The sequence below is a fragment of the Miscanthus floridulus genome, chromosome 7, assembly GCF_019320115.1.
Source record: "Miscanthus floridulus cultivar M001 chromosome 7, ASM1932011v1, whole genome shotgun sequence".
NCBI lineage: Eukaryota > Viridiplantae > Streptophyta > Magnoliopsida > Poales > Poaceae > Miscanthus > Miscanthus floridulus.
Genome location: NC_089586.1, coordinates 42,221,391 through 42,293,479, shown reverse-complemented (window position 1 = coordinate 42,293,479; position 72,089 = coordinate 42,221,391). Strand labels below are relative to the sequence as shown.

General features: G+C 42.1%; 1 protein-coding gene and 1 pseudogene across 1 annotated transcript; both read right to left on the bottom strand.

Moving 5' to 3' along the window:
* Positions 1–48,147: 48,147 nt before the first annotated feature.
* On the bottom strand, positions 48,148–48,510 carry LOC136465421 (uncharacterized mitochondrial protein AtMg00810-like). Its single transcript, XM_066464161.1, has one exon. It carries the CDS (start codon positions 48,508–48,510, stop codon positions 48,148–48,150), a length of 363 nt encoding a protein of 120 aa, XP_066320258.1.
* Positions 48,511–48,789: 279 nt separating this feature from the next.
* Positions 48,790–61,506, bottom strand: LOC136465419 (uncharacterized; annotated as a pseudogene).
* Positions 61,507–72,089: the final 10,583 nt, after the last annotated feature.

Below are 72,089 nucleotides of genomic sequence, written 5' to 3'. Positions count from 1 at the left end.
TACAGGTTGTAGATTGTGCCAGCACTACAACTTTTTTTACACCTTGTGAGCATCTGAGATTCCAAGGTGATTTGAAAAATTCTAAATTTTAACTTTCAAAATTGAGGATGTAAAATAAACATTTAGGACTCTAAACGATTTCAAATAAAAAAATATCAAATAGAAATTATTAGATAACATTAAGAACTACAACTTTGGTATAAATCATAACGACATCCAAGATTGTTTGAAAATTGTAAAATTTTAATTTCAAAATCTAAGAAATTAAAACTAATCTTGAGACTCTAAACAATTTCATATAAAAAACTTATCAACTAAAAGGTTGTAGATTGCGTTGAGCTCTACAATTTTGTAATCAAATTTGCATTCATCCAACTTCATATAAAAAATACAATTTTTTAAACAACTATTTCTAAAGACCGGACCTCATGAAAGCAATGTCTCTCTTAAGTGATTTCTAGAGGTGGCAAGAGGCCCACCTTTAAAAATAAACATTTATAGAGATAAGCTCCTTTGTACGCCCACGGCGTCACAAGACGAAAACTACCTCTGTAAATCAAGGACGCAAGCAGATTTGCCTATGAACTCACAAATATGCTTAATTTTGCATCAGAGCTATAAATAGTCGATTTATGGGAACTATCATCTTAGAGAACTCAGATCCATAATAATGATTAATAGAGGTAGCGGAGGACGCTTGCCAAGAGCCTGCCTATCATTTTTAAAGCCCGCACACCAAAATACCCATATCTGCCAAATGGTCTCTAGCATAGTGGTTAGAGGGTAGCATTCATGTAATTGGCCTGCCTCACTCGTGGCCTGTTTCCTCCCCTCCGCAGGCCGCCGCTCTCTTCTCCGCGTGGCCCAGCAAGACCCGCTGCCGAGCGCCTGGCCCAGCCGAAGCTGCCGCGCCGTGCATCCCCTTTCCTCTCTCCGCCCGTTGACGCGCCGGGTCCATCCGTCAGGCATTCTTCTACCTCCGTCACGTAACCGAGCCAGAGACCACCGCCGTTGCCGCCCGTGTCCGCGGTGGCCACGCCTCGTTCCTTGCCGTGCGCGCCACGCTGCTTCCACCCCTATAAAGCTCCGCATCCCCATCCGCGTCCATCTACGCCGCCATTCTCGCCTAGCTTCGCTCGTCGAAGCCGCAGCTGTAGCCCTAAGCACCGCCGTCGGGATCGTGCAGCCGCCTCGCGCGGTCATCGGATCTTCGCTCCAGTTTTTGGGTTCAGTGAGTCCACCTTGAGCTTCTCTCTCTCCCCATGCTTTTGCTTCGCTCAATGATGCTCTGTAGGTCAAGAACCGATAGCGCCGCCCGCACCGGCCATGGCACCGCCGTGTTGGTACTGTTCCGGCAGCTGGCGTCATCTCTCATCCGCCTGATTTAATCTCCACCGCCCATCTCAAATTCGACAGCTGTGGATGGCCGATACCCCTTCGCGCGCCACATTGCAAAAGAATCCCTCCAATTCTCTGTTTTCAACCCGTGGTCCATTGCGCAATCCATAGATTATGCCTTGATCCTTGAAAAGCGTATTTTGTTCGGTTGACTTTAAAAGTACGTTTTCACTTATTTACAGATTTGCCACCGATTTTGTTTTAGCCATAACTTCTCCGTTTTAACTCCGATTTGATCTGTTCAAATTGCGTTAGGTTCGTATTTACGTTGTGTAGTTGTGTATGTGTTTATATCACTATTAGATGTGTTTTTAACTTTTAAAATTTGAGGTTAGATTTAATCTATTATTTTATTAAAGGAAATATTGTTTAATTCATATCTTCTATGTTTTAGCTCCATATTGACCCGTTCAAGTTGTGCTAGATTCATTACAATGAGATCTACATGTTAGTAGCTGTGTTTATCATGTCACTAATACTGGAATTTTATGGTTTGAATCATATCTTAAATAACAATTATGCAACTGGACTTTATAAATAAAATATGATTTGTTTTACTTTTGTTTTATAATTCAAATCTAAAATTGACTTAATTCAATCTATATTATTTATAAAATATCTTATATATATGAATTTATGTAGTTAAAATAAATCAAACCTATAGTTTTCTTTTCCACGTATAAAGCAAATCTCTCGGTAATCATTTCTTTTCAACCGTAGCTTCGATTAGTGTGCTTTTCGTGTCTGTGTGTTCGTAGCGAGATATAGATTTGTTTTACAAACTTTTCATCTTGATTTTATGATTGGTGTACTGTTCTAATTTAGATCTATTGTTTGCTTCGTGTATGATTGTATGGATGTTTGTGTGGTGCTTTATGATTACGTTCAGTCGGTGAGATATACGCGGCGACTAAGAAGAAGAAGAAGAACGTTGAAGATTAAAGCTCACCAAAGGATCGGTGTTTAAGGCAAGTATAGCATGGGATCTTCCTTATTGTCCTATACACCTTTAATTATTTAATTCATACTGCATGTGTCTACCTTGACTGCCATTAAGGAATTCCTAGTACTTTGTACCTTATACCTTGATACCTATGGGGTATTGCATTGGGTAGTATGATGCTAGTGCTCAACTACAACCATGATCTTGTAACTTTATTAATGGTATATACAATAAACACTAAAAGATGCTTTTTAGCAACATGGAACAAGGGGGCTATAGCATTGGGCTATGTTTATGGTGCTCTAGATTCCTCTCCCTAAGGACTTATCTGTAAGTTATCATCCGAGACTTACAGTACCGCTGTGAGGGCTACATGACTCTGGCTTTAGCTTAGTATGAGGACCTTTTCTAGCTTGTTAGAGGTTACCTTTATTGGCGTAAGAATGGCTTGCCGAATCGGGTATAGGACAACCTCTACTCTTATCTATATAGCCGTGATGGAATTGTGTCATTCGACAAGGGGGTTCCTATATATGTTTGCTGAGTGAATCTAATGGCCCTAACTTGTTGACCTTCCTTTGAAAGGCTTCATAGTGAACCCTGCTGACCTTCCTTGGTAGTGGGTCAAGAGGCTGATCACCTCAGACGAAAGGGTAAATCATGACTCATAGTAAAAGTGTACAACCTCTGCAGAGTGTAAAACTGGTATATCAGCCATGCTCACGATCACGAGCAGCCTTGGAACATTTACAGAATAGATGATCACTAATGGTTAATGATGATACTGATGATGAAGATGCTCACTAATGATTACTGTTTATGCTATTTATTATTCATGTTTACCTGATCATGTGTTTATGGGTTTGTGATAAACTTGTTGCTACTCAATTGCTAAAATTGTGACAATTAAAAGCTAATCGCAGTTAAACCAGTGCCAGCCTTTTGAGCCTCATGAACGCCATATTATATTTGTTGAGTACGACATGTACTTACGCTTGCTTTACTTTTTAAATCTTTGTAAAAATCCCGGATGGGTACCAGATTGCTAGAGTTTGAAGGAATTAGGCTTGTGATCAACCAGTCGGTTGTCCCTATGGATTTGGAGTCTTCGCCTGAAGATCAGAGTTCTCTTTCCGCTGTCTATACTCTGAGGTTATATTCTTTACACTAATACGTTATGTATTTAAGCAATATCTATTGATATTACCCTTATTTGTAGCTATATGTGAGATTTGACTTCCTAGGCTCACATATGGTGTGTATCTGGTTTTGTTCTTAAAACCGGGTGCTACATTGTGGTATCAGAGCAATGCTGACTGTTGGACGTAAGCCTAGTAGAAACTGGTCTTTTTAAGGTTTAGAAGATGCTACAAAAACCCTTGCTCTATGAACCTTGATATTTTCTTCTCTACTATATTTCTACCCTTGTTATTCATCTTTACCTTGGTGCTTATTTTAAAGTCTTTGTTCTTCTCTTTACTCCTTGATTTGATATGCTATTAGAACTGTTTCTCACCACGTTCTTGTGTAATCTAGAGATGAGTCTTAGGATTGTTACCTCTAGTACAATAAGGACGATAGTATCGCAAGTTAAGTTAATGATTGAATTATACACCTTTATTGCTTTGTTGAACTATCATTGTGCTTATGATTATTTTGAATCTTTGCAATGATTCCAATGATCTTGTTGGGTGTTCCCACAATTTCATTTAGCTTATAGGCCTAAGGTATAGTGATTAGTGAAATAAATAGTTGGGTTATGGTTTTTCTTTGTTCTCTCTATACTATCTTTTTGGAGCAGCATGCACTCTTTGTCTTATATCTCTAATTTTGGATGATCAAAAATCATGAAAAAAATCTAGACAATAGTATACTTCAATATCTTTCTCTGAGCGAAAGAATCACATGGATAGCTATTTTGGTTATGGAGATAAAAAATCACAAGCCGATGCATCTGTGCTGTTTGGAACCCAGAATAGTTTCTGTTGTGTACCGTTTTCAACCAAGAAAACTGAGGAATTTGGAAACGTGTTCTATAAGGAAGTTATGGAAAATTTTATAAGCTTTCCAACGGTATAAGCTACAACTTTATTGGATTAACATAATGAGAGTTATAGCTGTTTTACTGCGCTGCTGTTTTTCTACTCGCGAGGAATTTCAGGTTTCTCGTTCTTGCCCCTACACGAGAGTATCAATGGGATAACAGAATGTCTTGATACTAGTTAGCTCATCTAAAGAAGTTGCAAGCTACCCTTCTTATGTCCCCTAGTTTATATTTTCTTAAGGGGGGGTAGCCAAGTGAAGAATTTGTAAGATAAAGTATCCTACGTTCTAGTTTATGCAGCAAAAGCGTGGTGGTATCCAAAGATGTGAAAGAAGTTCAGAGTCTCAATGAGATTTAATTAAAGGTTCAAGGGAGGTTTAACCAAGATCATCAAGATATTGATAATGCTACTGGAAGAGGTTTTAAGTTAGTTTGGATCAAGAAACTTCAGGTAACTGTTTGAGAGAATCCAAGAAGAGGTTGGAGTAAAACATAAGTATTAGCTTTGCCAGATCTAGACAAGAGCTTCATATCTACAATGATGCACCTTGTCAAGATGGGGTGTGTCCTTATGCAAGAAGAAAAATGTAGTACCTTATCAACTAAGGAAGCGTGAGATGAACTACCTGACATGGTATTTGTAGTTATCCATTGTGGAGCATGGAAATAATATCTTCTTGGAAATACGAGTGACATCTAGGAGGAGCACAAGAATCTATAGGACATCTTCACTAAGTTGGTCTTGAGCTTGTGATATCCTCGTTGGAATGAAATTGGTTATGACTTAGAAAAGTGCTATCACTTGGATAAGCAAAGTCACGACCGATGCCCTTAGCAACGGAGAGTTGTGCTAAGAAGGTTCGGGTGACACCAAGGACTAAGAATTTTATTCCAAGTTCGAGCTACTTAATTGGAATCATTAATGTTTTGAAGATTGGTAGTAGAATCCCCTTCTGACCAAGAAATTCGTCAGACTTTGTTGGAAGGAAATATTTTAAGAAAGAGAATTGATATTATGAACTAAAAAGAAAAAGTGGCCTAGTGATTGGAATTACCTGAGCGTTGTTTGGAGTATCTATCAAAATCTTGGAATCAGTTTGGTAGGTTATTTGGAGTAAGGTCAACAGGTGTGCAAAGTAAAGTGGGATCCTTATCAAGACGATGGAACTGCACGAGGAAGTAAAGAAGAATTCAAAGGTAGATTATTCCTATCTCCTAGTCGACGTCGTTCGAATCTCAGGGACGAGATTCATCTTAAGGGTAGAATTGAAACACCCTAAAATTTGCTCTTTTGGGAATAGGTGTAAATTGAGGTAATTTTGAATTTTTGTGCTCATGAAAACATAGGAAAATAAAAATTTTCATTAAATTAAAATTCATCATAAGGTTTAGCAACATGTTTGTGCATACATGCCCTTGCATTTGATGTATTTGATTGAGTGGTTTTGATTGAAAATTTAAAATGGTTAAAATTGCTTTGGCAAACGAAATTAAAAATGGCTTTGAAGAAAAACAAAAGAAAGAAAAAGAGAGTTTGAAAAGAAAAGTTTTTTTAGTTGTAAAAATTATTTTTCAGAACTTACCCAAAATTGTTCATTTTTATTTGAACTAAAAAATGTATTTTAAACCGTGTTCAAATTTGATTTGGTTTGCATTTGAATTTAGTTTTGAAAACAAAATAGGAAAAAAAATTAGAAATTGGAAAAATCTCCTTTTCTCATTCCTGGCCCGAAGGCCTACTCGGCTTCGCTCCTCCCACCGGCCCAGTTGGCCTGCCTCACTCATGGCCCGTTTCCTCCCCTCCGCAGGCCACCGCTCTTTTCTCCATGTGGCCCAGCAACACCATGGCCCAGCCGAAGCTGCCGCGCCGTGCATCCCCTTTCCTCTCTCCGGCCGCTGATGTGTCGGGTCCATCCGTCAGGCGTTCTTCTACCTCCATCATGTAACCGAGCCAGAGACCATCGTCGCTGCCACCCGTGTCCACGGTGGCCACGCCTCGTTCCTTGCCGTGCGCGCCATGCTACTTCCGCCCCTATAAAGCTTTGTGTCCCCCTCCACGTCCATCTGCGCCGCCGTTCTCACCTAGCTTCGGTCATCGAAGCCGCAGCTGTAGCCCTAAGCGGCGCCGTCGGGATCGTGCAGCTGCCTTGCGCCGTCATCGGATCTTCGCTCTAGTTTTTGGGTTCGATGAGTTTGCCTTGAGCTTCTCTCTCTCCCCATGCTCTTGCTTCGCTCAATGATGCTCTGTAGGTCAAGAACCGATAGCACCGCCTACACCGGCCATGGTGCCGACGTGTTGCTACTGTTCCGGTAGCTGACGCCATCTCTCATCCGCCCGATTTAATCTCCACCGCCCATCTTAGATTCGACAGCCGTGGATGACCGATAACCCTTCGCATGCCACATTGCAAAAGAGTCCCTCCAATTCTCTGTTTTCAACCCGCGGTCCATTGCGCAATCCATAGATTACGCCTTGATCCTTGAAAAGCGTATTTTGTTCGGTTGACTTCAAAAGTACATTTTCACTTATTTACATATTTGCCACTAATTTTGTTTTAGCCATAACTTTCCCGTTTTAACTCTGATTTGATCCGTTCAAATTGCGTTAGGTTCGTATTTATGTTGTATAGTTGTGTACATGTTTATATCACTATTAGATGTGTTTTCAACTTTTCAAAATCGAGGTTAGATTTAATCTATTATTTTATTAAAGGAAATCTTGTTTAATTCATATCTTCTACGTTTTAGCTCCGTATTGACCCGTTCAAGTTGTGCTAGATTCATTACAACGAGATCTACGTGTTAGTAATAGTGTTTATCATGTCACTAATACTAGAATTTTATGGTTTGAATCATATCTTAAATAACAATTATGCAACTAGACTTTATAAATAAAATATGATTTGTTTTACTTTTGTTTTATAATTCAAATTTAAAATTGACTTAATTCAATCTATATTATTTATAAAATATCTTATATATATGAATTTATGTTGTTAAAATATATCAAACCTATAGTTTTCTTTTCCACATATAAAGCAAATCTCTCGGTAATCGTTTCTTTTCAACCGTAGCTTCGATTAGTGTGCTTTTCGTGTCTGTGTGTTCGTAGCGAGAAGTAGATTCGTTTTACAAACTTTTCATCTTAATTTTATGATTGGTGTACTGTTCTAATTTAGATTTATTGTTTGCTTCGTGTATGATTGTATGGATGTTTGTGTGGTGCTTTATGATTACGTCCAGTCGATGAGATATATGCGGTGACCAAGAAGAAGAAGAAGAATGTTGAAGATTAAAGCTCACCGAAGGATCGGTGTTTAAGAAAAGTATAGCATGGGATCTTCCTTGTTGTCCTATACACCTTTAATCATTTAATTCATACTGCATGTGTCTACCTTGACTGCCATTAAGGAATTCCTAGTACTTTGTACCTTGTACCTTGATACCTATGGGGTATTGCATTGAGTAGTATGATGCTAGTGTTGAACTACAACCATGATCTTGTAACTTGACTAATGGTATATGCAATAAACACTAAAAGATGCTTTTTAGCAACATGGAACAAGGGGGCTAGAGCATTGGGCTATGTTTATGGTGCTCTAGATTTCTCTCCCTAAGGACTTATCTGTAAGTGATCATCCGGGACTTATAGTACAGCTCTGAGGGCTACATGGCTCTGGCTTTAGCTCAGTATGAGGACCTTTTCTAGCTTGTTAGTGGTTACCTTTATTGGCATAAGAATGGCTTGCCGAATTGGGTATAGGACAACCTCTACTCTTATGTGTATAGCTGTGATGGAATTGTGCCATTCGATAGGGGATTCCTATATCTGATTGCCGAGTGAATCTAATGGCCCTAACTTGTTAGATGAACCTTTGAAAGGCTTCATAGTGAACCCTGCTGACCTTCCTTGGTAGTAGGTCAAGAGGCTGATCACCTCGGGCGAAAGAGTAAATCACGACTCACAATGAAAGTGTACGACCTCTATAGAGTGTAAAATTGGTATATCAATCGTGCTCACGGTCACGAGTGGCCTTGGAACATTTATGGAATAGATGATCACTAATGGTTAATGATGATACTGATGATCAAGATGCTCACTAATGATTACTGTTTATGCTATTCATTATTCATGTTTACCTTATCATGTGTTTATGGGCTTGTGATAAACTTGTTTCTACTCAATTGCTAAAATTGTGACAATTAAAAGCTAATCACAGTTAAATCAGTGCCAGCCTTTTGAGCCTCATGAACCCATGTTATATTTGTTGAGTACGACACGTACTTACGCTTGCTTTACTTTTTAAATCTTTGGAAAAATCCTGGATGGGTACCAGATTGCTAGAGTTTGGAGGAATTAGGCTTGTGATCAACCAGTCAGTTGTCCCTGTAGATTTGGAGTCTTCGTCTGAAGATCAGAGTTGTCTTTCTGCTGTCTATACTCTGAGGTTATATTCTTTACACTAATATGTTATGTATTTAAGCATTGTCTATTGATATTACCCTTATTTGTAGCTATATGTGAGATTTAACTTACTGGGCTCACATATGGTGTGTATCTGGTTTTGTTCTTAAAACCGGGTGCTACAATCCAGCAAGCCTAGTTTCGTCTCCCCATGGGAGTGAATTTAAATAGTGACTTCGGTCAAAAAATACCCATATTGTTAATCAAATGGCCTATATCTTCTAAAATCCTTTTTAATAGTACATGTGGAAGGCGAGACTACCCCTTTAAGGTCCCACCTATTAGTGGTGACTCTTTGGAGCACTCATGTAACATACTATGTGCCGTTTGGTAGGGCTCTAGCTCCAGCAGTTTTTATTGTGGCATCTTTGATGAAATGATTTTTTCAATCTTTAGCTTCCCTGGTTAGAAAATTGTTTGGTAAAACAACTTCTCCTAGTCGTTGAATGGGTGAAATATGCACAATACCCTTTTCTTTTATTTTATATTTTATTTTCCTTTCTTCCTCTTCTTTATCCCCCTTATCTGCTAGCCCACTTCTCTACTCCATGCATCATCATCTTCAACCTCCACCACACCACACACCCCCTCTTCTCCAACCTCCTCCATGATGCGCTGCCAATCCTAGGCCTCGCTAGCTTCCTTCCATGCCTTGATGCCTTGATGCTCCTACGACATCGACACACTCATGCTGGGTGGACAACAATGAGGTCACCACTCATCCTAGTCCATGCCATCCTGGTCGCTCGAGGATGAGCACTTAGCGGGAGCCATCTCCTCCAATGGGGGCAATGCGTCGTCATCTTAGGTGTCCTCTGGCATATTTGGCGGTGCCTCGAGAAGCGGCCTCACTGGGTGGACATGCTTGACATTCTAGAAGAGACTGACGGTGCCCTAGGGCACTTCTGCGATGGGATATAGCAGCATCTGCTTCCACCTCAACCACCTCCACCATTCGCCACCACTGCTGCTCTTCATTTGCACCAATGGGAAGGAAGAAGAAGCCACGGACCCATGCTAGGGGCATCCATGTGCGTCTCACCATGGAGCTAGTGGAAGATGCTTTTTTCAGCTCCACCATATATTTGAGCATGTTTTGCATGGGCTTGACATGTGGAGCTGCTGCTGTTTAGCTAGGAGCACACTAAAATAGCTTTAGGAGCGGGTGACAACTGAGAAGCTCCACCAAATAGGCACTATATTGTATTGTTTATGCTAAACACTACAAATATATGACCGTACCTTAGAGCATTTCTAAGAGTTCCTCTATTCATCCCTCTTGAGCAAAAAATATAGTTTATATGTAATAAAAATCATCCTCCAACAATTTCCCTATTCAACATCAACAATTTCCCTATTCAACATCCTATATTTAGTGGTATCCTAGATTACCCTCTCTCTCTCTCCCTCTCAAATATGAGATGTCATGTAGAGTTCACCCTATATATTATTTGAGATATGGTACTTATTGTAGAAGAGAAATATTTAAAGTTTTTTTATATTAGAATATACCATATATGAGGATTTATGGAAATTAAGTTTAGGTTTACTCTTGGAGATGCTCTTAGACCCTTGAGATGGGATTCCAACTTTTCTTTTCCATCCGTGAAGATTTTGTCTCTTACTTTTGCTTGCACTCGTCTTGAGTCTTCGCTACGAAGGGCGCACGGAGGCTCTCACTACATACATGTTGGCATGACCAGGTATTCTTTTCTAGCAATGGTTTTTTAGACCAAAAGCATTCACCTAGCTTTATTAGAAAGCATATCAAACACCCATCGGTCTGGATACTGGGATCACCAGTTTACAAGAAACAGCGCACCGAGAGAGAATTTTTTACAGACTTCAACTTCCTCCCTGACCTTAAGTCTACTAACCTAGAAACTAGCTTAGAAATGACTAACAGACAGTCCACTCTATTATGAGCCAAAATACAGAAATAGATTGACTTATCACTATCGCCACTTTCACTGTTGTAGCGATAGAAGCGACTGTGTTATACTTCCACTGCTGGTTGGACCGATAGCGAGGCCTCCTGAGGAAGAAAATCGGCCATTGAAACTTCTACCACCCACGGGTTAACAATAAATGTGGCAGTGGTATTTTCTCCATCGCCTGAAAAGCCGAGCCAACTGAGATAGGCATTCTGGCCACCGGCCCTACACGACCGTTCGGTCTACCGGTGGTAGTAAATTGAGCGAGTTTTCCCCAACTACCACAACACAGTTGCATCACCATTCCACTTCTCCATCTTGAAGCTTGGCACATTGTTCCTCTCTCCTAGTTTATGTGAACCATTACATGCCTCGCACAGCGCCACCACAACCTCCCGCACAACGGGCGCATTGTTCCTCTCACAATTTGTGTGAACAATTGCATGCCTCGTGCCGTGCCACCGCCAGATCCAAAGGCAAGGGTAATGCTTTTGCATTGCACTGATGGATCTTTGTTGGATTATTTTTCTCTTTAGTGATCTCATTACTAAGGAAGCTCTCATCCTACTACACAACGATGATCGCAGGCTCTTCAAAATGGAGGCAGCCCCTAATAACAGGAACGCACTGGCTAGCCTCATAGAGGATGTTGTTCTAGAGATCCTCCGCCACCTCCCCGCCCGCTCCTTGTTGTGCTGCATATGTGTCTGTTGCTCCTGGAACCGCCTAATCTCTAACAACCATAAGGTGCTGCATTAGACTATGGATGACTTCTTCTATGACGACGAGAAAGGCGAGCGAAACTTCACCAGCGTGACCGGTGAACGCCCTGACTTATCCTTCTTGCCCTTCCCCATTGATAAAGTAGTTGTCTTAGATTGCTGCAATGGCCTTGTCCTATGCTTGTGCGTTGAGGCTGCTGGATCCTGCTATATCATCAGCAATCTAGTAACCATGAATTTGTGGGTACTGCCTCCTAGCATCCATGCTATTGGTTAGGCTCGATTAGGGTTCGATCCAATAGCCTCCTCGCACTTCTATGTGATTTAATTTATGGAGGAGGAGGATGTTTAGTGCCTAGGTGTGGAGATCTACTCATCTCAAACTACAACATGGATCTATCAGGAATTTGAATGGTGCTAGGACATTGTTGATGTGATACGTTCAAGATCAGCAAGTGTGTTTCTTAGTGGTTGTCTGCACATTATGGGGTACTCTCTGATACTTGTTGTGGATATGGAGGAAAAGACATGGAGGAAAATTCCTAGGCCTCATGGTACTCTACCCTCCATCCATCAAGCTCAGCGACACTTGTGTGTATGTACTTTTGGTGGCATTAATGGTCATAATATGTCCCAGCTTTTAGTCTAGATCCTTGAAGACTATGATACTAATAAATGGATATTGAAGCATATTGTCAGCATACTGAAGGTGTTTGGAAAGACTAATATTAAATTTGGTTACATGGATTATGATACAGCCTATACAGCGATTATAGTTCACCCAGAATGAAATTTGATTTTCTTCGTTAGGGCAGAAAGAACTGTTTACACCAAAATTTGGAAGAAAAGTCACAAGGACTCGAAAGCTCCCAAGATCATGTCATCAAGGAATCAATTGCGTGCAGATCAGAACCAGCTGATTCGAATGCAAAACTAGAATTGGCTTTCTTCAGATAGAGCCAGCAAATAACGACGAAGGCTATGATCGGCACTAGGACGAGACATGTTGGACTCTACAAAAAAGGAAAGATTAGAGTCCAAGTTATGTTAAATTAGGAATGTTTTCTCTAGGGTCAAAAATTATGATGAGTCATGCTTAGACAAGAGTCATGCATAGGTCCTGGGTATAAATATCAAAGCCCGACTATTGTAAAAGACACACAATCAATCAAATACTAGTTATTTACTTTTTTTAGCTCCGGCCACCCCTTAGGAGTAGGAGTAGAGTAGATCTCGACGAGTTCTTTAGCAAGTACAGCTACATTGATCCGGTCAACCTCCACTGCTTGTCTGTAAGTAATGTCATGGCTTATACCTCTGTTCATATGACTACATTGATCCGGTCGACCTCCACTGTGACTCTGGTATAAGTTAGTTATCGACTCTTGTCTAGTTCAAGTACGGCTACATCGATCCGATCGACCTCCACTGCTCGAACTAGATTAAGGTCAAGTTATTGGCTCTATCTAAGGGTGGCGTTCCTTCGCATAGATTCATTAAGTTACCAATATTGCTTGTTGCTTCCATTATTTATTTAATTATAGCAATATCACTTTGCCCGATTGAGATTGATCTAGATCGGCCTTATATCTTTTTTAACCCATCGTTTGTTAATCTAAACTGATCTAATCTGCACTTTAAATGATGAGTTATGTTTTATCGGCTATTTTACATCAATCTTGATCGTGCATAGCGTGTGGTTAAGGCATGTTTGATCTTGAGTAGATCTATTGGCTAGCGAAAACTGTTCCATGGCTCGTTATCACGGCCTGTGTGATTCTGCCTCATAGCCCACTATAAGCACCGTGGAGTGGGGATCGTTATTTGATAGATCTATTCCTGAGAGGGCATGACCTTAATTGTGCGCTATGGCTAAATCGACTATTTTAGCCGATATCGAGCGCTTTCACGAATGGTTCGCATCACGAGATCATTGAAGTAGCGATAGGTTGAAAGATGTGTTAGCCCCATGATCTTATTATTGTATTACGGCCTACATGATTCTGCCTCATGCCCCACTGATATTAGTAATAAGTTAGGGTCATCGAGTCTATTGTTATTTCTACGGCCTGCATAATTCTGCCTCATGCCCCACTGTTATAGTGATAGATGTGATCTAACATATTCATTAGATTTATTTCTATTAAATGGTTGAATGTTGATGAACTATTTCTTTTATAAAGGAGTTCGGTTGCTTGCAGTCATTGGCTTAGCATGAATTAATTATTGTTGACATCTTATTGCCATTGACTAATATTTGTCTAAAGAATGATATTCATCCTAAACGATAACCGATTCTTCTTACACAACCCCATGAGCTTTAACCGATTTATTCTTATGAATATGCTAGAATCGACTATTTAGTCAATCTCCTTTCATATTGGCTCTCAAAGCCACATATTCAGGACTGTTTAGCAACACCGGCATGTTCCACCCTTAATTACTAATAAACTTTCTCTCCTTGTCAATTGCAGGGTCAAATTGACTGGCACGTCTAGGGAGGAGTGCATAGGATTGGCCATCCATGCGCTGAAGCTAGGCAGATCTCTAGCTCCATCGAGCGGACCCTTCTGGCTTGCTCATGTGTCCTCGGCATGGGACAAAATTCTATGTCGACACATATTTCTGGCACACCCAGTGGGACTTCATAATCGTCATGGCGGTTCACAACAACCACAACATCCTTATGATACATTACAAAGATCTACCTAACAGAGATAAAGGTGTCATCAGCAAAGCTATAGAAGAGTTTCAGAACAAGTGTTTGTTGTCCTACACCAAAATATGTGACAACACAATTGTTCCAAAATTTCCACTACCAAGAGTTCTATTACACAGGTAGATAAATACAACTGAAGCTGAAGACAGGCATTTCTTTAAGGAAGTTGTAGACAAATCTATTTGTGATGCCATATCAAGCCATAATGAAGCCTTCTTGGACACATTCCTCAATTCCATGAAAGAAGCAATTCATGGATGTCCAGTTGGTCAAATTGGGCCAGCTTATTACAACATTCTAGATTCATTGACCCAAGGGACTAATCAAGTCAGTGCCAGCCATCAAGGAGCAGCACTAGCTGGTAATGGTGATGTCTAGGCAGTTCAGGGTTCATCTGAACAGGCTCAAGGAACTACTACGAATTAGATACAGTATAATCCTGGACCATCAGTACATCATGTGCAATAGTCGATGGGGCAAAGTCAGAACTAGGTGATCAATTTTGGCACATCTGGCCACATACCATCGTTAGCTCAAAAAATAGCACCATCAATGCAAAGGATCCATAGAGATATAGATCCTTATGTCTATAATCATAGACTTCAAGTAGCAAGGCAGCAAATGACCCAGCAGATAGAGGTTCCACAAGGATATCACTATGGATTAGACTATAATACCCTTCACATGATTCCAAATCCATGGTATATTAAGGCACATGGGATTTCGATCCACAGATGGGTCAGCAAGTATAGAGAAATCCAAATTCAAATGCTGATGAGTTATGCTGAAGGTGACCAAGATGATGAAAAATTAGTTTGGTCTGAAGCCAAAAGGGCTAACCTTTTTGTACAAATGCCCATATCTAGAATGGTATGATTTGGTCGCTCTTCCCATAAATTATAGGCTCCGAGAATTCACTAAGTTCACTGGCCAAGACAGTACAAGCATGATAGAACATGTCAGTTGGTATCTTACACAATTGCGCGAAGCATCAGTTGAGGATGCCCATCGTGTTTGTTTCTTCTCCTTGTCCTTATCAGGGCCTACCTTCATTTGGTTTTCATCACTACCAGTCAATTCCATTGCCAATTGAGCTGACCTAGAGAAGAAGTTTCATACATATTTTTACACTGGGACTAGAGAAAAGAAGATTACCGATATGACAAATATAAGATAGAAAACTAATGAATCAGGCATTGAATTTCTTTAGAGGTTCCAAGAAACCAGGAACTTGTGCTTCTCCTTAAACTTGGCTGATGATCAACTAGCTACTTTAGCCGTTCAAGGAATGCTGCCAATATGGAAAGAGAAGCAGCTAGGGCATAATTTGATAACTTGGGTCAATTGGCTCAATGAGTGGCAATGCTCAATAGCCAATTCCAGAGTATACACAGAGATACCTGACTTTAGAAAAGTACCACAGTGGTCGAGGCTTACAATCCATACTCAGTCGATGACAGCTATGAAGATGAAGAAGAAGAGGTTGCTGCGGCTGAATGGAATTGGGGCAAGAAAACAGTAATGGTGCCAAATCCTTGGGGAAGAGGAGTCGAGGAGAGCTATGACTTTGATGTCACAAAATGAGACAAGCTCTTTGATTTCTTGCTTGAGAAGGGACAAATCAAGTTGCCCGATGGTCATGTTATGTTGCCCCGTGATCAGTTGAAGAATAAGAAGTTCTACAAGTTCCATAATGCTACTTCTCATTCCACTAATGAATGCAGAATTTTCTAACAGCATATATAGAGGGCTGTTCAGTAAGGGAGGCTCAAATTTGATACACCTCGAAAAATAAAAGTTGATGATAATCCTTTCCTAGGAGATCAAAACATGGTTGATGCTAGGCTGATCAAAGAAAAGACTAAGGCCCTAACATCAACCAAATCAAAAGAAGCTAGAACAGTCGATCCCTAGATGCAAATATCAGCCGACGAATACAGGGAAATTAAGAGACGCCACGATGAGCAAAAGAGCCGATATGAGCAGGGAGGAACATCAAAAGCAGGGACGACAAAGCCACAAGTTACATCTTGGATTCTGTTGAATATGTGGCAGCGACAAAAGGAGAAGAATTATCAGTGTTGGTTAAAGGATCAAGAATACTAGCGTCAACTGGAAAGAGAGAGGTATGAAAGGAAGCAAGCCAAATCACATTGGAATTGTCCTTTCTTTAGACATTGTTGGAATGAAGGTTTGAAGTTGACTACTAGATATGACTGTCCAGAATGTAGCAATCAATATTAGGAGTATAGGCAATCTCAAACCAACTGCCAATCTATCCTTACTTAAGATGCATATCATCATAATAACATGGATCGGCGCTTAAAAATGGAAGTATTCATAATCGGCTGGGAAAAAGAGTGGTTGACCAGGACTGGGCTGATTATGAAGAAGAAGGCAACAAAAGAAAATATGTTTGGCAGGAAGGCCAATGGTGTCCAGGAGGTACTAAGCAAACAGCCGATAGAAAGTAACCATCGGCTAATATCCAAATGGCTTTTCTATTACCATCAGAGTTCAGAGCTTCGGCAGATCAAGAAGTTTATTTGGATTTTGATGAATCAGAATATGAGGAGATAGTTGCCAAGTTAATGATTGTACAACAAGCAATATTTTACAAACCAGTCAAGCATCAGCACTTAAAAGCTTTATATATGAAAGGTCTTGTGGATGGAAAGCCGATGAACAAGATGTTAGTGGACAGAGGTGCTTCTGTCAATCTTATGCCTTACACCACTTTTCATAAACTTGGCGAAGGACCAGGAGATCTAATGGAGACTGACATGATGCTTAAAGATTTTGGAGGTAATGCATCTAATACCCGAGGGGCAATAAACGTCGAACTAACAATCGGGAGTAAGACTCTGCTCACCACATTCTTCATTATTGATGGAAAAGGGTCATACAGTTTGCTCCTTGGTCGTTATTGGATTCATGTGAACTATTGTGTACTGTCAACCATGCATCAATGTTTGATCCAATGACATGGAGATGATGTTGAGCTAGTTCGTGCTGATGAATCTATGAGCATCGCAACAGCCGATCTAGTCTTCTGAGAACTAGGAGACTTCGAATGCTTTTCTGGCAAGTTATGGGAAGGAGGCTTCATTAAGATCAGCAATGAAAGCCAATAGCCGATGCAAGCAATCGGCTCTGAGAGTTTGTTTTAGAAAAGTCATGGCTTCACGTCGGCCATTGGATTAAAAGAAAAATAGGCATTAAGTCCTAGAGATAGGTTTAGGCCGACGTGTGTGGATGCTGAGTCAAATTGTAAGTGCGATTCAGAGTTAATGGATTTCTTAAAGAAGTTCTATTTTGCTTAATAGGATGCTTGACCTAGGTTGATTAATCGTTTGATCTTTGATATGAAAAGTTCTGCGGGATGTTATCCTAGCATTTGATCAATACTTGATAGCCGACTCGTTCAGTCATTAGCTCTAATAGCCGGTACTAGAAAGGTATCACCTCTACTTCAAAAAATGAAAAATCTTCAAAGACATGAAAGCTAATACGATATGTATCACCTATAGAGCAAGAATAAAAACAAAAACAAGGGTATTGCACTAAGAGGGTATTGCACTAAGACACATTCATGAAAAGAACATGAGTCTTTGTTCATCGGATTACCCCAGATACAATCTAATCAAGGACCTTGTTCACCACATCCTGGGCTGATGTGATGTCTACTATGGCCTCCGCTGCCATAACAAATTCTTTAAGCAGGTCCTCATGTTCCTTAGGGCCATCACCCATTGGAAAACTAGTCTCCATGGCGTGGAGCTCGTACCCAGTTTGGACTTGTGTCGTGGTTAGCGCCACCGCCGCACCATGATGAACACCATGGAGGGCAATCTCCTGAACATGGACCGGGATGTCTTGGAGACAAGCGGTGATGGGGGAACCCCAAGCATTGATGGCGTTCACGGCCGCGTTTGCCGCTAGTTGGAGAGACTCCAACTGCACCGACAGGGCTGACAATCATAGGAACAAAAAGGCTATCAAGATAAAGATAATGGAAATCAGAATGAAGCATTCCTGGGATTCATCTTACCTGCCACCATGGTGTTAGACTTGGCCAGCCATGCTCGGATGGCGCTGGCCTCCTCCTTAGTTGCGTGAAGGGTGGCCTGAGAGACCCCGAGGTGAATGTCAAGTTGGTTGTTCTCCCATGTCGCCTTAGAATAATGATTCTGAACCATCCTCCACTCATGAAGGTAGCGCTAGGCGTCGTCGCCATTGTAGGAGTCAGAAGAATCTGATGATGAGGCTAGCACAGAAGATGCGGCATCAGAGGGCCTGCCGACCCTAGGGAGAGGATGAAGATTGTCATTCACAACAAACCTATAGGCGAGTCAGAATAGTTCATCATCATAAATAGGCAATGTCAATCTCACCTCATGTGTTGGAGACACTGGTTCATCAGCATGTTCTCCTCTGGGATCTCCTCTGCCGCGCGCTTGCCTCAGTTGTCCTCGTTGGCCATGAAAAATGATTGGATCTATGGAAGGGAGAAAGAAAACTGCTACAGGGTTTCGGCAGGTGGAGAAGAGTAGAGGAACAATTGTGAGTGGAGATGTGTTCGAGGCCAAAGCCATCGACTAGAATTTGAAGGCATGAAGTGAAGAGGTGGACGCATCGAGGCACGCAAAAGGCAACCGCAATTAATGGAAGGCGAAGCGCCACTTCACTAATGCCGATGGGGATACGGTGTTGGGCAACTGAGGGCAAGAAATCAAAGGGTTCTCTTAATAAAAGCCGTGTTTCCAGACTTAATTGGATTAAGATTAGAAGTCTAGGATCGGCTGTATCAAATCGGCTCTTTAGCCGAAACAAGAAGCGTAATTAAATAATGGAGAGTATGATCAATTATACACAAGATACACATTGACATGTAGATTTCAAGTCTGGAACATCATGGATCACTCTCAACATTTCTAGCTGAATAGCATCAGCTCCCACGATCTGTTGTTTGCCTTTGTTGGCTAATCCAGGGATGCTCTCGAGGATGTACTTATGACGGTCAATGGCAATAAGACTCTAGAGAAAGCTGGGGATGGATTACCCTTGATGGCTAGGAGCAAGATAGCCGGTATGGTCGCCTAATCAGGAGAGACCTTATTGGATCAAACATTGTGCGCCTAGTAATATTTACATTTTGGAGAATATTTAAAGGAATATTACCCTAACGTTTGGATTAATACTTGACAACCAATTTGCTCGGCTGTCAGCTCTAATAGCTGACACCAGAAGGGTATCACTTCTAGTGCGAAGATAAACCTAGAGGGGTAAAAGCTGGTACAATGTGTATCGCTTGTAGGAGGGAGGCAAACACAGAAAAAGTGATGCATAAAGTAAAAGGAAAATCATTGGAGCGAAGGAATTGTTTGCTTATATCACTTATTACAAGCTATAGACCAGAAAACACTTTGTTTACTATATCATCGGCCTAGGAGGTCAGGGCTATAGAGTTGGCGACATCGAAAAAATCCTCGACCAGGCGCTCATAATCTCCAGGGTATCCGGTGGCTGGAGCTCCATGGGGAAGAAGCCGAAGATCATGGCCAGAGTGAACTTGCGCAGCAGCCAACGCATGGCAGCACCATGACGGACACCATGAAGAGCGACTTCTCTGACATGGTTTGGGATGTCGTGCAAGTGAACCACCGAATGGCGACCCTATCATTGATGAATCCCACCGCATGGTCCATAGCTAAATGAAGGCTTTCTAGCTGAGCTGATAGATCTAAAGGATTTAAGGAAGAGGTGATCAGGATCTTGGAGGCAAAAGTTAAGAAGAAACAAAAAATTATGGTAAATGTCTCACCAGCAATTCTGGCTTTAGCCTTGGCTAGCCTCTCCCACACCGGGTTGGCCTTAGGGGGAGATCGGCCCTGAACTATGGCTAGAGCCGACTCTACAATAGAGAGGCAGTCGACAAGTTTCTCGCTGGTCTGGTCAATGGAAGCAACCAAGTCATCGTTATCTCTCAGCCTCCTCAGATAAAGGGGGAGCTAGCAATGAATTGGTGCTGAGGATGACCCCAAGGGCTAAGTAGAGTCGGCCCTCTGCTCTAGTACAATAGGAACATCATGAGGTGCACCCTCTTAACGATGGATGCATTGGCACGATGATGCAGATCCATTGAGAGCCTCCTCAGCAGACCTCTTGCTATTCTCCATGATATCAAACCTATGGAAAAGCAGGAACTATACTAAGGATGCAGAAGGTTTGAAATGAAGTGGGTTGTTTTTTGATCCCCAGCTGTGGCCCATATATATAACCTAGGAAGGCGAGGAGATAGGTTTCACCAGAGGTGTGAAATTGAAATCAAATACAGAAACAGATCGACACTCCAGAAGTTCAGGGGACAGATGATGAAGAAATAACAGATTCGAACTCATTGCTTAACCAAATTATGAAATATCGTGGGAAAACTTACATTGACCAGAGACCGACTCACCAAGGCTTCTTTGGAACGAAGGGAGTCTGGGTCCCCACAAGGCCAAAGGTCATCATGAACCGAGTCACGTCAGCCTGTTGATAAAATTGTGCCAGGAGAATGGGAAAGGCCACCTGCCTAACAGATGCCCAACTGATTTCTCGGTGACTGGGAAACTATGGGAAAGAAGCCTGTGGCTTTTCCAGTGGGCGTTTGGTGGAACAAACAAGGGATAGGTGTCCACACATTTTAGCCCTTGCAAACACTGGAACAGCTCTACGAATATGGTGAGAAGACACAGGTGATATCACAAGACTTCTTCTAGCCACAAGTAGCTGCTCCTCTTGCTCGACAAGGTGCTAGAATGGGTGACACAATCACCCTTTGCATAAGAATTATTCTAAACGCGAAGATCTTCATAGCAAAAGGATAGACCATGGAGGGTCCAGCGGAGTCGGGAGCACTCAAGGAGGCAGGTAAAAGAGAAACATGGCTAAATTGTTGAGCTGTTCTCAACAGGGTTGGATAGACATTTTATAGCCAGCCTAGAAGGATGAATCCAAGTGCCCGTGAAGCAATGATGCTCTCGTAAAAGTTTTTAAGCATGGTCTCATGAGCTGACATAGACGATGACAAACAGTAGACCCTAGATCAAGATTCTTTACCCATGACTACGAACGTATCAGGGACACAGACGTGATAATTTTGGAATAAAATTACTTTTATCCCAAAATTGGGGGCATGTGTTTACACCAAAATTTGGAAGAAAAGTCATAGGGACTCGAAAGCTCCCAAGATCATGTCATCAAGGAATCAATTGCGTGCAGATCAGAACCAGCTGATTTGAATGCAAAACTAGAATCGGCTTTCTTCAGATAGTGCCAGCAGATAACGACGAAGGCTATGATCGGCGCCAGGATGAGACATGTTGGACTCTACAAAAATGGAAAGATTAGAGTCCAAGTTATCTTAAATTAGGAATGTTTTCTCTAGGGTCAAAAATTGTGATGAGTCATGCTTAGATAGGAGTCATGCGTAGGTCCTGGGTATAAATATCAAAGCCCGGCTATTGTAAAAGACACACAATCAATCAAATACCAGTTATTTACTTTTTTAGCTCCGGCCACCCCTTAGGAGTAGGAGTAGAGTAGATCTCGATGAGTTCTTCAGCAAGTATGGCTGCATTGATCTGGTCGACCTCCACTGCTTGTCTATAAGTACCGTTATGGCTTATACCGCTGTTCATACGGCTTCATCGATCTGGTCAACCTCCACTACGACTCTGGTATAAGTTAGTTATCGACTCTTGTCTAGTTCAAGTATGGCTGCATCGATTCGATCGACCTTCACTGCTCGAACTTGATTAAGGTCAAGTTATTGGCTCTATCTAAGGGTGGCGTTCCTTCACATAGATTCATTAAGTTACCGATATTGCTTGTTGCTTCCATTATTTATTTAATTATAGCAATATCACTTTGCCCGATTGAGATTGATCTAGATCAGCCTTATATCTTTTTTAACCCATCGTTTGTTAATCTAAACTGATCTAATCTGCACTTTAAATGATGAGTTATGTTTTATCGGCTGTTTTACATCAATCTTGATCGTGCATAGTGTGTGGTTAAGGCATGTTTGATCTTGAGTAGATCTATTGGCTAGCGAAAACTGTTCCATGGCTCGTTATCACGGCCTGTGTGATTCTGCCTCACACCCCACTATTAGCACTGTGGAGTGGGGATCTTTATTTGGTAGATCTATTCCTGAGAGGGCATGACCTTAATTGTGCGCTATGCCTGAATCGACTGTTTTAGCCGATATCAAGCGCTTTCACGAACGGTTCGCATCACGAGATAGTTGAAGAAGCGATAGGTTGAAAGATGTGTTAGCCCCATGATCTTATTATTGTATTATGGCCTACTTGATTCTGCCTCATGCCCCACTGATATTAGTAATAAGTTAGGATCGTCGAGTCTATTGTTGTTTCTATGGCCTGCATGATTCTGCCTCATGCCCCACTGGTTATAGCGATAGATGAGATCTAACATGTTCAATAGATTTATTTCTATTAAATGGTTGAATGTTGATGAACTATTTCTTTTACAAAGGAGTTTAGTTGCTTGTAGTCATTGGCTTAGCATGAATTAATTATTGTTGACATCTTATTGCCATTGACTAATATTTGTCTAAAGAATGATATTCATCCTAAACGATAATCGATTCTTCTTACACAACCCCATGAGCTTTAACTGATTTATTCTTATGAATATGCTGGAATCGACTATTTAGTCGATCTCCTTTCATATCGGCTCTCAGAGCCACACATTCGGGACTGTCTGGCAACACCGGCATGTTCCGCCCTTAATTACTGATAAACTTTCTCTCCTTATCAATTGCAGGGTCAAATTGACTGGCACGTCTCAGGAGGAGTGCGTAGGATTGATCATCCCTGTGCTGAAGCTAGGCGGATCTCCAGCTCCATCGAGCGGACCCTTTTGGCTTGCTCGCGTGTCCTCGGCACGGGACGAAATTCTGTGTTGACATGAACAATCATTGCGTATGATATGGACCAAATAAAAGTTCATGTCATCCCTGCTAGTGTCGACCATAGCTATGGTAGAAGTAAAGTCCTGGCATGATTCATGAGCAGACCTTACTTTCTTCCTTATATTCCCTTGTTCTTTTTCTTGGAGTTATTAGCAGAGTACTGAATAAAGCTCCATTTGATGTATCTCTGTGTCATGATATGTTTAAATGGACCAATGTCGTTTGATTGTTAATGGCAATGTTAATTTTGTCTAGGATCGATGTTGTCATTATTGCAGCTAATTTAATATGCCATCTTAATTTGTTGTGTTTCCAAATTTGTTTATTTCTCTGGCACGAACAATATGTTATGGTGGTGTTACAGCTCTCCTCTCTGTTTCATACGGTGATTCAACATTAGTGTGGCATCACCCTACTCTGAGAGGAGGAAGGCCTACGTGACAATGAAGGAAGAAGCATTGTAGTAGTAGAATACTAATATTGATTTCTAATATTATGGGTACATGGGGAATGCTAATGAGGGAACTCCAAAATACTATACAAAATTGATACCTCAAAAGCACTACAATGCACCCACGTTAAATATGCACCTCAAATGTGGTAGGGAATCAAATGGTTCACGCTGTCTGCCCTGCTCCATCTTCCTTGTGACTCACGTGGGTGGCCGTGGATGTCACGGACCTTGACTGTTGCCTTCCTCGCTCATGTCATATCATACGCTTGAGTACACATCGTCATTAAGTTTGGTTTTAGATGAGGATCAAATATGGCAGGGAGTCAAATATGCCAGGGAATCTGAACCACATCATGTTCACTGCTCTATCGCCCATGAATCACATGGGTGGCCGTGGATGTCACGGACCTTGACTGTTGCCTTCCTCATGCATGTCTTGATTTGGGGATATTTAAGCCAAGGTAAGCTAGTTTGCCATTAGTTGTGCTCATTCCACACACCTTCTTCCTCCAAGAACCACCTTTAGTTTTAGTGAACGAAAGCTTTTGAGACTGTCATCCATCTTCATCGCCATGGTGCTCGTTCTTCAACTTCTCCGGCGGTAGCACCGGCAATGGGATAAGGCCTTGAAGATTGGCTTTCTTCCGCATTTGGGGTGCAACAATGGTTGCTTGTCCTCAGTGCTAGTGGAAGTTTTGCGAAGATATAGGGAGGATCACCGCCTTTGGTATGTCTGGGGTGATCCTCTCTTTCGTTTCTATGGAAGAGTCAGACACGCGGGCAGGTCTCCTCATGCTTTCCACTGCAACCCTTGCCTAATCGCAGGATGCAAGTGGAAGCTTTGTGAGGTGGGTGTCACATCGGCCCTCTTCATTGGAGCAGCCTACGACTACAACTCCATTGTTTCAAACTCCACTACATGCCCTTCTTGGGTGATGTTAGTGGAAGTGTTGTGGCATCACAGTCGAGTATAGGTTGTTTTATGTACTCGATAGGTCTTTGTTATTGTACACCTAGTAGTCTTCGATACACATCATTGTTATTGTACACCTTTCGAATGTAACCTACTGGACTTATGAATAAAGATTTACTTTTTAACAAAATGTTGGCTCATGTCGTTGTGGTACTCACATTCCTATTTTTATTCTACTCTGGTGACGGGCGACGGGGTGGATGAGACCCTTCAGACGAGTCACATGGTGCAATCAATTTTCTTCGTCCAACTTCCAACGCCATTTCTGGGAGAAGCGTGCTCCACTAAGATCATGGGAGACATGGTCTTGCCTTAACTCTTTCTCTCGCTCGGTGCAATTGTAGAGAAATCCAATGGACACCTAGCTCACCTATATATCCTTCGATAAAAGGGGGTTACCAAGTACGATTGCTTTCTAAACTCATTACACTTAAGGGGGGGTACGACCCCGGATACCCATGGTAGACTACATGGGCTATGCCCCTAGGGGTGGTCTAGCCCACAAGATGAAGACTTATGGTGCACGGTACTACTTGGCGTGTACCACAAGACATCAAGGGCGATATCCTGAAGATGCTACAAGATTTGTTAGGATGTGTTCGATCCCATGATTCCTATAATCTATTATTACTTACTGGTTATCTCCTAGATCTAACTTACTTGTAACCCTACCCCCCAGCTGTATAAGGCGGGTAGGGGACCCCCTCCAAACACACGCAGCATCATATGATAGCCAATACAAACCAACAGACCACAGGAGTAGGGTATTACATCGTGCAGATGGCCCAAACCTATCTAACTCTTGTGTCTCTGTTGCCTTCTTGTTCTTGATTACGCGTACCTCTGCCAATCAATCTACCTTCATGGGATACCCCTCAGAGGATTGCCAAGCATCTTTTGTCGACAGTTGGTGCACCAAGTAGGGGTGTCCATGCTGTTTCTATGATGAACAAGATTGTACATTTTGTAGGCTCTCCGTCTTCTCCAAAGCCTGGCCAGATCTTTATGGTCAGATCGATCTCCTGGGTCATCAACGCTAACAAAGACAGAGAGAGCATCGAGACAGTGCAGATCGATTCTATGCCGACCACACCAGCACCTACAATAGTAGATCCAATCTTAGAACTACCTCTGAGGTCGTCTTCACCAACAACTAACCGTCTGCTTCCCCGCTACCCGAGGAAGCAGATTGACATCAACTATCTAATCGCATCCATCGATCAGGTTGGCCAGAAGCTCATCAACTGCCTCTCCATCGCGGAATCGGCTCTGACCACTCTGGTTCAGCACCAACCACCCTCTGATTCCGATCTATTGGAGGCTAATCAGGAAACTCTAGGGGTTATGGCCGCCATCCATTAGGATGCCCTAAGGGGCAAATTCATCGACTAGGTGGGAGACATCTATCCTCTCATCGACTCGATCGCCGACCAGCTCTTGTTGACTATCAATATGCTGCAAATCGGCTGATGCCCAAAAGCATCCCTCCACACCATCCTAGAGGAAAGTCCAGACTCTGAGTCCCAGGGCTCTATGGAGACTGTCGCTAAAACTGCCGCCATCCAACCTCCGTGGGATGAGGAAACCAACGAGGACTGCACAGGTCATGTCAACAGAAATGCCAACCACACGTAGTGCCGAGCAAATGATGCCGCCATTGTGTTAGCTGAGGCTGCTCGTAATGGAGAACAACTTGACTCACAAGGGAGGCCATGTCCACTCAATGATGAATTCATCCATGTCGATGACCATGATGTCTACAAAACCCAAAGTGCTAACTTGGCCATGGCTGCTAATGAGCTTGCTCGGCTTAAGCAAACGCCAGAGGTCGCCAAGGTCACTACAATGCTAAAAGCTACACACTGCCAGGTCAACGAGATCCACTAGGATCAGGGACCTTCCTACTCGACAAGCTCAAATCGCCGATCCTCCACGCCAAGATCCAATCACCACCCCGGCAGAAGCCATTTCACCGACCAGCATCATGATGATGGACAACCCTTCTAGGGGGGAGCTAGGGGAAACCATATCGATTACACTCACCAACATGACTAAGAAGTCAACCAAGATGTCTGAGCGCAAATCAACAATCTCCAGGATGTGCGACATCATATCGACGGGTGTCGTTTCTCTCAACATGAAAAGGAAGTGCGCCGGCGTCAAGAATACAAGCAAGAATTCGGTAATCTGGATGTAGCCCTCTAGCCACTTAACACCGGCAATGCTGTAGATCCCGACGGTGACAATCCTAAAGGGCCCCAAGCATTCATGAGAGCACTCCAAACACTCTAGTGGCCCTATGGTTTCAAAATCACTGGGGTTGAGCCCTATGAGGGGCAGATGAACCCCATACAGTGGCTACGAGCTTATGCCACTGCTGTGCGCGCCACCAGGGGAGATACTAGTGTCATGGCAAACTATCTTCCCATCATGTTCAAGCCAACGGCAATGAACTGGCTCATGAGCCTCACCCTAGATTCCATCAGATCTTGGGAACAGTTGAAGAAAGTCTTCACCAACAATTATATGGCTACGTGTACTCAGCCAGACACCAAGCACGATCTGAATCGCATCTATCAAAAAATGTCTAAGCTCCTCCGTAGTTACATCAGGCGATTTTCCAAGATGAGGAATTCTATTCCAAACATCACGGAAGCAGAAGTCATCACTACCTTTGTTTGAGGACTCCATCACCATGACCTCCGCTCCAAATTCAATCGTAAGCCGCCAAAGGGTATTGGCAAAATGATCACGACCGCCGATCAGTACACTGATGCTAAAGAGGCCGAAGTTCACTTCAATGAGGATGTGGGCACTCACTGCCCAACTCGCCACAATGATGAGCGCCTTGATGAACGATGCCACAGTGACTGCTGCTATGATGACCATGGCCACCATCAGGACAGTGGCCGTGATTGGCCGGAAGGGTCTAAAGCTGGTTAGTACGACCATTACCGACCAGACAATATCATCACCGCCATTGACAAACCTTATGCCAAACATAACTATGATGAGCAGTATAAGAAAAATCATTAAAGGCCCATGCCCCCTCCACAAGAACAACAAGCATAAGATGAAGGACTGCCTTGGCTTGGCTAAGGAGTTCTATACCAAAAAGAAGGACAATGACAATGACGATGGAGCCAGAGGTCGCTGACCACCTAGGGACAACAACAACGCCTTCTAGGATCATGACAAAGTGGTCGCCACTATCTTTAGGGGCCTCGCCGCTGCCAAGAGCAGAAGAGATAGAAAGCTCACCGTCCGCTAGGTGCTCACCATCAACACAGAAGATGATATCACCAACCCTAGCTATCGCCCTCTAGTCTGAGGTCCCCATCACCTTCAATAGGGCTAACCAGTGGGTGGACATCCCGTACATAGTGCATTTCCCCCTCGTTCTCGATGCTACCATCAAGAAAGTACTCTTCAGGAAAGTACTCGTCGACGGTGGAAGTGCTCGGAACCTCCTCTTCGCCAGAGCCCTAAAGGAGCTAGGCCTTAGAATAGATGACCTCACTGCCTCTGACTCCTCCTTCTAGGGGGTGGTACCTGGCTGGGCATCCAAACTGCTTGGAGAGATCACCCTCCTGGTACAATTTGGCATGGCTAGCAACTTCTGTGTCGAGCACATCAACTTCTACATCGCTGACTTCGACACCGCCTACCAAGCCATACTTAGTTAGCCAGCTCTAGCCAAGTTCATTGCTATACCACACTAAGCCTATCTGGTATTGAGGACGCCTTCGCCTATAGGAGTTCTGGCTCTATGGGCCAACCTCTCTATCACCTATGCCTATGAAATAGAGAGTCTCTCGCTCACCGAAGCCACCAACCTCTCCATATAGATGGCTAGCATGGTCAATGACGCCAAGACGGTGCCCACCGATGACCTAGAGATCCTAGCGCTAGAGCCTCCTCGTGCCTCCACCAAGTCTAAGGAAACAAAGGAGGTCAGCCTCAGCCTCGATGACCCCACCAAGACCATCAAGATTGGGGCTCATCTTGACCCCAACTAGGAAAGCATGCTCATCTCCTTCTAACATGCCAACACCGACGTGTTTGCTTGGAACCCTACAGACATGTCAGGGGTACCATAGGAGAAGATCAAGCACTCCTTGAATGTCTCACCGACCACCAAGATAATCAAGTTGAAGCTCCGATGATTCTTGCTAGACAAGAAGGAGGTTATTAGGGTAGAAATAAAATGGCTCCTAGAAGCCGGATTTATTAAAGAAGTGTATCATCCTGAGTGGCTAGCAAATCCAGTTCTTGTTCAAAAAAAGAATAAAGAATGGAGAATGTGCATTGATTACACCGATCTCAACAAACACTGCCCTAAAGACCCCTTCGGCCCACCTTGGATAGATGAGGTTGTATACTCCACCATCGGCTGCGAACTCCTCTCCTTCCTTGATTGTTACTCTGGCTATCACTCGATATCCCTCAAAGAGGACGACCAGATCAAAACATCATCATCACGCCTTTCGGTGCGTATTGCTATACCACCATGTCCTTTGGACTAAAAAACACCGAGGTGACCTACCAAAGGGCCATCCAGATGTGCCTTGATCAACAGATAGGCCGCAACGTCAAAGCTTACATCAACGATGTGGTCATCAAATCCAAAACCACCGATAGTCTCATTGCTGACCTCGAAGAAACGTTCGCCAACCTAAAAAGATACAGATGGAAGTTGAACCCTTCAAAGTGCATCTTTGGAGTTCCATCTAGCATACTCCTGGGCTACATTATCAACGCCCGCGGTATCAAACCCAACCCCAATAAGGTATCCGCCATTACTAATATGAAATGGCCAACCTACGTAAAGGATATATAGAAGCTCATAAGGTGCAAGGCTGCTCTCAGCCGCTTTATATCACCCCTCGATGAAAAGGGACTACCGTTCTTCAAACTACTCAAGGCCTCCGAGCGCTTCTCCTGGTTGGAGGAGGCTGATACGGCCTTCGAGCAGCTCAAGTTATTTCTAATGAGGCCTCCAATCATGACGGCACCTCAACCAGATGAAACCCTATTGATCTACATCACCGCCACTTCTCGCGTCATTAGCACAGCTATCGTCATTGAGCGTGAGGAAGTTGGAGACACCTATAAGGTACATCGTCCGATCTACTTCATCAATGAGGTTCTTAATGAGTCCAAAACTCATTACCCTTAGGTCCAGAAGCTGTTATACGCCATTCTGGTCACGTCACACAAGCTCCGCCATTACTTCGAGTACTACAAGATTGCCATGGTCACCGAGTTCCCTCTAGGGGATATCCTCCATAACAAAGAGGCCAATGGCCGCATCATCAAGTGGGCAGTTGAGCTCAGCACTTATTCCTTAGAATTTAGAAGTAGGCCTACCATTAAGTCATAGGCACTGGCTGACTTCGTCGCTGAGTGGACCGGGATCCAAGAGCCCATCCCCACTGCTTGCCCCGAGCACTAGGTGATGTATTTTGACAGTGCCCTCAACATCAATGGTGCTGGTGCTAGCATCTTATTCATTACTCCAACTAAGGACAAGCTCCATTATATCCTCTGAATTCATTTTCCAGCCTCTAACAACACCGTGGAATATGAAGCATGTCTCCATGGATTTCATATAGCCGTCGAGCTCGGCATCAAATACCTCATGGTATACGGAGACTCCACGTGGGTCATCAACCAAGTCAACAAAGATTGGTCCTGCTCTAGTTAGAAGATGGACGCATACTGTGCCGAGATCAGGAAACTCGAAGGAAAGTTTTATGGTATCGAGTACCACCATGTGGTATGAGACCAAAATCAGCTCACCGACCACCTATCTAAGATAGGCTCTTCTCGCACCGTGATTCCACCTGGGGTCTTCGTTCAAGACCTCTTTACACTGTCTATTAAGCAAGAGAAGGAAGTTCAAGAAGTTTCCCCCACCGAGCAGCTGATACTTATAGTACCTTCACTGATCGTAGATTGGAGGGAACAGTTCATCATGTACCTTACCAGCGCCGACGTACCCGCCGATAAGACTGAAACTTAATGCCTCGTCCATCGCAGTTGTACTGGTGGATGGGAAGTTGATGAGGAAAAGCACCAAGGAAGGGATACTGTAGAAATGCATCACCCAAGAAGAGGGAATTAAACTACTTGAAATTCACTCTGGCTCCTGTGGCAATCACACACCCTATCTTCCAAATATCATCCAATGGCAGAGTGGCAGAAGTGCCCAAGGGAAGACTCTCTAGAGGAGAGGGTGTTCAAAGGTCCTCCCGTCCTTCATGATATTTTGCGATGGGAGTACGGGTAATTAAGTACGGATCATGCACTTTATCTTACGCTGGAGGTCTTGATGCTTCCCCTTTGTACAGTGCCATCTCCATGGCACATCCAGTGCCATGCTTCCTTATTGATGGGGAAGGCACCTCAGCATCACCGCAACCGGTGCCTTGATCCACTCACAAGGAGGAGAGCCAGCAGGCGCACTGGCTGTAGCTTTGCCGCTAGATTGTCCCCACCATCGGCGGCGTGGGCGAGGTCATCGAGGCATCGCCGGAGGCTATGGTTTTCCATGAATAAGGTTCATATCCTAGTGAAGAAGCAAACCTCTAGGATGCTGAGTTGGATTAGGCTAGCAAGGAGGGCTTCATAGTTGACAGGGTCATCCCACGTCGTCACGTATCTGAACCTAACCAGTGATAGACGGCAACCAACGGTGGGGTTTCGATAGATGCAGCACATGGATGAGCAGATTGCTCGTATGATGCAGAGGTGGTCCATGGGCTACTCCAAGGTTGCAGCGAGATGGCCGGTGATCTGAAATGCTAGGTTAGTAGGGAGGGTCGTCAGCGACGTGGGGTGCTGCTTTGCTGCCATGATTGTCGGCATCGACGTCATGTGATACAGAGCACGATGAGGCCAATGGAAGGCTCGTGTGGTGGCATGATAGAGCTATGGTGTGTGGATGGCGTATAGCCGAAGGGCTAGAGAGGTAGAGCGGAGTGATCAATGTATGTTGATTGAGGAGGAGGCAGGGTAGGCGGCCGAGCAGGGGGGGCTAAATACCCTCTTCAAATTTGCGTGGGAACTCACAACTAGCCACGTGGTGCAGTCAATTTTCTCCATCCAACTTCCAGCGTTGTTCCAGGAGAAGCGTGCTCCATTAAAATCGTGTGGGAGACACGACCTATTTAATCAAAATAAATGTCCCACTAAGATGCGGCCTATTTAATGAAAATGAAAGTCCTACTAAGATCGGCTGGGATCCAATGAGCGGGGATAGTTTGAAATGTGCAAGTGAATGTATACCACCTCATTTTCCACTTCCCATCATCTTCGTCGTGCCGTCGCTTGTGACCCACGTGGGCGACCGTGTGTTTTTTGTCACTAACATCAATTATAAACCATCAACATAACCTGTATTTATACTTAATTCCATCACCAAACATAGGTATAGGGGTTTAAACTAATAAATTCCATGAGTTTTGGTGAATCTGTGTGTTTAGTAGGGTTTATCTAGAAAACTATCAAGGGGGACCTATTCATCAAATGAAATTATGGAATTATGCTGCGTAATCAATGTGGAAAGACTCTAGAAGACTCCAGAAGGCGAATCACCAAAGTGGAGCTCGTGTGTCTGACATATCAAGAGAAGATTAGTCCCCCATAAGATCTAGTCTTATAAATAATAGTGAGATAGAGAGTGTGGGAAGAGTTTGAAGGAGTTGTCGGCCTATCGGTATGATGATCGTTGGAATGCCGTATTTCAATTCCTAGACCCATAAATTGTATATAGGGTATAAGATATTAATAGAAGATTTATTGTTGAATGTTGGACTCAGCTCTAGTTTATTTTGTACATAGGCCAGTCTCAGGGGAGAGTTTCATTATGTTGTTTCCAAGATGGCCATGTCATGTAGAATAAAATCAAATATGGATGAAACACCCCTTCTCAATAGAGAGTTTCATTCTAGAGTCTCATAGACATTTAATTCCATGACTTATAGAGAGTTAGTATTCATGCCAAGAGAGTTTCATCCCCATGAAACTCACTTCTTCTCTCTCTTTTTAAAAACCAAACAGGCCCTTTCATCAAAAGTGCTTATGTGGCTAAAGTGACTAAAGTTTAGTAGCTAAACTTTAGCAAGAGGAAACCAAACAGGCCCTTAATCTAACATTTTTCTAGTTACAATCGGGTAGAACAAGTGATGGTTTACAATCGGGTAGAACGAGTGACGGTTTACAAACAGGTAGAACGAGTGACGCCCTCAACTAGGCAGCAGTCGCCGTTGTCCATGGATGACAATGGCACGGTGCCTCCTAGAACATCTTCATAGGACACATTCACCACTACTGGTAGCCTTCACCACCGCCTGCATATGGTCTAGATAGTAACACTTTCGTCAATTTCCAAGCCCACATGTTTTCATAAAGTTGTGCATAATTTTCATTCCCACATATAAAAGGGTTGCTTATAAAGCATGCTCCCCACCCTGTCTTTCTCCTCGCCCTTAGCTTTTGTTCCTCATTGCCGCTCCTTGTTCCCAGTGCTGAACTACGTGACCGCCCCTACTCAGCGGGGTGTAAGCCACCACTCTCCGCCGACAAGCTAGTACCCCATGGTAGTATACCTCACTGGCAGGGCTTGCATAGATCCATCGGTGACCAGGCTACTACTCATCACCACCATGGCCGCCGATCCCACAGGATCCAAAGCCAATGGTAATTCTTTCGCACTTCCTTCCATCTTTCTTGGATTTTTATTCCCCTCTTCACTCATCTGAGTATGAAACAAGCTTCCATCTGTTTACTAAGGAGCTCATGATCCAATCTCCACAGGCACTCCTTCTCAGATTTAGGTGACAGCGCAACTGCTTCCATTGTTGGCCCTGCTCCACTAGATCCTAGTCAATAACTGAAGATGGAGGAGGAGGCCCCCAATAAGAGGAACCAAATAGCTGTCCTCATAGACCATGTCTTCGTCCTCATCCTCCAATGCCTCACCGCCCGCACCTTGTGCAGCTACAACTGTGTCTGTCGCTCCGAGAACTACCTCATCTCTAAATTTGAGTACCATAAGGAGCTACCCTAGATTGTCGCTGGATTCTTCTATCGCAGCTAGAAAGGCAAACACAAATTCACCAACATCAATGGTGAATACCCCTCCTTGACCTTCTTGCCCTTCCCCATTGAGGATGTTGTGATCTCATATTGCTGCCATAGGCTCATCCTATGATGGTGCGTTGGGTTTTGCTATGTTGTCTGCAATCCAGTGACTTACAAATGGTGGTTAATGCCAGATAACAACCGTTCTTTTGGTTCAGGTCACTTGGGGTTCGATCCAATGGTCTCCTCGTACTTCCATGTGATTGAATATGGAAAGAAGAGGGCCGGTGAGTTTGTAGGTGTGAGCATCTACTTATCTAAGAGTGTAGCATGGATGTTTAAGGAATCTAAATGGGGCAAGGGTGTTGTACGTACATATTCGACAAGTGTGTTTCTTAATGGTTTTATGCACTAGCTGGAGTTGTCCTAGATAGTTGTTGTTGATATGTAGAGAAAGACATGGAAGAAAATTCGTAGGCCATGTGGTGAAGCAATCTCCATCCATGAAGCTCAGGGTTAGTTGTGTGTATGTACTGCTAGTATGTTTAGGAAGTATTAGCTTTCATTCTAGGTCCAAGAAGACTATGGTACCAATAACTGGACATTGAAGCATACGATGACCACGCTAGAGATATTTGGACGAAACAATATTGAATTTGGTAATGATGTTTGTGATGTGGACTATAGAGTGATTGCAGTTCACCTAGAATGGAATTTGATTTTCCCAGTTGGCGAGGGCAAAAAACGGATCGCATATGACATAAACCTTAGAAAAGTTCTTGTCCTCCCTGCCCAGGTCATGTGGTATCATAGACCTATTGGAGGCTACATCTGGAGGGACCTCACTATCTTCCTTATGTTCCCTTGTTCATGGAGTCAGTAGGAGAGCCGTAAAGCTGCATATGCTATTCTTTCTTCAGGTAGGAACTTGTTTTCATTCTATATATAGTCCAATTTTGCCATGGTAACTAAAGCAATTGTATGTTGAATATTATTAATGATGCTATTTTGTGCAGGTTGTGGAGTTTGAGTGCTTTTGAATGATTTTCCTGCAATGGCTAAGGGAGGAAGAAGAGGGGTTCCATGGTCACTAGCTACCAAGCTGAAGGAAGCTTTGCCTTGCAAGTAGGAGTGCCAATCTGAACGAGCAGAGCACATCTACCTCATTTTCATTACGTAAGTCTATAGGAAGCAGAACCTTTATTTTCCTATCTATGTACCGCCTGTGTTAATTCTTGAGTTGACATAGTTGTTATGCTAGTGTTGCTTCTTATTATAAAAAGTACTCTTCGTTGTGGACATGATGAATGGTGTGTAATGATTATAACTGTATGGTGTGTGTTCAGTAAGCTATTAAGGCCCATTTGAATTAGTAAATAAATTGTGAAAACTGGATACAATTCGGTCACCATCGAATGTAAGGGCCTTTGTCTATTTTGTCATCAGCGTGGTAACACTCGCAATTGGTGAAGCAGACAGACAACACCGCCACTATTCAGCTCATATGGTAGGGGTCAATAGTGTATCACTACTGAATCATACTACAATGCGATGGTGACCATTACCAATGACCAAACAGTTCATATGCTGAAGTGACGACGATGTCCACCATGACACAGACGCGTCAGGCGCCAAAGCGATAGTGAACACGCACTACACACAATCGGGTCATTGTGCAAGGCGACTGTGATCCTAATCATTGGTCAAAAAGTGTTAGTGTACACCCACATAGGCGGGTCATGGCACAACATGATAGAAACAATGACCTAATCATGGATGGATCATAAACTAACACGGCGGTGTTAGTGTACACCAACATAGGTGGGTAGTGCTCTAATGCGACGGAAACAATGACTTGATCATGGATGGATCATAAGCCAACACGACGGTGTTAGTGTATACCAACACAGCTGGGTCATGCTCCAATGCGATGAAAGTAAGGATCTTATCACAGATGGATCATAAGCCAATACGGTGGTGTGAGTGTACACCACAGACGGTCTCAGATAACGACGGTGATGACTACGACTATCACTACCGAGAGCTTACTGTCGAGGCTGAAATTGGACTACGATAGGGGTTACGACATGGCTGTGAAAGGTGCGGGTGTAGTAGTGAAGGGAATAATAGCAAGACAAGCTAGTGCGCATTAGATGAGAGCAAGTCGATCATTTCTTCTGCTATTGGTTCTAGCTTCATTTTCAGCAACAGGCACCATGACTTGATCAGCATCAGAGACTTGAAGGTGATCACTTTAGGAGAAGTCATAACCTTCTTGTTGATTGCCATGTCATTCCTCGTCTTCCAGATAGTCCATAGTGCTCCTGCACAGATAAACAATGTCACCTTGCGTTTGGCACCTTTACAATTGTCCACAAACTCTAATAGGAACTCAGCATAGTTAGTTGGTGAATGTTGCCAACCCAAAGAGACCCTCAGGAAGGTCCAAAGATAAACAACAATGGGGCATTGAAAAAAAAAGTGATCTATGGTCTCTAATTCCTCACAAGGAGTACACTTGTCAGGACCAGACCACTTCTTCTTTTTTAGTTGAACCCCTGATTGGATTCTGTCGTGTGCAGCCATCCGAATAAAAATCTTCACCTTCAATGGAATATTACATTTCCATACATTCATCATCTACTGATCTCTAACCCCCCAAAGGTGATAAACTTGTACATTGAACTGGTTGTGAAATTTGTATATTGTTCAAAAGCCCACCATGCTTTGCCTCTCCCCTCTTCCAAGCTAATATTGCTAAATAATTCTTGCAATTGATTCCATTCCTCACTAAGATTTTCATTGAGCTGCCTTCTAAACTGAATATTCCACTGACCATCTATATATGCTTGATAGGCATCAATATCAGGGTAGGTAGTTATTTGGAACAAGTTATGAAAATTGACCTTCAGAGGACACTCCCCTAACCAATTGTCATGCCAAAATCTTATTTGTTGACCACTGACCACCAGCATAACTCTACCCCTTTGGTACCATTCTCTGATGTCAAGCAGAGACCTCCAAAATTGTGACACCTGTCTATTCCTGATCTAAAAAATACTTCTTTTAGCCAAGTATTTCTTCCTCAACAATGACCAACATTGATTGGTATCTCCCCTCTCTAGTCTATCAATCCACTTAGCTAGCAAACTTATATTCATAGCTCTAACATCCAAAAAGCCTAGACCTCCAAACTCCTTTGGTCTATTAAGGGCCTCCCATTTGATCATATGATAGTTTGTTTTCTTTCCTGTGCCTTGCCAAAAAAACCTAGATCTGATGGTATCTAACATTTGGTAGTTGCCTTCATACAATTGATATACCCCCATTGTGTACATTGGTATACTAGACAGGCAGGCATCAATCAAAATTGATTTTCCCCCGAAGACAAATAATCACACTACCATGTTCCCAACCTTTTCTCAGTCTTGTCACTCTCATATCTCAACAGTGCCTTTGATATTTTGTGATCACTAACTGGCAAACTTAGGTATTTCATGGGAAAAGACCCAACACTACTACAGATTGACTTATCACTATTGCCACTTTCATTGCCATAGCGATAGAAGCAACTGTGTTATGCTTCCACCACTGGTTGCACCCATAGAGAGGCCTCCTGAGGAAGGAAACTGGTGGTTGAAACTTCTAGCACCCATGGGTTAACAGTAGATATGGCAGTGGTATTTTCTTCATCGCATGAAAAGTCGAGCCGACTAGATAGGCGTTCTAGCCACCGCCTCTACATGATTGTTTGGTCTACCGGCGGTAGTAAATTCAGCCTGAGTTATTTCCCCATTTCCCAACTACCCACAACACAGTTGCATCACCATTTCACTTCTCCATCTTCAAGGTTGGTGCATTGTTCCTCTCTCCATTACACGCCTCATGCCATGCTGCCACCACCTCCCACATGGCCAATGCATTGTTCCTCTCGCAAATTGTGTGAACCATTGCACGCCTCGCGCCGTATCCCCACCAGATCCAAGGGCAAGGGTTTGCTTTCGCACTTCACTAATGGGTCTTTGTCGAATTATTTTCCTCTTTATTGATCTCATTACTAAGGAAGCTCTCATCCTACTGCACATTGACGATCGCAAGCTCTTCAAAATGGAGGTGGCCCCCAACAATAGGAACGCACTGGCCAGCCTTACAAAGGATCTTGATCTGGAGATCCTCTGCCACCTTCCCGCTCACTCCTTGTTCTCCTGCAAATATGTCTATCGCTCCTAGAAGCGCCTCATCTCCGACAACCGTCAGGTGCTGCCCTAGACTATGGCAGGCTTCTTCTACAATAGTGAGAATGGCAATTCAAACTTTACCAGCATCTCTGGTGTACGCCCCCCTCCTTTGAATTCTTGCCCTTCAACCCTAACAATATAGCTGTCTTAGATTGCTGCAACAGCCTCATCCTATGCTAGTGCCTTAGGGCTAATGGATACCACTATGTCGTCTACAATCTAATGACCTAGAAGTTTAATATATTACCACCTAGTGCCCGTGATGTTGGCCATTCTGTTCGTGAGGCTCACTTGGGGTTTGATCCGACAACCTCCTCGCACTTCCATATGATTGAGTATGTGGATGTCGACAGTTTGTGCACAGGTGTGGAGATCTACTCATCTGAAACTACAGCATGGATCTATAAGGAATCTAAATGGGGCGAGGATACTGATATGACATTTTATAGACAACCAAGTATATTTCTTAATGGTTGTCTGTACATTATAGGGCACTCTGGGGAGTACTCTATGATACTTGCTGTGGATATGGAGGGAAACACATGGAGGCAAATTGATAGGCCTAGTGGTCTTCAACACTCCAAGCATCAAGCTCAGGGTCACTTGTGTGTATGTACTATTGCTTGTCCCAATGATTCCAAGCTTTCAATCTAGATCCTTGAAGACTATGGTACTAATAATTGGATATTGAAGCATACGGTCAGCATGTGGATCCTGTTTGGAAGGATTAATATTAGATTTGGTTTCGTGGATTGGGTTGCCGAGTACACAGTGATTATAGTTCACCTAAAATGGAATATGATTTTCTTTGCTGGGGAGGATGGAACAATAATCGCTTCTGACATGGACCGCAGAAGAGTTCATGTCATCCCTACTCGTGTCTTTCGGTATGTTAGATGTAGCGTTAAAAAAGTTTAACTGCAGACCATCATATCTTCCTTATGTTCCCTCATTCTTGGAATCATTAGCAGAGCAGTAAATAAAGCAGCATTTGATGTATCTCTCTGTCATGTATTTTAAATGGTCCAATGTTGTTTGATTGTCTATGGACATGTTAATTTCCTCAATGATGGATGTTGTCATTATTTTAGCTAAACTAGTGTGTCATCTTTGTTTTATTTGTAAATTGAATTATTTATTTGGTGCACATATGCGTTACGGTGGTGTTACAATAATATTTTGACACCAATGGCTCCTCTGCTTGGCTTTTAATAGAGGGGCGTGGTCACGTGTACTGAATTCTGCTTGGCTTTTGCTTGGCTTTTAATTTAATTCCTCACAAAAAAATATGACACGAGACTTGATCGGATGAACTCTGTTATGCGATGAATATGGAATTAGACATCAATTCTCAGTGGTGTGACAGCTCCCATCGTCGTTTCATACGGTGATTCAGCGTAAGTAGCGCGAAGAGTACTGTACTAGAACACTATTGAATTACGGAGTAGTTTCCTAACTAATTTGTACTAGAACACTTATTTATTGAATTACGGATTACTGTTGTAGAACACTTATAGTGTAGAGTACTGTAGTAGAACACTTATACAGAAAATCAAAACCTAACAAATAATTCACTCTCGCATGTAAAGAGTGAATTAGTTTCCTAATTGATGACCATTGTGGCGGTTGCATTGTGCTATTAAATCCTGGAATAAATCCAGGAAAATACGAGCACCCGTACTAAGTAGAGGACTTGTGATTCACCAGAAAGTAAAATTACTTATATTCACGTACAGCTTAACTATCTTTGTCTCTATCTATTTATTTATAGGTTTTAGAAGAGGCTACTGCTAAAGCCAAATCCTAAATGTCATAGCTTGCACTTGAAAATACTAGTAAAATTTTAACATGTTTTCTATAGAACCGTTAAATGATGTAAGTTCAACTATATCTTGCTATAATTTTATTTAGGAGAAGGTTGTCACTAAGTTAAGCTCGCTATTTAAAATCATGGTTAGTGTCAGAGAAGAGCAAGTTGAAAGACAACCTCAAAAAAAATACAAACCCTTCTTGCTATTTTCTTCCTTCAGTTTGTATTATTAAATAAAAATAAGAAAAAGAGACACCTACCAACCTTGTCACGCAAGGCATTAAATACCAAAATAATCGCTTGTGACTACCAATGTTACTTCCTGTAGAATATTACAAAATGGAGATTGGAGTCACCACATCAAAACTAGACAACTGCTTTACACGGTCACGATCTTGATTGTCGGTGATGGATTGGACACCATCAAGATAGGAAAAAACTAGAGACTTATATATTCCCATTTGCCATCATCTCTTACTAAAGAGTATCGTCCGGCCATGCAGTGCATTGTGCCACTTGATCTTGGATGTTGGATGCAATCTTGACGGCGTAGCCCACAACACCACAGTTGGGTACAGTGTGTTCTTATGTGTGAATCGTACTCCTAATTGATGATCATTGTGGCGGTTGCATTTCCAATGTTTTTAAATGCTTTGGGTACGCTGCCAGGCCAAGCGACGTGAAATACGTGCGTTGGGAACTCGATGGTGCCAAGCGAATGGGCGCCATTGAATGGACGCGTTGGGTACATAGCGAGGCGAATCGACGGGGAAATATGCGCCTAGGGAAGTCGACGTTGCCATGCGAATCGTCGTCATTGCTTCGTTGTAGCACCCGGTTTTAAGAACAAAACCAGATACACACCATATGTGAGTCCAGGAAGTATAATCTCATATATAGCTACAAATAAGGGTAATATCATAAGATAATGCTTATTACATAGCGTATTTTTATAAAGAATACAACCTCAGAGTATAGACAGCGAAAAGACAACTCTGATCTTTAGGTGAAGACTCCAATTCCATAGGGACAACTGACTGGTTGATCACAGGCCTAACTCCTCCAGACTAGCAATCTGGTACCCATCCGGGATTTTTCCAAATAATTGAAAAGTAAAGCAAGCATAAGTACATGTTGTACTCAACAAATATAACATGGGGTTCATGGGGCTCAAAAGGCTAACACTAGTTTAACTGCGATTAGCTTTTAATGAGTCATCTTTTAGCAATTGGGTGGTAACAAGTTTATTCACAAGCCCATATAAACACATGATCAGGTAAACATGAATAATAAATAGCATAAACAGTAATCATTAATGAGCATCTTCATCATCAGTATCATCTGTGTTCATCATCATTAACCTTTAGTGATCATTTATTCCATAAGGGTTTCAAGGCCGCTCATGACCGTGAGCATGGCTGACACACTAGTTTTACACTCTGCAGAGGTTGTACACTTTCACTGTGACTCGTGATTTACCCTTTTGCCCGAGGTGATCAGCCTCTTGACCCACTACCAAGGAAGGTCGGCAGGGCTCACTATGAAGCCTTTCAAAGGTTCATCCAACAAGTTAGGGCCACTAGGTTTCTGTGCCCTATGAATGTTGGGATCTCCTTCCGATAAGCACAATGACACGGCAGTGGTACAGAACGTGGGACTGGATAGTCAGAGAGACAAAGCACGGAGAGAGGGGAAAAGGGCGCGGCGGCGTGGCTGCTGGGCCGGTGCGAAGCTGGGCTGGCCTAATGCGGAGAGAGGTAAGTGGGCCACGCAGGGAGCAAGGCCGAGCAAACCAAATATCGGGTAGGGAGAGGAAAAAATAAAGAATTCCTTTTCTATTTTATTTTCCTATTTCAAAACCTCATTCAAATATGAACCAAATGAAGTTTGAATAGGGTTTTAAATACACTTTTCAATTCAAACAAAAATGAGCAAATTTTAGTAAGTTTCCCAAAAATAATTTTTACAACTTTTTAAATTCTTTTATTTTCAAATTTTATTTTCTTTTATGTCAAAGCCATTCTCAAATTCATTTTCAAAAGCATTTTGAATTCATTTTGAATTTTGGATTCAACCACTCATTAAAATAAATCAAATGCACCGATATGTATGCACAACTATGTTGCTACTCCTTAGGATGAATTTTAATATAATGAAAAATATTCTTTTTCCTATATTTCATGAGCACAAAAATACAAAATTAAATCAATTTAGCTCTATTTCCAAAGAAGCAAATTTTAGGGTGTTACATTCATATAAGAAGGGGGTATGCGATGTGTTGCTTTCTCCACTCTAAACTTGCAAAATTTTGAAGTTGATCTTTCTCTTTCTTTCTTCAACTATCTCCGCAAGCATGGCAAACCATAGTGACTCCAAGATCGAAAACTCATATTCAGATGAGTCTAAATTCAAAGAGAAGGAGAGCAAGATCCTACTCGGCCTCTCCAATGGAGATGTCAGGTTTTGTGGCCGTGGTGAGGGCACCTTTGTGTGCCTTTTTTTGCCACGGCAAGAAAGTGCCATCATAGAGTCTTCGCGAGTTGCTGCAGCACGTGACTGGGAAGTCTTGCAGAGGTGAGGGGATCTCTGGGCTAGAGCATAGTGCTTTGGCCAAGTATATCCTAAGCAACGACGCCATGGCGCACGACCGTGAGCTTTGGTAGAGTTGGGGACTACGGCAGCATTTAGGCGGTTAAGGCTCGTAGGGACAAGCGCCACGTGGCCAATAGGGCCGACAAGGAAGCATGTAAGGAGAAGGTACTAAAAAATAATAACTCTATGTGATGATGTTTTTTGTGATTAACCTTCTTTCAATTTTTTAAAAGTTACTATGTAGTTCCTATCACCAATCAAAACTAACTATATATATTTTAATTAACATAGCAGACCGCGTGCTGCATGGGAAAGGGCCCCTACTACAAGCCTAGTAGAAGGCCCGATGGAGGGTCATCCGCATCCTGCTGAAGCTAGTCTTGTAGTAGGATTTTATTTTATGTACGGAATTTTAGCGTAGAATATGTATGTTTTATTTACATGAAAAATAAAATGTTATTAACTTATGTATTTTTTGGGATCTACCTTATCTTTGCTGTGATGTTTATTTTGTGTGATGGGGAAGCGGTCTTCTATGACCGATAGTGTGATGGTAGCCCCCAAGCACCTTAGATTTCATGACTGTATGTCACATCCATCATTAGGTGGTATTCGTAACACGCAAGCACCACCGCTAGCAGACTTCACCGTCGCTTCTAGACGGTCAGGATGGCACCACTATCATCAATTTTCAAGCCCATTCAAATCTCCCACATGTATTTATGAAGTTTCGCTCAAATTTGCATTACTGCGGCCTAGACTTTAGCATACAAAGACCGCTTCCTCACCCTATCTGCCTCCTCCTTAGTGCTACTATTCCCCATCACTGCCGCTCACCGCTAAAAATCTAGTGCTCTGTGTCGTGGTGCCGGTACGCCTAACCGCCCACACAGATCCACCGGTGACCAAGGTGGTACTCACCGCCGTGCCTGCTCGAGCTCACTGCTGTAAGATCCAAACGCAAGGGTAATGTTTTCGCACTTCCCTTATCCATGTTTCTTGGATTTTTATTCCCCTCTTCAATTATGTAAGTAGGAAGCAAGCTTCCATCTCATTAGTGTGTGTCCACCGCTCTAGCAGATCCTTGTCAAGCTGGAGGAGGTCCCTAACAAAATGAAGGGGGTGGGCATCCTAATAGACCATGTCTTGGTCCTCATCCTTCGCCGCCTCACTGCCTGCTCCTTGTGCAACTGCAAGTGTGTCTACCGCTCCTAGAACCACCTCATCTCGGACAATGAGTACTAAAAGGAGCTACCCCAGATTGTTGCCGAATTCTTCTATCGCACCTAGAAAGGCAAACGCCACTTTGCCAGTGTCACCGATGAACACCCCTTCTTGTCCTTCTTGCCCTTCCCCATTCACAATATTGTCGTCTCAGATTGCTACAGTGGCCTCATCCTCTGCTGGTGTTTTGGGTGTTGCTATCTTGTCTGCAATCCAGCCACTAACAAATGGTTGCTACTGCTGGATAACCTTCGTTCTTGTGGTGAGGCTCGCTTGGGGTTCAATTTGATAGTCTCCTCGCACTTCTATGCGTTTCATTATGGGAAGATGAGGGAGGGTGAGTCCGTATGTGTGAGCATCTACTCATCTAAGAGTGTAGCTCGGATCTTTAAAGAATTTGAATGGGGCGACGGTATTATAGTATCCACATATGCGAGAAGTGTGTTTCTTAATGGTTTTATGCACTGGCTTGAGTTCTCCCAAATCATTGCTGTTGATATGGACAGAAAGATATGGACGAAAATATAGAAGCCACGTGGTGATGCAATCTCCATCTATGAAGCCTAGGGTTAGTTGTGTTTATGTACTGCTGATATTTACACTATGACTCAGCTTTCAATCTGGATCCTTGAAGACTATGGTAGTAATAGATGAACATTGAAGCATACGGTGACCACGCTGGAGATATTTGGACAGAACAATATTGAATTTGGTTATGAGGTTTGTGATCCGAAGTATAGAGTGATTGCAGTTCACCTTGAATGGAATTTGATTTTCCTTGTTGGGGAGGACAGAACACTGCCTGCATATGACATGAACCATGGAAAAGTTCATATCCTCCCTACATGGGTCATCCGCTGTCCTAGACCTACCTAGAGTCTATGTATCAACAGAACTCACTATCTTCCTTATGTTCCCTTGTTCATGGAGTCATTAGCAGAGTAGTAAAGGTGTATATGCTATATTTTATTGTTAGGACTTGTCTTTGTTCAGGTAGGGACTTGTTTTGAGTCTATATAGTCCAATTTTGGCTTGGTAACTAAACCAATAGTATGTTGAATATTATTAATTATTAATTTTGCTACTTTGCATTGTGCAAGTTTTGGAGTCTCGGTGCTTTTGAATGATTTTCCTGCAATGGCTATGGGAGGAAGAAGAGGGGTCCCATCATGCATTAGCTGCCAAGCTGATCAAGGAGTGCCAATCTGAAGGAGCGGAGCACATCTATCTTACGTAAGTCTATAGGGAGCAGAACCTTTATTATGCTATCTATGTACCGCTTGTGTTAATTCAACAGTTGACACAGTTGTTATGTTAGTGTCGAGCATTGTTATTATAACAAGTACTCTTCATTGTGGACATGATAAATGATGTGTAATGATTATATCTGTATGGTGTGTGTTCAATAAGTTATTAAGGCCCAGCTGAATTAGTAGATACATTATGAAAACTAGAAGCAATTCTGTTATATGGGCCGTTGGTTGTTTTGTCAACACCGTCGGTATTCATCTGATGCGGCAGGGGTCAATAGTGTATCACTGCCGAATCGTTTAGTAACCCGACACCAACTAAAGGATCATCATGGGTGGATCGTACTGCAACGCGATGGTGACGATGCCCTATGACTAGGTGGTTCATTCATTGAAGCGACGGTGATGTTCGCCTCAACACAGGCGGGTTGTGCTCCAATGCGACAGAAATAAGGACTTGATCGCGGATGGATCATAAGCCAACATGGCAGTGTTCGTGTACACCTACACAGGCGGGTCGGGCCTCAATGCGATGGAATAAGGATCTGGTCATGGACGGATCATAAGCCATGAGGCGGTGTTAGTGCATACCCACACGGCGAACCATGCTCCAATGGATCATGGACGGATGATAAGCCGAAATGGCGGTGTAGTGAACATCCTAGTCGGTCTCAGATAGCGACAGTGATGGCTATGACTGTCACTGCTAACAGCTTAGTGTCGAGGCTGAAATCGGACTGTGATAGGGGTTACGACGTGGCTGTGAAAGGTGCGAGTGTAGCAGTGCAAGCTTGCAATTAAGAAGCTTAATTGTTTGCTGCTATTCTTCCTTAGTAAGGCCCATAGTGAAGACCTCAATCTTATCAAAATTAATCTTCATTCTAGACATTGCCTCAAAACATGTGAGTATCATTCTCAAATTCATTAGATTTTCAGTAGAGAAACTCAAAAAGATCACTATATCATCTGCATATTGCAGATGTGTCAAACCTCCCTCAACCAAATTAAGGACAAGGCCCTAAATCACCCCTACAGCAATGCTCTAGAAAGCATAGTAGATAATGCATCAGCTACTAAATTGAACATCAAAGGAGATAGAGGGTCTCCTTGTCTCAAGCCTTTAAAACTTCAGAAGAACTTCCCTCTTTCTCCATTCAAATCAACACATACTCTACCCCCTCTCACAGTTTGATTGATCCATTGTATCCAAAGTTCATCAAAACCTTTCCTAACCATTATTGCTTCCAAGAAAGACCAACTCACTTTGTCGCACGCCTTCTCAAAATCTAATTTTATAATAACTCCACTTTTCTTGGTAACTCTAAGTTCATGAAGGACTTCCTTAGCAATTATGATACCCTCTAAAATGTTCCTACCAGGGATGAAAGCAGTCTGGTAGAGACTAATCAATTTATCCACAACTCTAGTTAATCTGATGGTAAGGACCTTGGTTATGATTTTATAAATCACATTGAGCAGACATATCGGCCTAAACTGCTTGATGTTAGTGGCTGGCTTGACTATTGGCAGTAGAATAATAACTCCAAAGTTTAGTCTCCATAGGTATAGTTGGCCTTTATGTAGGTTGTCTAGCATTTCTTTGATGACTCTAGAAGGTTTTAAAGGAATCCACACTGAAGCCATCTGGCCCAGGAGTAGTATTGTTTTTCATTTCCTTTAATGCAACATCCAATTCTTCCAGACTAAAAGGTCTAACCAGCCAATCATTTTCTTCAGGAGACAATTGTTGATCTGAGTTCCACATGTCAGGTTCTATAGGTGTATGTCTGCAATCTCAGATCTCCCAAACTATTGTTTGTAGTACTCTGAATATGCTCTTTCAGTTCTTGTATGGTAGCTAGAATCTGACCATCCTGTTCCAAAGTGGCTATGTGCATTTTCCTATTCCTACCATTGGCGCACTTATGGAAGTAGCCTGTATTAGAATCACCCTCTAAAATCCACTTTTCTCCTCCTTTTCTTTGCCATTGTATCTCCTCATCTGATAGAAGTTTCAGTATCTCCCTCTCCAAACAGTATCTCTCTTTCCATTCATCTTGGCTTAGATATCTAGTTTCACTTGCCTCATCTAAAATTGAGATAGCTTTCATAATATCCTTCTTCTGATTCTTCTGGAAGCTATCTACATTTGGGCCCCACCCTTTAATAGCTCTTCTTAGTTTCCTAGAAATGATATGCAAGTGATCCAATGGGTCAATTTTGTATCTAGTTGGCCACTTACTTTTTGTTAGCCCACAGGATCACCGGCTCAGGTGAGTCGACCACTCACCAGTCTTGCCGAGCACCCACTAGTGTTGCCGAGCACCCACTAGCTAAGCCGACCATGAACAAGCATTGTCCGACCACATACACTATGGCTAGAGGTTGAAGAAGAGGGAGAACAGAGCATACACACATAGTACAAGCACCAGCATTGGCCGGAGCCTAATATAGGAGATGGCAAATCTGAACTCTCTTTGTTGAGTTGCAGTGGCAAACTATATACAACTCTATTCATCTAGTCCTAGTACAGCTCCTATGCTGCTACAGTGGCTAGATAACACAGCAGGACTGACTTCTGTGCCTGTCCCTGCATGTGGCTACAGTGTGGCAGGTGAGCCATGCGGTGCCTGCCTCTCCAGCGGCTATAGTACCACAGCAGGGGGCCTTTTTGGCACCGCCTTCTCTTGCTTTATGTTCACACAAGGAAGCAGTAGATTATCTAACAATTCTTCCCCTAATCCTACTGCTATTCCTTGTACCCCCTTCATGTCGATCATCTCCTTCAGCTCCGTGAGTCGAAGACATCCGAGCAGCTTGGTGAGGACGTCCATGAGTTGCTGACCAGTTTTGACAAACTTGATGACAATCTACCCTCCATCGACACAGTCCCTGAGGAAGTGGAACTTCATGTCGATGTGTTTGCTCCAGTCGTGTAGAACCAGATTCATCGTGTGGCCAATGGCGGGCTAGTTGTCCACCATCAGTGCTGGTGGGTGAGCTTCCGCACCGGTCAGCTCGCCCAGCAGCTGGCATAGCCACACAACTTGGCACACCACTATGACCACAACTATGTACTCTGCCTCGCACATAGATAGCGCTACCACCTTCAGTTTCAGCGACAGCCATGAAATTGGAGCCGACCTGAGGAAGGCGAGCACGCTAGAGGTGCTCCATCGTCCATCGATGTCCCCCGCCATGTCTGCATCGCTGAACATAGTGAGCTACAGCCTACTCCCGCCGGTCTTGGGAAAGATGATCCCCTGATCCACCGTCCCTTTGACGTAGCGCTGTAGCCGCTTCACCATAGCCTAGTGATCCTCTCTAGGATCCTCCATGAAGCGACGGGCATAGCCCACGGCAAACGCAGTGTCTGGCCTCGTGTGGACTAGGTAGCGTAGATGGCCAATGATGCTCCGATAGAGTGTTGCATCCACCTTCGCCACGGTGCTGGCCTTCGTCAGCTTCAACCGCTCCTCCATCGAAGTCATGCATGGCTTGCATTCATCCATGCCACTCTGCTCCAATAGCTTCGAGGCATATGCGCTCTGACCAAGCATGAGTTCCTCCTTCCCCAATCTCACCTCGATGTCGAGGTAGTAGGAGAGTGCGCCGAGAACGCTCATTTGAAAACAAGCCGCCATCTCACGCTTGAAGCTGTTGATGTCCTCCATGCGCGTGCGGATGATGATCAAGTCATCCACATACACGCCGATGACGAGCTCCTCCTTCCCCCGTCACCACGTGTAGAGCGTGTGCTCAGTTGCGCACTATTGGAACCCAAGCTCGCCTAGCATTTTAGTGAACAAATCTATCTAGCTCTCTTTGCCTAAAAGATGTTTTGATGGTTTCTTGCAAACAAATACAATCAAAGTTGTGAATTGAGACTAACTCTAACAACTGCTTCCTTCTTCCAGCATTACCAATCCCTCTCACATTCCAGAAAAGGATCTTCATTTTGGATGATGTTGGGATAAATTATCATCCAATATAGCTCCATCTCTACTTTGTTCATAACTCTGACTAGTGACCTCTTCTACTGTGACAGGATCATTGACCACATACATCACTCTAATTTCTTGTTGTTGTGTTGATTCAGAACTCAACATTATTTTATTTTTGGCCTTCACCAAAGCCTCCATTGCTTCTTCTCTGGCTTGTATGAGAGAAATGTTGGCAAGTCTAGCCGCCTCATCTTGACCCAAAGATATGCCACAAACTCTAGATATTGTTTTTAGTGAACAAGAAGATGTATTACTAGATGGGGGAATATTTATATTACCTTGGGGCATACATGTAGCTTTCTTGGACATAGCTTTCTCCAGCATGGTTGTCCCATCATCTTGCACTCTGGAGCTGTGTCTTGTGCCTTGATTATTTGTAGCTTTCTTGTTGTTCTTGGGCTTTACAGCTTCCTCTTCCCTCACCAGACCAATCCTTTGCTCCTTGGAGACTGTAGAAATATCACTACCTATAATATGATTCTCTTGAGTTACCTTTTCTACCCTGCCTTCCCCGTCCAACACCACCTCTATATCAACTGGGTTCTCAACACATTCAAAGAAACCCAATTCAGCCAGGCCTCTGTTCACGGTGGGGGATTTTGGCCGACCACCAAGATTCTTATCAGGAGACTTTTGCATTGCATGAGCTAGAGCACTTATCTCCTGAAGAAGATCAACCATCTCAGCTTGGTCTTGCTTATCTAAAATATTTTGTGTCTTCGGCCCACAATTACAGTCCAGCTCAATGACACCATCCCTATTCTTGTTCAACTCATCTAGTATTCCAATCTTATCCACCTGGTAACCTATAACATCATTAGTTGAGTCTTGCAATTCCAATACCTCTAAGTTTCCTCCCATTTTCTTGCCTTGGTAGTTTGATGTCCTAGATTCATGCACATTAGCAGGACTTTTTGGGGGAGATTTGCCTGTTTCAAGCCAACCATGACTTTCCTATGACTCTGGGTCTTCCTCATCAGTGACCTCATCGTCATCCAGATCATCATCAGGTTTTGTGGGTGGATGTTGAACCATCTTATCTAAATAATACCAAGAGATTTTCTTTCCATGTTTGTTTATGAAAACTTCAGACGTCCCCTCAATCTTGCTTGGATCCTTACAGGAAACTTTAACCCAGATAGCTTTCCATTGCAGAGATGGAATATGCACCTCCTCAGGGTCACCCACAAGTTTGGCTAACTCAAATTCTATTCTTGCAACTTTGGGGACTCCTATAGCTCTCACCCATACTGTTTGTAGGATCTGAAAAGTTTAAGGGTCCTATCTATAACACCCTAAAATTTGCTTCTCTTGAAATAGAGCTAAAATGATTTAATTTTATATTTTTATGCTCATGAAAACATGGGAAAATAATAAATTTTCATTAGATTAAAATTTATCTTAAGGTAGAAACATGTTTGTTGCATTCATGTCGGTCGTACCTTGTGTTTCTATGTGCAAAATGTTTTTTTTAAATACGTTTAGAAGACGAGTATCTATCTCTAGGAATTTTCCAGCTTCTTTCTGAAATTTAATTCCTACCTCCTTCACCTCAATATTTATGTTCTAAGTTCCCAACAATATTTTTATGAGATCCAAATACTTTATTTGGGTTCATCATGTTCCAAAGTGTCTCTGGGAATTTTCCCCAAATTTTCAGAGGTCTCGGAGTATTTTTCGTGGCTTAAATATCAATTCTGGACTTTTCTAGAATTATTTTATTCATGAAATTAATTAATTCCGAAAATAAATAATATATCTCATTTTCCAACCAACTCTCAAAGCCCATGTGCAAAAATCCTAATAAATCTCAAAGGCCCATGCATTTATTTACTAATGGGCTTTATGATTATTTAGGTCTATTAGTAAATGTGGAGGGTGCAACATCAATCAGTAGCATATTGCTAGTTGATGTAGATGTGGGAAGTTTTTCTTCCTATAAATATGTACCAACCCCTTGGGCAAAGCATACCAAAACTATCATAAGGGGAGCTCCTAGTTTGGGAAATCGCTCGTGTAGTAAATTAGATTTTTCTCCTCCTCTTGTCATCGCCCTCGCCCTCACCGCCGCGCTGCCCGACGCCGTAGATCAGCCGTCGACCCAAGAAGGCCCTAGGTGAGTTCACCGTTTTCTCCTCTTATTCCCTGTGCTCTCGGCTCGTCAAACCGTGGCCTCTAGGACCCAAACCAAGCGCTCCGGGGAGCTTCTTGTCGCCGATAATAGAGCTCCGCCACGCCGGTTTTCTTCTCCGACCAGTGACTCTCTCTCCCCCTCCTTTTTAATCTAGGCCATCCAGATTCAATCTAATGGTCCAAGATCGCCCATACCCCTTCACTGGGTTTATTTGCAAAAGAGCCCCTGCTGTTTCGCGTAATATAACCCACAATCCATGGCGCACTTCTAGAATACGTTTTCCTATTCTGAAAGCGTAGTTTCTTTGTAGTAGATTCAGAATACGTTTTCTCTTTTAGAAAGCGTAAAATCCCTCTGTTAGATTCAAAATATGTTTTCTTCTTTTAAAAACATAATTTCTACGGTTAGATCCAAAATACGCTTTCATCTATTTACAGTTTTGCCACTAGTCTTATTTAGGCCATAAAATCTTCGTTTTAACTCCGTTTTGATCCATTCAAGTTGCGTTAGATTCATAATTGAGTAATCTACATGTTCATCCTACTGTTAAATATATTTTCAACTTTTGAAATTTGAGGTTAGATTTAATCTATTATTTTATTAAAGGAAATCTTGTTTAATTCATAACTTTTTCGTTATAGCTTCGATTAGAGTACTTTTCACGTCTCTGTGTTCGTAGCGAGACATAGATTTGTTTTACAAACTTTTCATCTTGATTTTATGTTTGGTGTACTGTTCTAATGTAGATCTATTATTTGCTTCGTGTATGATTGCATGGATGCTTGTGTGGTGCTTTATGATCATGTCCAGTCAGTGAGCTTTGCGTTGGTGATATAAAAGAAGTTGGTGATCCAGAAGAAGTCCATTGGAGGTTATAATTCAATAGAAGAAGGATTTGAGTTTAAGGCAAGTATAGCATAGGATCTTCTTTGTTGTCCTATACACCTTTAATCATTTAATTCATACTGCATGTGTGTACCTTGACTGCCACTAAGGATTTCCTAGTGCTTTGTTACCTTGTGCCTTGTTACCTATGGGGTATTACATTGGGTAGTATGATGCTAGTGCTCAACTACAACCATGATCTTGTAACTTGACTAATGGAATATGCAATAAACATTAAAAGATGCTTTTTATCAACATGGAATCAGGGGACTAGAGTATTAGGCTATTTTTATGGTGCTCTAGATGCCTCTCCCTAAGGACTTATCTATAAGTAAACAAACAGGACTTACAGTACAGCTGTGAGGGCTATATGGCTCTGGCTTTAGCTCAGTATGAGGACCTTTTCTAGCTTGTTATAGGTTACCTTTATGGCATAAGAATGACTTGATGAATCGGGTATAGGATAGCCTCTACTCTTATGTGTATAGGTCGCGTGTCATTATGCCATTCGACAGGGGGTCCTATATCTATTTGCCGAGTGAATCTAATGGCCCTAACTTGTTAGATGAACCTTTGAAAGGCTTCATAGTGAACCCTGTTGACCTTCCTTAGAACTGGGTCAAGAGATTAGCTACCTCGGGCGAAAGGGTAAATCACGACTTATAGTAAAAGTGTACAACCTCTGTAGAGTGTAAAATTGGTACATCAATCATGCTCACGGTCACGAGCGGCCTTGGATCCTTACGAAATATATGATGAACACTGATGATACTAATGATAAAGATGCTCACTAATGATTACTGTTTATGCTATTTATTATTCATGTTTACCTGATCATGTGTTTATATGGGCTTGTGATAAACTTGTTGCTACTTCTATGCCAAAATTGTGACAATTAAAAGCTAATCGCAGTTAAACCAGTGTCAGCCTTTTAAGCCTCATGAACCCTATGTTATATTTGTTGAGTACGATATGTACTTATGCTTGCTTTACTTTTTAAATCTTTGAAAAAATCCTGAATGGGTACCAGATTGCTAGAGTTTGGAGGAATTAGGCTTATGATCAACCAGTCAGTTGTCTCTATGGAATTGAAGTCCTCACCCAAAGATTGGAGTTGTCTTTCCACTGTTTGCTATCTAAGGTTATATTCTTTATACTAGGTACATTATATATTGAGCATTGTCTATTGATATTACCCTTATTTGTAGCTATATGTGAGAATTGACTTTCTGGGATCACATATGGTGTGCATCTGGTTTTATTCTTAAAACTAGGTGCTACAAAGTGGTATCAGAGCAATGCTGACTGTAGAATGCAAGCTTAGTAGAAACTGGTCGTTCTAAGGTTTAGAAGTTGCTATAAAAAACCTTGCTCTATGAACCTTGATATTTTCTTCTCTACTATATCTCTACCCATGCTATTCATCTCTATCTTGGTGCTTATTTTAAAGTCTTTGTTCTTATCTTCACCCTTGATTTGATATGCTTTTAGAACTATTCATCACCACCTTCTTGCGTAATCTAAAGATGAGTCTTAGTATTGTTACCCTAGTACAATGAGAACGATAGTATCGCAAGTTGAGTCAATGATTGAATTGAGCACCTTTAGTGCTTTGTTGAATTGTCATTATGCTTATGGTTGTTTTGAATCTTTGTAACGATTGCAATGATCTTGTGGGGTTTGACCACAATTTCATTTAGTTTATAGGCCTAAGGTATAAGGATTAATGGAATAAATAGTTAGGTTATGGTTTTCTTCTATTTTCCCTATCCTGCCTTTCGGAGCAGCCTGCCCTCCTTAGCTTTTATCTCTATTTTTTTGGAAGACCAAAAATCATAGAAAAATTCTATACAACAGTAGACTTCAACATCTTTCACTGACCACAAGAATCACCCTAATAGCTATGTTGGTTATGGAATTATGAAAAATCACAAGACGATGTATCTGTGCTGTCAGAAGCCTAGAACAGTTTCTATTAAGTGCTGTTTTCAACTACATTAACTGAGGAATCTAGAAAAGTGTTCTATAAGAAGGTTTTGGAGGATTTGATAAGCTTTCCAACGGTATATGCTACAACTTCATTGGATTAAGAGAATGAAAGTTACAGCCATTTCACTATGCTATTGTTTTTCTGCTCGCGAGGAATTTCAGATTTCTTGTCCTTGCCCATACACGAGAGTATCATTGGGATGTCAGAACATCTTGATACTAGTTAGCTCATTTGGAAGAAGGTGCAAGCTACCTTTTTGTGTCCCCTAGTTGATCTTTTCTTAAGGGGGGTAGCCAAGTTAAAGGATTTGCAAGATAAAGTTTCATACGTTCTAGTTATTCATTTGGAAGCATCGATTATCTCTGTGGTGGGGTCTTGTCTTGTCTCTCATACTATCAATCATATCTTGCCATCTCTTGAAGCTACATTTAAGAATGCTACAAATGACTAAGTCCTAATTCATACATGTTGAAACACAGATGGTCGCTACCAGGAGAAGTGCTTCAGAAGGTGCCGGAAGGAATCCTACCGATTCTAATCCACCGCAATCCAATTCTCCATCTATAGAGCAAGCTTTGATGGAGCAGACTCAGTTATTATAGACTATTGCTCAAAGTGTGTTGAACAACCTGCATCAAGCGCCATCTATTGACAAGCGTGGTGAATTTATGAAGGGACACCCATCGACATTCTCTCATACAAGCGAACCACTAGAAGCTGATGACTGGCTTAGAGCTGTGGAGCAACAATTGGACATAGCTCAGTGAGATGACCATGAGAAGGTGTTTTTGCATCCGGTCAACTCTAGGGCACAACACAAGACTGGTGGGAGTCTTACCAGTATGGATGTCCCAACAATATTGGACAGATCACCTAGAAGGAGTTTAGCGAGAGCTTTAGGTCGTACCACATTCCCATAGGTGTGGTAGAACTCAAACTAGATGAGTTCTGGGCTCTCAAGCAAGGATCTATGACTATGTGTGAGTATCGTGATATGTTCACTCAGTTGTCGTGCTATGCTCCAGAAGAAGTGGATAATGATGCTAAGAAATAGAAATGCTTTTTGAAAGGACTAAATGATGGAGTTCAATTGTAGTTGATGACTGTTGTGTATCCTGATTTCAAAACATTGGTGGACAGAGCAATTGTAATTGAGAACAAGCATCGATAGATGTAAGAGAAGAAGAGAAAGAGTGACCTTCAATGCCAATTAAGAAATACTCATCTCCATTTCATTACACAACCAGAATATCAGTCACACCCTATGAATCTGCTTAGAAGTAATGATCAAGATTAGTATCATCAACCTAATGATGAAGTGTAGCTTTTTAGCTTGCAAGAGCCATGTCTGTCCTCTCCCACTATCACCTTGATAACGATAAATACTTCTACTAGTAAGGAAAGTTATGATTGTGGGGAGATTGAACCCTATAAGAATGATTGTCTTGAGAAGTTTGTTGAGTAATCAAAGCTAGAATCAACTACAGCAGGAGCCAAAATAGAATGTCCATAAGGAGCAGGTGCAAGGTAATAAGATAAAGCAAAACTATATTTAAGGCAGGTTGAACAATGTGGATCTGATTACCACTCATGGAGCTAAGGAGGTCGTTTATGGTTTGGTGGAAGTAAGCTCAGACACTGCTATGGTGTTGTTTGACCCCAGTGCATCACATTCATTTATCTCTAGGGAATATGTGGAAGAACATAAGATAACTATGCTTCTGATGAGGAAACCATTAATAGTTAACTCTCTAGGAGAAGAAAAGAAGGCAAACCACATATGCCAAAAGTAAGTCTAAATGTAAAAGGGAAGAACTTCGAGGCAAACCTTATCGTTTTAGAGTTAATGGACATTGATGTTATTCTTGGAAAGGGGTGGTTATATGCTTGTAAAGGAGTAATTAAGTATGCTCAGCATTCGGTGCTACTAACAACACTGTCCGGAGAAAGAATTGAGTATGAGGGTATCCAACCTGCACTTGAGGAAGACGAGAATGACCTGCTAGAAGGTGTGTCCTATGAAGAAAGTAAAGTGGACTGTGAGTTTTCAGATGTCAATGTAGAGGAACAAACCCCTTTGGAGGAGATCAATAAGATAGATGATCACGCCTATGCAAACTATCCAACTAAGAAGGTTTTGAATGCTCAAGGTGCCATATAAAGTTAAGTCATACTCTCTAGCTCTCACTTGGAAGAATTGGTTAATCTGATGAGAAAGGTGGTACTCAAGGATGTGAGAGAGGAACTCAGAGTTTTCAATGATGAGATTTGATTAGAGGTTCAAGGGAGGTTTAACCAAGATCATCAAGATATTGATAATGCTACTGGAGAAGGTTTTAAGTTTGTTTGGATCAAGAAACCTCAGCTAAGTATTTGAAGTAGTGAAAAAATAGGGTTGAAGTAAAACCTAAGTATTAGCTTTGCCAGATCTAGACAAGAGCTTTATATCTACTATGACACCTTGTCAAGATGTGGGATGTGTCCTTATGTAAGAAGAAAAAGTAGTATATTGTTTATTAAGTCAACTAAGGAAGCGTGAGTTGGATTACCCAACATATTATGTGGAGTTATCCATTGTGGAGCATGGAAGTGCTATCTTCTGGGGTGTAAAAGTGACATCTAGAAGGATCACAAGAATCTACAAGACATCTTCACTAAGTTGGTCTTGAGCTTGTGATATCCTCGTTGGAATGAAAATTGGTTATGACTTGGAAAAGTGCTATCACTTCGAGGAGCAAAGTCATGGCCGATGACCTTAGCAACGGAGAATTGTGCTAAGAAGGTTCGGGTGACACCAAGAACTAAGAATTGTATTCCAAGTTTGAGCAACTTAACCAGAATTTTTAATGTTTTGAAGATTGGTAGTAGAATCTCCTTCTGACCAAGAGATTCGTCAAGGAGGGTGAATATTTTAAGAAAGAGAATTGATAGTATAGACTAAAAAGAAAAAAATGACCTAGTGATTGAAGTTACCTAGGCATGGTCTAGAGAATCTGTTAGAATGTTGGAATCAGTTGGGCAAGATATTTAGAGTAAGGTCAATAGGTATGCAAAGTAAAGTGGGATCCATATCAAGACGATGGAGGAAGTAAAGAAGAATCCAAAGATGAAGTATCCCTATCTCCTAGGCGACATCTTTCAAATCTCGAGGATGAGATTCATCTTAAGGGGGTAGAATTGTAACACCCTAAAATTTGCTTCTCTTGAAATAGAGCTAAAATAATTTAATTTTGTATTTTTATGCTCATGAAAACATGGGAAAATAATAAATTTTCATTAGATTAAAATTTATCTTAAGGTAGAAACGTGTTTGCTACATTCATGCCGGTCGTACATTGTGTTTCTATGTGCAAAATGTGTTTTAAAAAAAATACATTTAGTAGACGAATATTTATCTCTAGGAATTTTCCAGCTTCTTTCTAGAATTTAATTCCTACCTCCTTCACCTTAATATTTATGTTCCAAGCTCCCAATAATCTTTTCATGAGATCCAAATACTTTATTTGGGTTCATCATATTCCAAAGTGTCTCTAGGAATTTTCCTCAAATTTTCGGAGGTCTCGGAGTATTTTTCGTGGCTTAAATATCAATTCTGGACTTTTCTAGAATTATTTTATTCACAAAATTAATTAATTCCGAAAATAAATAATATATCTTATTTTTCAACCAACTCTCAAAGCCCATGTGCAATAATCCTAATAAATCTCAAAGGCCCATGCATTTATTTACTAATAGGCTTTCATGATTATTTAGATCCATTAGTAAATGTGAAGGGTGCAACATCAATTAGTACCATATTGTTAGTTGATATAGATGTAGGAAGTTTTTCTCTCTATAAATATGTGTCAACCCCTTGGACAAAGCACACCAAAACTATCGTAAGGGTAGCTCCTAGTTTGGAAAATCCCTCGTGTAGTAAATTAGATTTTTCTCCTATCGCCGTCGCCCTCGCCACCACGCTACCCGATGTCGTAGATCCACCGTCAACCCCAAGAAGGCCCTTGGTGAGTTCGCCATCTTCTACTCTTATTCCCTGTGCTCTTGGCTCGTCAAACTGTTGTCTCTAGGACCCAAACCAAGTGCTCCGAGGAGCTTCTCGCTGTCAGTAATGGAGCTCCACCACGCCGGTTTTTTCTCCGATCGGTGACTCTCTCTCCCCCTCCTTTCTAATCTGGGCCATCCAGATTCAATCCAACAGTCCAAGATCGTCCGTACCCCTTTGTTGGGTTTATTTGTAAAAGAGCCCCTGTAGTTTCACGTAATATAACCCGCAGTCCATGGTGCACTTCCAGAATACGTTTTCCTATTTCGAAAGCGTAGTTTCTTTCTAGTAGATTCAGAATACGTTTTCTCTTTTAGAAAGCGTAAAATCCCTCTGTTAGATTCAAAATACATTTTCTTCTTTTGAAAATGTAGTTTATTTGGTTAGATCCAAAATACACTTTCATCTATTTACAGTTTTCCCACTAGTCTTATTTAGGCCATAAAATCTTCATTTTAACTCTGTTTTGATCCATTCAAGTTGCGTTAGATTCATAATTGAGTAATCTACATGTTCATCCTATTGTTAAATATATTTTCAACTTTTAAAATTCAAGGTTATATTTAATCTATTATTTTATTAAAGGAAATCTTGTTTAATTCCTAACTTTTTCGTTATAGCTCCGATTAGAATGCTTTTCGCGTCTATGTGTTCCTAGTGAGACGCTAGTGAGACGTAGATTCATTTTACCAACTTTTGATCTTGATTTTATGTTTGGTGTACTATTATAATGTAGATCTATTATTTGCTTGGTGTATGATTGTAAAAATGCTTGTGTGGTGCTTTATCATCATGTTCAGTCGGTGAGCTTTGCGTTGGTGATATAAAAGAAGTTGGTGATCCAGAAGAAGTCATTTGGAGGTTACAATTCAATAGAAGAAGGATTTGAGTTTAAGACAAGTATAGCATGGGATCTTTCTTGTTGTCCTATACACCTTTAATCATTTAATTCATACAACATGTGTCTACCTTGACTGCCACTAAGGATTTCCTAGTGCTTTGTTACCTTGTGCCTTGTTACCTATGGGGTATTGCATTAGGTAGAATGATGCTAGTGCTCAACTACAATCATGATCTTGTAACTTGACTAATAGAATATGCAATAAACATTAAAAGATGATTTTTAGCAACTTGGAATCAGGGGGCTAGAGCATTGGACTGTTTTATGGTGCTCTAGATTTCTCTCCTAAGGACTTATCTGTAAGAGAACAGCAGGACTTACAGTATAGCTGTGAGGGCTACATGGCTCTGGCTTTAGCTCAGTATGAGGACATTTTCTAGCTTGTTAGAGGTTACCTTTATGGCGTAAGAATGGCTTGACGAATCGGGTATAGGACAGCCTCTACTCTTCTGTGTATAGGTTGTGTGTCATTGTGCTATTCGACATGAGGGTTTCTATATCTATTTGCCGAGTGAATCTAATGGCCCTAACTTGTTAGACGAACCTTTGAAAGGCTTCATAGTGAACCCAGCCGACCTTTCTTGGAAGTGGGTCAAGAGATTAGCTACCTCGTGTGAAAGGGTAAATCACGACTCACAGTGAAAGTGTACAACCTCTGCAGAGTGTAAAACTAGTATATCAGCTGTGCTCACGGTCACAAGCGGCCTTGGACCCTTACGGAATAGATGATGAACACTGATGATAAAAATGCTCACTAATGATTACTGTTTATGATATTCATTATTCATGTTTACCTTATCATATGTTTATATGGGCTTATGATAAACTTGTTGCTATTCATATGCTAAAATTATGATAATTAAAAGCTAATCGTAGTTAAACTAGTGTCAGCCTTTTGAGCCTCATGAAGCCCATGTTATATTTATTGAGTACGACAGGTACTTACGCTGGCTTTACTTTTTAAATCTTTGGAAAAATCCCGGATAGGTACAGATTGCTAGAGTTTGAAAGAATTAGGTTTGCGATCAATAAGTCAGTTGTCCCTGTGGAAATGGAGTCTTCACCCGAAGATCAGAGTTGTCTTTTCGTTGTTTGCTATCTAAGGTTATATTATTTATACTAGGTACGTTATATATTGAGCATTGTCTATTGATATTACTATTATTTGTAGCTATATGTAAGAATTGACTTTCTCAACTCACATATGATGTGTATCTGGTTTTGTTCTTAAAATCGGGAACTACACTATCGGTCTCTTCCACCACAGCAACTACATCAGAGGTAATAAACTTGATCTTCTGCATCTTGATTAACAAATTCAGGACAACTTTGGAAGGGATATTTGCCCAAAACTCACTGCCAGAAATTCTTTTCACATGCCAATTCCAATCTGAATCCACCAGATATTGTAGCTCAGTTTTAATCCTAAATTTGGTACCTCTGCCTTCTAAAACAGACACAATAGCTCTAATAGATTCCTTTACTTCTGTCTTTTCTTCATTCTTAAGTTCGGGGAGGCTCAAGGAGTAAAAGAGTTGGCCCGGCATGCCCATAGCGCAGAGAGTAAGCCCCTTGTTTGCACGTATCAGTGGGCAATTGGCAGAAATGTGACTTGTATCTCTACAGCTATAGCAGAATGGAGGGTTCTTGCAATCTGAGCGGTGATGACCATCTTTGTTGCAATTAAAGCACTTCATAGGCAAGCCGGAGGACTGACCTGACTCCCAAGAGTATTGATTGTAGGCTTCCTAATCTCGGCTCTCATGGTAAGTCTCTCTTCCTTGGCGATCTTGACCTTGGAAAACTACTGCCACTTGATAGCACAACCTATCTCTTTTTCGTGTCTCCGCCTTTTTTTGAGAACTTATGCATCCACGTACTGGTCCGTGTGGCACTGGACACTGGCTAATTAAGGTTTGAATATGTTTGATCACGCTGCCATCTGCTGCATCATGGGAATTTTCTGCTCATTCTTTTTTTTTTCGGGAATTGTCTGCTCATTCTTTTTCTTTTTTTTTTGTGACGGGAATTTTCTGCTCATTCGATCACTCAGATTCTGCTCATGCGTGACACTTCCACTGCGGACGCAAGTAACGGCCAATCCGGCCGCAAACTCTCGAGGACACCATCACATTTGTTGGGCTTCCTTGGCGCAAAGGTAACCTAGTAAAGTAGAAATCATGAGATAGATGTGAAAGAACGGTAAAACATGACTCAAGGGCAAAATCTTGATGATATGGCTCATATATAAATATAAACAAAAGAACTGGTGAAGCTACAGAGAATGGTGTTCTAGTTCAATCAATCTATGCACTGATGGTTGTATAACGAGTTGCCCGACCAATATACTCAAGTGATCTTGTGGGACGTTGGAGCAAAACAAACCAATCTCTAGGGTCATGTCAACCGTCAGCATCCAGCTCGTCAGATACCGTCAGAGCTTCTCCTTCATGTGGACGGAAGACGGTAGCGCTAGAACTTCTTCATGTGGAGGGGCGAAGATGGCGCACTTGCCATCCACACCGGCTGAATCATCGCGGAGTACCACATACACCGCCATGACCACGACCTCAGGAAGAAGATCGAGGGCGACCTTGGGAAGAAGATCGAGACGAGCTCAGTAGGGGCTCTTTGTGTGCAAGGTGTACCGCTACCCGTGCAACCACAGCCCACAGCGGCGCCAGATGACGAACATGACGGCGGCTCACACGCATCACTCCCCACGACAACGACCATTAGAAATCCAATGCCGCTACGCACCCGTACAGCTAGGCATCTGCCGCCACGGGCCGATGATGCGGCATACCAAGAAGGCATACGCCGAGGCCTCTAGCGATACAGGCGTGGCCATGGTGACGATGACTGCGCCTCCTCTCGGGAAGAAGGTGGTGGACGACGACAACACGAATAAGCTCTTCAGCGAGACTATGGCCGTCGCGCTCGGCCTCAACGAAAATGTGGCGGCCATCAAGGACTTGTTGGCATCCCCGCCGGCACGCAGGAAGGTGAGGTCGGCAGGCACGGATGATGAAAGCTCGCGTGCGGCGTCGGCACGCAAGGTGAAAGACTGGCGCGACTGCTGCGGTGGCTGAGCTGCACTGCCCTTCCATCTCGGCGTGCTGGCGGTTGTGACCCCAAAAAAAATCCAGTTCGGTGACGGGTGAGATGCAAGAAAAATCAAGGATCACCCTTCCATAAGTTCATTGGAGAAAGATTCCAGGAACGAACATCAAGACGTGAATAAACCGTCACTCCTCTGAATTCACTCCTCCTCTGAAATTGCATTATGTTCTTTGTAAGACTTAGGATGGCAGATAGCTTGCTGAGAGTTCTTGTAACTGGACACTACAACATGACTCATTGTACAAGGCGTTTACAAATGCCTCCAAAAAACGCCCCAAAGACCTTTTGAAGCATTTATTAAAACGCCGGCTAAAACATGGAAGTAAAATGTATTTTGAGGCGTTTTTCCAAAATGCCTTTTAATATCAACATTTAAAGACATTTTTTGACCGCCTAAAATACTATTTAGAGGCGTTTTGTATAACGCCTTCAAACATTAATGGGGGCATTATTAAAAATGCCTCCAAAATCAAGCTATCCATATGGAACTGCTAGCAATATAAAATTCCATTCAAGAATGAACCAATATAAAAGCACACATTAACACTATATACTCCAAACACTTTAATATTGCAGACATACATAGTTACATTTGTAACCAGATTGCTCCCTTTAAGAGAGATAAAAAGCCCGACATATTCACATCATAGCTATATACATATGCAAGTGTAAATTCAACTGACTATATGTTGCCTCACTGCCAGTCTTCTAGCAGCCCCCCATGTTCAACTTGTTTCTCGATCCCTAGGTCCAGGATTATCTGAAATTGGCATGATCCAAGCAATAAAAAAAGATTTAATAGAAAAAATGAACCATAGCAATGCTTAACAATGCTTTTATCCCTCAGAATTTGCTTCCTATTTTTATCATAATACCCTTTCAATTCAGAACAGAAAACCTAATTAACCCTTTCGGATTTATTATTAGCAAGATTGCATGCATGCCTGTAATTTGGACCAAATGAACCATTTTTTGGGTTCTAGCACAGTTTATAGTGCTAAAGAGACAACTATGAACAAAAATGAAAAATGGAAGGTTTACCAGTAATATAAATATGAAAAACTGGTGAATGATTTAAAAAAAGAAGAAGAAAAAAACTACATATTTTCTCAATCGCTATAGTCAGGACTCGACCAAAGTCCATATATACGCTTGTGAAAAGCACAAACAGGTACACACCTATAGTTCAGTAGAAAAGAAAATTACAGTAAAAGATGCCATCATAAGGTGGTGTATGCATCTGTTTTGATGGTTTGAGACAAAGTATGCATCTGTTTTGCAATTCGTCAAGAACCCGAGGTTTCAAAGGACAAATACAAATCTTTGAGTTGTTTGAGTGTCATTTCTTTCTGATGTGAAGGCATTAAGGGTTGAGAAGAACGTTGTACTGAGTTACATTACAAACACACGTTTGGCATTCATAGTTCAGAGGTTTTGTTCTTGTTCAACAATGGTTTGTGTTTAGGACATTGGCTAAAAGTTGGCTGTCTTTTTTTTTTTACAGTTTTACTCTACCTAGCATAATTCAACTAAATCGATGGTATTATGCATTGTTGGGAACATAACTTGTATCAGATGTCAATGTTCAGGAGTTTGGCATCCATCCAGTGGCAATCGATGTCTCCATAATCTCTCAGAACACAAGGTGCTTAGTCCATCCTCTGAAAATTGAAGCCATCAGCGTTTGCTTCACTTGAATCTGGTCCAGTTAAACCAGGATGGGGCGCCACTCCTGTGACATGTGGTCTGACTTGGGAAAAACGGACTCTATGGCTTAGGCCGTGCAAAACTTACAACCTATTTGGCGCTGCGTCCGCACTGGCTTCCCCATCAGCTTCACGTGTGGAGCAAGCGGAGGGCCGAGCCGCATGCTCGCACCAAATGCTCTTATGAGGAACTAGCAAAGTAATGTGCCAGAGCCCACTTTGCGTACTTACGTGGAGCCGCGAAAACTGGCTCCGTGTCGGAGTCCTCGTTGTCGCCTGCCTTGCTCTTCACAAGAAGACATCGTCTCCACGAGCAGCGACAGCCCTGAGCCCAGTGCCGGCCCTAGGTAGGGCACGAGGTGCGACGGCCAATACTACTGGAGACCGGCTATGTGTCGAGTGCCAGGTGGTTTGTCGAGTGTGTTTTTCGGGCACTCGGCAAAGATGTCTTTGCCGAGTGTTTTTTTTTTTTTTTTTGACACTCGGCAAAAAAGTTCTTTGCTGAGTGTTTTTTTTTGACACTTGGCAAAGAAGCTTCTTTGCCAAGTGTTTTTTTTACACTGGGCAAAGAAGCTTCTTTGCTGAGTGTTTTTTTTTTGACACTCGGCAAAGAAGCTCTTTGCCGAGTGTTTTTTTTTGACACTCGGCAAAGAAAATTTTAAAGCACATTTTGAAGCAGTAAATTAATTCAAATGAAAAAATTTTCAACTACAAAGTTGTATAACTCATCAAGATGTACAATGTTTGTTTTGGTCTTTTTTCCATATGACAAAGTGAAAGTAAATTTGTTCATAAATCTAACATATCTCTCTTGTAGTTTATGAAACTACAAGAGAGATATATAAGATTTCTGAACAATGTTAGAACGACCATGTCGGATGAACAGATGACTAAACAACCAAAATAAACTTTGTATATCTCAAAAAATTATGAAACTTTGTAATTGGCAACTTTTTTATTTGAAATCATCTTGTCATGCAAAATTGTGTTTGAATTTCAAAATTTTAAAATTCGAACTTTTCAAACGACCTCGGATGGAAAAACAACCAAAATAAACTCTGTAGATCTCAAAAAGTTATGAAACATTGTAGTTGGCAACTTTTTGATTTGAAATCATATTGCCATGCAAAACTGTGTTTGAATTTTAAAAATTGAAAATTTGAACTTTTCAAACGACTTCGGATGGAAAAACAACCAAAATAAACTCTGTAGATCTCGAAAAGTTATGAAACATTGTAGTTGGCAACTTTTTGATTTGAAATCATCTTGTCATGCAAAACTGCGTTTGAATTTCAAAATTTTGAAATTCAAATTTTGTAAACAACCTCGGATGGAAAAACTTCCTAAACTAAAAGTGTAGATCTCGAAAAGTTATGAAACTTTGTAGTTTACAACTTTTTTATTTGAATTTGTTTTGGGCCTCAAACAAGCAATTTACACTCAATTTAGTATAATATGTTGGGAACTAAAACGTAATCCAGACACAAGTGACAGTGTGGTATAGTGGTAGAGGAGGTTCGCGCAGGGGGAGGTTGCAGGTTCGAAAGTGTGGTGTAATGGTAGAGGAGGTTCGCGCAGGGGGAGGTTGCAGGTTCGAATCCCGTCGGCTGCGTTGCTGCGAATTTTACGTGAAAAATGCCGGAGATGGGCGGGCGCTGGCCGGTGGGGGCCTTCACCGATTAAAAAAAATTCCATTTTTCCCATTTTTTCGGGGCTTTTTCGGTTCCAACTTTACCGAGTGCCGGGCACTGCCCGATAAAAAACACTCGACAAAGACATCTTTGCCGATCCATTTTTTACCGAGTGCAAATTGGGCTTTGCCGAGTGCCCCTGGCACTCGGCAAAGCCACTGAGTCCGGTAGTGCAAGGGCCCAAGCGAAGGAGGGGCACAAGTCTAGGTATACAAATCTTCAGATCTTATAGTTCATTAGTCATTAGCAAACTAACGAGAAAAGAGACGTAGAACTGGTCAGACGGTCCAAAAAGACAGCATCGACATTTCTTTTCTAGTTTCCTTTCCCCACGGCCCTCGGGTAGAGAGGAGGCGAGGAGTCACGCTGCACACAACATACTTTGATCGTAAGTGCGCGACGTGCGCCTTACATAGGCGAAGCTGGCGAGCCGTGCCACCACGAAGAGCTAGACTACCATAGACACGGACACGGCGCACGAGAACGACGACCAGGCTGGCCTCCACGACGACGACATCTTGATTCTTGGCTTCTTATGAATTACGATCACCGATAAGTTGTTTAGGACCAAGGTATTTTTTTTTTATTTTTAATCCAAATTAATTATTTGTATAGTATTCTAGACTTCGAGTACTTAGTACCCATATAGTCATATTTTTCTTCTAATTTAGGTGTTAGAATTTTAGAATGGTACCTAAGAAATATTTGTCATGGGTGAGAAAAGAAAACGAATATATTGTTTTTTTAATCTACATTGTTCCTCATAATTATCATACATCTATAAATATATTGCTTAATCTACATTGTTCCTCGATAATTATCAGACATGTTAAATTAAAAACATGTTATTGAATTTGCTTTCGTTTTGCAAGTAAAATTAGCGCCTATATATTATAAGATTTTGGCCCCATTCGATTCGCTAAAAAAATAAGCCGAAACACTGTTCCGGCTGATTTGTTGTGAGAGAAGAACACTGTTCCGACTAAAAAAACAAATTAAAAAGGTGGATTATAAGAAAAAACGAACAGAACCTTTATACATGGTTAAGAGGGGCCGTTGCGATGGGATCGTCAAGACGCCCTTAGAATCCTATAACCAGCACTGCCTGAGCCCCATCATGGTTGTCGTCGGGCGCCATCGTGGGCCCACGGTTGCATGGCTTCCAGTACACCCTGCACAGGATGAGGCCCTCGACCTTCTCCGTGAGGCTGCCATCGTTTATTGAATTGGTACGGAGGTGGTACTACACCATGATCCAGTCGGTTCGGATGAGTGCACCTGTCATCCCCTCAACACAAAGGAGAAGCTTTCGCCACATGTATGTTGGCATTGAAAGCATCTAGGCCCCTAGTTGGGTTTTGGTGATTAATGACAATACAAGATTATTATGACTAACGTGTGTTTTGTAGAGGCAATTAAGTTAGGTCATGGTAATAGAGATCAATTGGGCAATCAAGGTGGTCATGCCCCTACGATGGAAATCGTTTCGGTTTTCAAAGGATGGATGACAATGTTAAGGATGACTAGTTCTAAGTGTTGATTGGAGTTGGAAAGACACTTAGAGTAGTTTAGTACTTTGTTTTCCTTTGGCCGTACTATTAAGGGGGGTATGGACGGGTAGCTTGACCTAGATGAGTCTAGTGATTTAGGTGTAGTGCACACTTATTAAAACTAGCACTAGGTAGCTCCTATATTTGCCTAAGATCCAATGGAGCAAACTTCATTCACATATGATCGAGAGTTGGAAGTGAATGGAGGGTCAAATGCTGACCGGACGCTGGCTCCGGTGTGACCGAACGCTGGCCGCAGGGTCCGGTCAGTTCATTTGACCAAGAAGATTGTGTATGGCGTGACTAGACGTGTCCGGTCAGTATTGACCGGACCCTAGGGGTTCAGCGTCCGATCGAGCACAGTAAGGTTCCAGTGAGGGTTTAATGCGACCAGACGCGTCTGGTCAGTGGTGATCGGACCCTGCCAGCGTCCGGTCAACACTTAAACACGGGTGTGTGGGTTGAACTGACCGGAGCATCCGGTCACCCCGCAGTGGCTCATAACGGTTCGTTTTTTTAGGCTGCCTTATAAATAGAAGCTCCACTCGTGTGTGGAGTTACTTTTGCTTATTCCAATAGCTGAGAAACATGTTTGTGAGTGCCAAGAAGAGCAAGATCCTAGTGAGGTGATTGAGATTTGAGAATCCAAGAGAGTAGCCTCATTAGTGAAACAAGAGTAGCAAAGTGTGCATCCACCATTCTTATTAGGCTTTGCGTGGTCAAGTGAGGGTTCGTGCTTGTTACTCTTGGTGATCGCCATCACCTAGACAGCTTGGTGGTGATTGGGAGCTTGGTGATCACCCGGCGGAGCTTGTGGGTGACCCAACTCAAGTTGTGAGCGGTTTTGGGTGATTCACCGCGACGGAGTGTCGAAGAATCAACCCGTAGATAGCACTTGATCCTTGCGCGGATTAAGGGGGAGCTACATCCTTGTGCGGGTGCTCCAACGAGGACTAGTGGGGAGTGGCGACTCTCCGATACCTCAGCAAAATATCGCCACGTTCCTCTCTCTCCATTTACTTTGAGCAATTACTTTGAGTATTTACTTTGAGCAATTCAATACTTGTTTTTACCTTCATAGAATTGCCATGCTAGAGTAAGTTTGGAACATAGGTTGCAAGTCCTTTATGTGTTAGATTGATAGAAATATTTTTCTAGGCACAAGGGGTTAATTGGGCTAACCATAGGATTTAATTATTGCAAGAAAATTTAGAATTAGCCTAATTCACTTCCCCCCCTCCTCTTGGGCATCTTGATCCTTTCAATTGGTATCAGAGCCTCGTGCTCACATTTTTAAGCTTAATCGCTTAGAGAAAGATGTCTCACGGGGATGGACCTCCTCCTATCTTTGAGGGAGATGACTTTCCATATTGGAAAATCCGCATGGAGGCGTACTTAGAAGCTCTAGACGTTGGTATTCTTAGAGCCGCCTCACAAGGCTTCCCAAAACCTCGGGATGCTACTAACTTACAAGGCGATGAGGTTAATTATGAAAAGTGAAATGCAAAGGCTCGAAACACCATCTTTAGAGGCCTTTGCAAAGATGTGTTCAACCGCGTAAGGAACCACAAAGACGCTCATGCACTATGGTCAGATGTTTGTGCGCTCCATGAGGGAACCAAGAGTGAGCGTGAGGAACGCTATCATCTTGTAATTAAAAAGCTAAATTCTTTTGAGATGGTTCCCAAAGAATGTGCTAATGAGATGTATGCACGTTTGAATATTCTTGTAGAGGAAATCAATGGGCTTAGACTTACTCAAATGTCACCATCCGACGTTATGAGAAAGATCTTGAGTGTCCTCCCCATTGACAAATATGGGCATATTGTGACCGTGCTACACCAAGGTGATCTTTCCACCACTACACCGACACAAATCTTAGGAAAGATCAATGCTCATGAGATGTACATGCACATCACGCCACAAGATAGCTCATCCTCTACCAAGAAGAAAGAGAAGGACATAGCATTCAAAGCTAGCCAAGATAAGGGCAAAGCAAGACTTGAGTATGAGAGCTCAAGTGATGAAGATGAAGATCTTGCTCTCATGGTGAAGAAAGCCACCAAAATACTAAAGAAGCTAAATAAGAGTGGCATCAAGTTCGACGGCAAGAAGAAGAAGTTCTTCACAAACTCTAGGAGAAAGCCAATCTCCGAAATGGATTGCTTCAATTGTGGTGAACTTGGTCATCTAGCACACCAATGCACCAAGCCCAAGAAAGACAAGATCAAGAACAAGTTCAAGGGCCAGAAAGATGACTCAAGCAATGAAGAAGAAGATGAAAAGAAGAAGAACAAGCCATACAAGAAGAGAGATGGCAAAAAGAGGGACTTCCATAAGAAGAAGAGTGGAAAGGCCTACATCGTCGGTGATTGGCTCACGGACATTGATTCATCTAGTGGATCATCCGATGATGATAGTGACAATGAGAAGGTGGCCACTATTGCTATTGATCTTTCATCTTCACCGCCACCATCGCCATCATCCGCTACACACCTATGCCTTATGGCCAAGGGTGAATACAAGGTAACTAATAATGATGATAGTAGTGATAATGAGCAAGCTAATGATGATGATAGCGATAGCGATGATGATGATTCACCTTCATATGATGATCTTGTCAAAATACTAAGAAAATACACTAAGATCATTAGAAAGAGTAGAGCTAAAAATGAAAAGCTTGATGCTAAAAATGATTCACTCTTAGCTAAATGCGATACATTTGAAAAGGCCAATGTTGAGCTTAAAGAAACAAATGATGCTATATCATCCAAACTCAAGGAGCTCAAATCTTCTAAGAAAGAGCTTAAAGATAAACATGATAAACTTGAGTGGGTGCACAATGAGCTCATCACTAGCCACAACAAGCTAAAAGATGAATACACTACTCTTAAGATCAATCATAATACTCTTGTTATTGCTCAAGAATTTCTACCAAATGAGCCACATGATGCTACTAACCATGTTGTTAAGATTGATATAGCTATATCATGTGATGATTTAATTGATGAGAGCATTGAGCAAGGATCTAGTGGCAAAGGCAAGCAAGTGGTTGAGTGCAATGACTATGATGAGTATGTCAAGCTCAAGAGTGATAATGAGAAGCTCAAGAAAGATCTTGAAGAGATCAAAAGCCATAATGCCATTGTGCTAGAAACTCTTGATCATCATGAAGAGTTGATCCTTGAGAATGAGAAGCTTAAAGAAGAAAACAAGAAGCTCAAGGAAGAGAAGAAAGATGATGCTCTAAATGAAGAAAATAAGAAGCTCAAGTTGAAGAAAGAGCATCTCAAGATTGGGTTGAGCAAGTTTGCTAGAGGCAAGCACCTCCAAAGTGAGCTACTCATGAACACCATCATGAAGATGGATAGAAGTGGCATTGGATATGTGGCAAGTGTAGAGAAGAAGAAGGCTCAAGTTCAACAACAACAATCAAAGCCAAAGCCAAAGCCAAAGATATGTTTTGAGTGTGGACAAGAAGGTCACTTTGCTCATGAGTGCCAAACTCCACCGCCACAACCCTTGCCCAAGCATGCTAGACCCTTTGCCTTCAATTCTCACTACATGCTTAGAAAGGATTCTAGTAGAAAGATGAAAGTCATGTTCTTAGGACCCCCTAACAAGAATAGGCCTAAGAAGATTTGGGTGGCTAAGTCACTTGTTGAGAAGGTGAAGGGCTCTCAACAAGTTTGGGTTCCTAAAGCTTGAATCTCTTGTGTGTAGGTGAACTACAAGACCGGTGGAAGTCATTGGGTTATTGATAGTGGTTGCACTCAACATATGACCGGTGATCCTTGTATGTTCACCTCACTAGATGAAGAGGTAGATGGACAAGAGAAAATAATATTTGGAGATAACTCAAAGGGCAAGGTTAAAGGATTGGGCAAAGTGGCAATTTCAAATGATCATTCCATCTCCAATGTGCTTTGTGTTGCTTCATTGAGTTTCAACTTGCTATCCATTGGACAATTGTGTGATCTTGGCTTCCAATGCTTGTTCACCGAGAAGGAGGTTGTTGTATCCAAGGTAGATGATAATCAAGTGATATTCAATGGATTTAGATACAATAACTTATATCTAGTGGACTTCACCTCCGAAGATGCAAATTTGAAAACTTGCCTATTCACCAAAACAACACTTGGGTGGCTATGGCATAGAAGACTTGCTCATGTTGGGATGAGCTCACACAAGAAGCTTATGAAGAATGACTTGGTGAGAGGGTTGAAGGATGTGAAGTTTGAAAAGGACAAGCTTTGTAGTGCATGTCAAGCCAACAAGCAAGTTGCAAATACTCATCCAATCAAAGCTTTCATGTCAACCACAAGAGTGCTAGAACTCCTATACATGGATTTATTTGGACCAACAACATACAAGAGTTTAGGAGAGAATCTCTATTGTCTTGTGATTGTTGATGACTATTCAAGGTACACATGGGTATTCTTCTTTCATGACAAATCTGAAGTTGCATCTTGCTTCAAGAAGTTTGCCAAGAGAGCTCAAAATGAATTTGAAGTGAAGCTCAAGAAGATAAGAAGTGACAATGGAAAAGAATTTGAAAACACAAACATTGAAGCTTATTGTGATGAAGTTGGGATCAAGCATAAAGTCTCCGTAACTTATACTCCTCAACAAAATAGTGTAGTTGAGAGGAAGAACTAGACTTTGATCACTCTTGCAAGGACAATGCTAGATGAGTACAACACCCCCAAAACTCTATGGGCGGAAGCAATCAACACCGCATGCTATGCATCAAACCACCTATTCCTTCAAAAGTTCCTTGGCAAGACACCTTATGAGTTACTCAATGGGAAGAAGCCGGATGTCTCCTTCTTTAGGGTGTTTGGTTGCAAATGCTACATCTACAAGAAGCGGCAACATCTAGGAAAGTTCCAAAGACGTTGTGATATTGGTTTTCTTGTTGGTTACTCATCAAAGTCCAAAGCATATATAGTATTTAATCATGCCACCGGCTTGGTTGAAGAAACATATGATGTGGAATTTGATAAATCTAACGGCTCCCAAGGAGCACATGAGAATCTTGATGATGTAGGTGATGAACCATTGAGGGAGGCTATGAAGAATATTCTGGTGGGAGACATCAAGCCAAAAGATGATGTACAAATCATTGATCAACCTTCTTCATCAAGTGTGCCACAAGATGGTGAAAAAGATGGGAGAGTAGAAAATGAAGACACTCATATCTCCCATGAGCAAATGGTGGTACAAG

Bases quoted from the DNA above. Each gene is read 5' to 3' on its own strand.
- LOC136465421 (XM_066464161.1), bottom strand. From the start codon at position 48,510: ATGGAGGACATCAACAGCTTCAAGCGTGAGATGGCGGCTTGTTTTCAA.